General features: G+C 38.8%; 1 protein-coding gene and 2 long non-coding RNA genes across 5 annotated transcripts; 1 reads left to right on the top strand and 2 right to left on the bottom strand.

Moving 5' to 3' along the window:
- Positions 1 to 15,682: 15,682 nt before the first annotated feature.
- LOC136220529 (uncharacterized) lies at positions 15,683 to 18,552 on the bottom strand. 2 transcript variants are annotated; one of them, XR_010684554.1, is made up of 3 exons: positions 18,211 to 18,552; positions 17,737 to 18,120; positions 15,683 to 16,053 (listed from the first exon to the last, which is right to left on the bottom strand). It is a non-coding gene; the product is annotated as an uncharacterized lncRNA (long non-coding RNA). The 2 variants fall into 2 exon arrangements; XR_010684553.1 differs by lacking the exon at positions 15,683 to 16,053 and having other exon boundaries at positions 16,871 to 17,928; positions 17,996 to 18,120.
- Positions 18,553 to 20,971: 2,419 nt separating this feature from the next.
- Positions 20,972 to 24,663, bottom strand: LOC136218447 (uncharacterized). Its single transcript, XM_066005311.1, has 7 exons — positions 24,147 to 24,663; positions 23,960 to 24,031; positions 22,532 to 22,599; positions 22,076 to 22,232; positions 21,560 to 21,640; positions 21,358 to 21,447; positions 20,972 to 21,280 (listed from the first exon to the last, which is right to left on the bottom strand). Exons 1-7 carry the CDS (start codon positions 24,411 to 24,413, stop codon positions 21,161 to 21,163), a joined length of 855 nt encoding a protein of 284 aa, XP_065861383.1. The 5' UTR covers positions 24,414 to 24,663; the 3' UTR covers positions 20,972 to 21,160.
- Positions 24,664 to 44,587: 19,924 nt separating this feature from the next.
- On the top strand, positions 44,588 to 47,789 carry LOC136218446 (uncharacterized). Of its 2 annotated transcripts, XR_010683796.1 has the most exons (5): positions 44,588 to 44,854; positions 45,672 to 45,750; positions 45,860 to 45,900; positions 46,418 to 46,459; positions 47,607 to 47,789. It is a non-coding gene; the product is annotated as an uncharacterized lncRNA (long non-coding RNA). The 2 variants fall into 2 exon arrangements; XR_010683795.1 differs by having other exon boundaries at positions 44,601 to 44,854; positions 45,860 to 47,789.
- Positions 47,790 to 72,089: the final 24,300 nt, after the last annotated feature.

Raw genomic sequence — 72,089 nt, 5'->3', positions numbered from 1 at the left:
TAGCAAAAATCCTTCAAAGTGGATTTTGGTGGCCACAAATGCATGGTGATGTCAATAGCTATATTAAATATTGTGATGCATGTCAGAGAGTAGGAAATATCTCTAGGAGAAATAAGATGCTTCAACAAGGCATACTCGTCTATGAGCTATTTGATGTTTGGGGCATAGACTTTATGGGACCTTTCCCTATGTCACACAACAACTAATACATTCTTATAGCGGTTGATTATGTCTCCAAATGGGTAGAAGCTGAAGCTCTACCCACAAATGATGTTCGAGTAGTGATGAAATTCCTGAAAAAGAATATCTTTACTAGATTTGGCACCCCCGAGCTATTATCAGTGATGGGGGAACCCATTTCTACAATAAACAATTTGACATGTTGCTCCAAAAGTATGGCGTAGCTCATAGGGTTGCAACACCTTACCACCCTCAAACGAGTGGACAGGTAGAAGTGTCAAATAGAGAGCTGAAGTGTATTCTTGAGAAAATAATAGAGAATGCTAGAAAAGATTGGAGTCTTAAGCTGGATGATGCTCTTTGGGCATACCAGACAGCTTTCAAAACTCCCATAGGAATGTCCCCCTATCATTTAGTTTTCGGGAAATCTTGTCACTTGCCTGTTGAATTAGAACATAAAGCCTATTGGGCATTGAAATATCTAAACTTTGATCCTAAACTTTCAGGTGACCTTCAGCTAACACAGCTGTATGAACTGGATGAGCTCAGGTACAACTCTTATGAGAATGCCAAGCTATACAAAGAACAAACCAAAAGGGTGCATGACAAGAAAGTGCAAAGGAAAACCTTCTAGAAAGGCGACCAAGTGCTGCTATACAACTCTCGATTGACATTTTTCTTGGCAAACTCAAAAGTATATGGTATGGGCCATTTTCAGTTATTGATGCACATCCCTCCGGTATGGTTGAGATCGAAGGAAAAGATGGGATCACCCAAAAAGTAAACGGACATCGCCTCAAGCTTTATCTTGGTAAAGATAATTCGGATGTACAAGTCTTGCACCTGCAAGACAAGTAAAAAGGGGAACCCCATCAGTAAGTTGTCTTCTCCACCCTAACTCCTTTCACATGTGTTTTATTGTTTTTATATGCAATGTTGGAACTTATTGCATGATTTAAGTGTGAGGAGGAGGGGTAGACAAACTTATAAAAATTGTATAAATTTTAAATTTTTGTTGCATCGTGTCTAGTTTAGTTTTGATGTTTTTGGGTTTTATTTCTGTTTTTGCATGTTTTAGGACCTAAAAACTGAATCTTCCTTCAAAGCTAAACTTCGTTATTTGTTTCTGGGGACTGAGAACCGAATCTAAAATTGCATGACAACTAGTTTAGGTGTGGGACACAACCCTTGTATCTGTAAACGCATGAGCTAAAGATTGAATTTAGACACTACTTTTGAAGAAATGCTAAAATCAGTACTTAGGTAGATAACTTAAGGATTGAAGGCATATGATATTGAATTTGAGCTTGGGGAGAACTAATAAGCACAAAATTGAAACCCAAAGAATTGTGCGTTGAATTTGAGCCTAAGAGCGGACATCAAAAAAGCTCTTTTTCTTGACATTTTTGTGTGAATGCTTTGACTTGTGGAAGATTATAGATTTTGCACATAATACTGAGTTGAATCTGCATGCACTGATTTGAGATGATAAACGATGAATCAGCCTCATTAGAATTAACCTTTTTCTTTATCTTATTTTTATCTTTTTCATCCACTTTATGAAGCCCCTTTGAGCCTTAATTTTTGTAGTTTGTAGTTTTTCTTTCTTTCTAACCCTTATTTTTTGCAAACTATCACTTAGTTTGTTACTTAACCCAAGTTTTTACAAAGCTCGCCTTGAGTCTTTGTTTTATTCTAGCGCTTTTTCTTTGTTTATGGCACTATAAGAGCAAGCCAAAAAGCTAAGAGGTGAACGAGCATTACTATTAAAAGAAAAAGAAAAAGAAAAGAGACGAACAAAAAGGGGGAGAACTTCATTCCCCAATTCTTAAGATCAAAACGTCTCAGAAAAATAATGAATAAAAAGCTCAATCACTTCATATTTGCTAAAGCCATTTTAAACTTTGTTTTTCTAGCGCTAGAACTTCTAACCTTTGTTGTACCTACAACCCTTTCTAACCACTTTACAACCCCAATTCGAGGCTGTCTTTGATATTGTCGGAGTCATGTAGCAGAGTAGAGAAACTCGGATGAACGTGCAAAGTCAACGGAATCCTAAGCAAAAACATAAGCCGAGAGTAAACACTTTAGCCACTAAAAATTGTGTGAATTGAGTGAACTGCCCATGGTGAGGTGTTTTACTTAGCTATCCCCTTAAGCTCATTTAATTGAACATGTATCCTTTTCTTAAGAATATGACCTGTGATAATTGAAATGCGGCTTTTGGATATCGTGTCTCTACTTTATACTTCCGAATACATGTAATTACAGATGCTCGAAATAATGTCAGGCACCTAGTAAAACCAGGAGGTTTTTCTAGCTTGGCTAGTGATTGCGGTTTAGTTTTTAGTTTACTTGGGGACAAGTAAAGTTTTAAGTGTGAGGAGGTTTGATATGGGTCAAAAACCCCTATCTTTAGGTACAGTTTTAGGACGGTTTTAGTTTAGTTTTTCGTCAATAAGCGACCAGTTCTCGCATTTATACACATATGTGTGTGTTAATTAGATTTTGCATATGTTTTATTTACTTTTGTGGTATAAGTTCGTTTTCTGATCATTTTTGGGCAAATATTGCCAAGCTAGCACATATGTTAGCTTTCAATTATCTATCATGGCTAAATGATCCACCAAACGGAGTTTTTACTCAAAATAAGCGATTGGTGGGTCAATTTAGCCTCGGAATGTCAGACCCGACCCTAAACGGCATCGAGTATGAACGGAATATAGGATAACAAACTTCGAACAACCTGAAACCCGAACCTATATTCTAAAATATAAAAATTTATTCGGACTCCCTAAAATTTATTTAATTATTTGGCTTGGACTCGATAATTCTATCGAGCTTCCTACGTATCCCGAACATCTTTTAGTCTTTTAAACCTGGAATCAAAGCCATGTAGTTCTACCTATTTTAGGTAGTTCTCTTAATAGGTAGTTCGCTTAACTTATGAACTCATTTTAACTTATTGACACGTTGATTGATTCGCTAATAACTTAATTGTATATTTCACTTTATTACTATATAATTTAATATATATATATATATATATCACTTTATCAAAACGAATCAAATCGAATAACGTTTTATCAAAACGAATCAAATCGAACAATGTTTTATCAAAACGAATCAAATCGAACAATGTTTTATCAAATCGAATAAACTGCTTTAACAAACCAACTCGTAATCAAATAAATCGCTTTAACAAATCAACTCGTAATCAAACAAACGTAAAACATTATAATTCAAATCATCAAACATTATCAAAACGTAATACAAAATTTGCGTGTATGTCCATCCTCGAATTCCACCCGTGTAGCTTATCATAACATCAATCATATCAATAATCGAGATATCTCATTCATATCTCGCCTTGCCTAACGTTAGGACTACCAGTCGTGCACTCTGGCCATACCGTCCTTAGGTATGGTCTTACAACTTACAACTCCTACCCCGGGTAATCCTAGATGGACAAAACCATTTATCTATCTTTCAAAATATCACCACTCATAAAAATCATATTTGGACTTCAATCCAAAATAATAACAATAACAACCGCAATAGTTTTCTTAATTCAAAAACAATACGTATAAAATAGCCAAATTCATTTTCCAACCCAATTTTCAAAATACCACGATAATAAATAATTATTTTTCAAATAATCGAAATGAAAAGTATATAAATATTTTAAACAATTTAATAAAATGTATTCAAAGCCACTTAAATAATTTAAAATTGAAACTTATTTTTATCTGTTACCGGAACAACTATTTAGTCTGAATATACCGTTAGACTCATTATATTATCATAAGTCTATTTATATTCAAATTATTGTACAAATTTTATATTCGACTCTATATCGACTCTATATGGAAAATATCCATATTAGTCCTTCTATTTTCAAGGTATTTTAATTCTAACTATTAAAGTTGCTTAAAATATTTTAAATAAAATAACTGAACCGAAATATTCTTATTGAATTATTTTCGGTCACTGAGATAGTAATTTTAAACCGACTTAATTATTTTGGACCGATTATACTTTTAAACTCATTACACGGCTAAAAGTCTTAATACGGAATTTCACTTCGATAAATCTAAATGACAATTATCTAAATTTATATATTATTTTTTTTGATAGAAATTGGGACGAGACAGACCTTGAGCGGATGACCCAAGAACTATCAAACCCGTCATATATTAAAAAATAAAAGAAAATGTGAGTGTATGAACTGTAGGAAAATAGACAAGTCTAGGCATAGTGGAATAATAAAATTTTATCTATTTTATCTATTTCCCTTTTTCAAGATCTGTTAATTGTTATTTCATATAAAAAGGGATATATAGTAATACCTTTATTGACGAACTATCTACCGTTGCAAACGAAGTGCCCACAACTTGTTATTATCAACTCGTGAACCACGAACGTTTGATTCAACACAAAACCAAAAGATAATCAGTAATCAACCTTCAATGAATAGCAATCGCAATGATTGCCTCTAATAGAAATCGATACGAGATCAAAGAGGGAGTAAGAAATAAAGTGAATTAGTCGAGACGAAAGACGGAACGATTCCTCCTCTCCTATTTTATGTGTGTCGAAATTTAGGGGTTAGGGGAGTCTATTTATAGACTTTTCTTAACCCTAATTCCAGTTGTGTTAGGTAATTAAATAATTGGAATCTTATTCGGAATAGGATTCCTAATTAGATAATTAAACAAACATTTTACTATTATCTAAATAATAACTAATTATATCTAGATAATTATTATTAATCAAATTAATAATTAATTAATGTTAGGGATAATTAAATAGAGTTTTAATTAGACCTGGAAATTGTCGTGTTTCGTGTCAAAATCGTGTTATCTCATATTTATGTTCCATATGGTTTTATATGTTATAAATATTAGAAAAATGACTTTCGTGTCAATCGTGTCGTGTCAGTCGGGTTGGCTCTGTTTTCGTGTTTTCGTGTCAGAAATTGCCACCTCTAGTTTTAATCACATAAAACTTCTAATTAATATTATCAGATAATCTTTTAATTTAATTGATAACCATAATCAAATTATAATTATTAATCAAATTAATTTATCTCTAAATTAATGTAAATTCCGGCCCATATGTGTATGTCCCACTAATTACATTTTCGTCCTCCGATTCCAAGTCCCATATGCGACCCATTAGGTTCTTTATTGCCACTAGCCGTATATATCATTTGAAATTATTCATCACGATTAATTCCAACATATATATAACGGAATACCGTCGAGAGTTGCTACTAGCAGAACCTATGATATTCCCCCAGAGCAATTAAGAAGTCAGGTTGATAACTGATATTAACCTTTCTGTATTAGGTATAGTATAATACGATCCTTCATCAACTATATCCTTTCGGTCAATTCCTTATAACCATGGAACGTGTCAAGGTTACATATAACGAAGAGTCCGGTTTTACTTGTACAGGTTGAATTCACTTTGAAAGATAAGTTAAGTGAAATGTTTATTTCTACTCTTAACTGTATCACCTTGCAAGGATTTCAGTCAATTCACCACAAGCGGCCCTTTGGATATATCTCCCATTTATCGGGAGTGACGAATGCTCAATCTGACATTAACCATTCTGTAATTACTTCGCGTGATACCCAACCCTGCTCTCACACACCCTAGGCTCTCACCTATTGGACCGTGCTCGCACAGAATCAAAGTATCAGACTCCGCAATCCAGAATTACTAATTAATGAATGTTTTAGTCTGAGGATTAGTTATACCTATTAATACCGATGAGATGAACAGTTGACACATTAGATAAATCATTCCATTCTGTTATCTCAAGTCGGGTCCCAATCCTAATGAACTCCTTCATCAGATCCATGTAACTGTCTAGATATCAGAATACCTAAAACTTGTGAGATCAGCTTTCTGTCTCGACAGAAAACACTGTTACATGCAAGTCTCAACAGCAATATGCCAATCCCTATAACATATTACTTGACTTGGGTTTACTTTAAGTCTATCAGTCTATTATAAAGTATAGTCTCACTTCATGCTTGTATGAACACTTTATAACTACTTGAATAAACTTAGGATTACTTCCTTTGCGAAAGATTTGTGCCTTTATATATAGTTACATATTAATGCTATATATCTGATTAAACAAATGACCAAATAAACAATTTATTCATTAATATTAATATCCAAAACAATTGTATTTAGGACACTAAATTCCAACATTCTCCCACTTGGACTAAAGCCAATTGTTTCTGAAACTAATACTAGAAGAACTAAGATGTTTATCGTGAGCTCTTTGTGGTAACGGCTTGGTCAACGGATCTGCAACGTTGTCCTCAGTGGACACCTTTTCTATTCTCACATCTCCTCTGGCTATGATCTCCCTAATGAGATGATATCGCTTGAGATAATGTTTGGATGCATTATGAGACCGTGGTTCCTTTGCTTGTGCAATGGCTCCATTGATATCACAGTACAAAGTAATGGGATTTACAATGTCAGGCACCACTCCTAGTTCTGTTATGAACTTTCTAATCCAAACAGCCTCCTTTGCCGCTTCTGCAGCTGCGATGTACTTTGATTCAGTCGACGAGAAAGCAACACTTCCTTGTTTGGAACTCTTCCAACTAACTGAACCTCCATTCAGGATAAACTGGTATCCTGATTGGGATCTGTAATCATTTTCATTAGTCAGATGACTGGCATCTGAATATCCTTCAATTTTAAATTCTCCTTGTCCATATATGAGGAACATGTCTTTAGTTCTTCTAAGATACTTAAGAATGTTCTTGACAGCAATCCAGTGATCAAATCCTGGATTCCCTTGATATCGGCTCGTCATACTTAATGCGAATGCCACATCAGGTCTAGTGCATAGCATAGCATACATGATCGAACCAACCGCGCTGGAGTAAGGAATTACAGCCATGCGATTCTTGTCACTGTCCGTTTTAGGACACTGACCATTTGATAACTTGACACCATGGGCCATTGGTAAGTTACCTCTTTTCGATTTATACATGTCAAAACGTTTTAGCACTTTGTCAATATATGTAGATTGGGATAGTCCGAGCAGTCTCCTTGATCTATCGCGATAGATCTTGATCCCTAAGATGTAGGCTGCTTCTCCCAAGTCTTTCATGGAGAAATTACCCGATAACCAAACTTTTACTGTTTGCAACATTGCCACATCGTTTCCCATAAGTAGTATATCACCAACATATAGTACTAAGAAAACGACTGAGCTCCCACTTGTCTTCTTGTAAACACAAGCCTCTTCTGAGTTTTGTTCGAAACCAAATTGTTTTATGATTTCATCAAAACGCTTGTTCCAGCTCCTAGATGCTTGCTTGAGTCCATAAATGGACCTTTGAAGTTTGCAAACCTTGGTTGCATCCTTTGATGTGAAATCTTCAGGTTGCATCATGTATACATCCTCAAGTAGGTTTCCATTTAGGAAAGTTGTTTTCACATCCATTTGCCAAATCTCATAATCAAAATGAGCGGCAATTGCAAGCAATATTCTGATGGATTTGAACATGGCTACTGGAGAGAAAGTCTCGTCATAGTCAATACCTTGTTTTTGACGATATCCTTTCGCTACTAACCTAGCTTTGTAGGTACTAACCTTTCCATCCATGTCAGTCTTCTTCTTGAAGATCCACCTGCACCCAATGGGTTTTATCCCTTTGGGTGGATCAACCAAAGTCCACACTTGGTTAGTATACATGGACTCCATTTCAGAATTCATGGCTTCAAGCCATGCTTTGGATTCTGGACTAGCAAGAGCTTCTTCGTAGGTTTCGGGTTCATCGTCTAACACGGGAACCAGTTCGTCATCTCCCACTAGAAAACCATATCTAACTGGGAGTTCACGAATTCTCTGAGACCTACGAGTGGGATATGACACTTGTGTTTCATCTAGTGAAACGGGTTCGGGTTCAACTTCTTCCACGTTTTCAACATGTGATTCCTCTTGAACTTCTTCAAGTTCAATCGCGCTTCCATTTTGTGTTTCTTCCAGAAACTCTTTCTCTAGAAACACTGCGTGTTTGGATACTATTACCTTTTGGTCATCTGGATGATAAAAGTAATATCCCATAGTTTCCTTTGGGTATCCAATGAAGAAACACTTGTCAGATTTGGGATCTAATTTATCTGACATAATACGTTTGACGTATGCTGAACATCCCCATATTCTTATGAAAGAGAAGATGGGTTTTTCTACCAACGAATAGTTCGAATGGTGTGGAACTGGCGGATTTGGTTGGAACTCGGTTTAAGGTAAATAGGGCAGTTTCTAAGGCACAGCCCCAGAATGATTTTGGAAGAGCAGTGGTGCTCATCATGGATCGTACCATATCTAGTAAGGTGCGATTTCTCCTTTCTGATACACCATTGTGTTGTGGTGTATAAGGAGGTGTCCATTATGAGCATATTCCACATTCATTTAGATAACTCATAAATTCTTCAGAAAGATATTCTCCTCCTCGATCAGATCTAAGTATTTTGATAGTCTTTCCTGTTTGATTCTCAACTTCATTCTTAAAGCATTTGAATTTCTCAAAAGCTTTTGACTTGTGTTTCATCAAATAGATATAACCATATCTAGTATGATCATCTATGAAACTAATGAAGTATCTGAATCCTCCTCTTGCTTGGACTGACATAGGACCATATACATCTGAATGTATTAATCCTAGAGTGTCTGATACACACTGACCTTTATTGCTAAAAGGTGTCTTTGTCATTTTTCCTTTTAAACATGACTCACACATTCCCATCGATTCACAATCAATTGAGTCTATAAGCCCATCTTGATGTAGCTTAAGCATGCGTCTCTGGTTTATATGGCCTAAACGACAATGCCACAAGTAAGTTGAGTTATCTAATCTAAGTCTTTTGGTATCAATTGTGAAAGCAGAAACTTTATCATTCAAAACATAGATCCCATTTAATGATATTCCTGAAAAATAGAAAATACTATTTCTATAAAATTCACAAATATTGTTCTTAATTGAAACATGAAAGCCATCTTCTACTAGACAGCTAATAGAAATAATGTTACGAGACATATCCGGAACATACAAACAGTTCTTTAACACTACTACAAGTCCTGATGGTAGATGTAGATCATAGTTTCCAATTGCGAGAGCGGAAACTCTTGCTCCATTTCCTACTCGCAAGTTTATGTCTCCTTTCTTTAACTCTCTAGTCTGCTTTAGCTCCTGCATATTCATACAAATATGAGATCCACATCCGGTATCTAATACCCAAGATTCAGACTGTGAAATTGAGTTAATTTCAATATAGAACATACCAGAAGTTGAAGCACCGTCCTTTCCCTTCTTGAGAGAAGCTAGGTACTCCTTACAATTTCTCCTCCACTGCCCATCTTCACCACAGAAGTAGCATTCCCCTTTGGGCTTCCTGACTTGCATCCCCTTTGTTTCGGTGGGCATGGCCCCCTCGCCATTATTGGGATAGTTAGGATTGGGAGGATTCCCTTTCCTCTTCTTTGATCCCTCAGTAGCAAGGGCCAGTATTTCCTTGTTTTCTTTTATATTGGGCTCGACTGTCTCGAGCATATTTGCAAGCTCTTCAAGAGAGGTTTGCAAGCCACTCACTTGGTAGTTCATGATGAACTGTGAATAACTCTCGGGGAGGGATTGAAGAAGTAAGTCTACACTTAGTTCATGATCCATCGCATCTCCAATACTAGAAAACTTGGTAATAAGGCCAATCATCCTGACACAATGTGTCATAACAGACTTTCCCTCCTGCATCTTGCATCTATATAGCTGCTTCGTTATTTCGTAGCGCTCGCACCGAATTTGATTCCCAAACAATTCTTTTAGGTGCGCGACCATGGAATAGGCATCCATCTCCTCATGTTGCCTTTTCAATTCCAGTGGCATAGATGCAAGTACAATGCTTCTTGCGTGATTATCATCAGCTTTATGCTTCAAGTAAGCTTTGATCTTTTCGATGGGTGCATTAAAAGTCGGGATAGAGGGTATCGGTGTATCAAGTACATACCCTACCTTATCGAACTTCAAAACGATTTTGAGGTTGCGATACCAGTCGGTGAAGTTTGAACCATTCAATTTGTTATCGGTAAGGATATTTCTTAGATCGATTTTCGACATGATTGTTTTTAGAGTACGAAAAATTAATAACCTGAGAGTGAGAAAAGGTGATGGATGTTATTCATTTGTTTAATTCACTTACAATTTAAATACGTTAAACTTTTATTTTTTTAAATTGCTCCCACTATTTTACCAAATTAATAACCCTCTATATTAATTCGAAGGATATTCACAATTCCTTTAGTGAGCTAGAATCCCAACTCCTGAAATTTCACCTTGAGTTTACTCAACAAGCTAGTTTCATTCATTAGGTAGATTCATGTAATCAATCACATCAAAACATGTGATTTCTAGGTTGTTGGGTTACTAACCACATTAGTAACTGATATGTGTCGTTTATCAATCCCAACCATATTGCCCATTAGGTTAGAACAACATGAGTTTACTCATCCAATTATTCTATCCTAATTTAAGCATTACCCCATATTCGTGAAAAATAGTTTTTCGATAATTCAGGTGTTACCATAAGACCCCGAGCTTGAGTTTACTCAACAACCCAAAGGCCCCCAGTACTGCCGGCTGAATTATAATATTAGGGAGGGACAACCGATTTTAATAACTTGCTTATTTACTTAACTTTTGATTAGTGAGGGATTTATTTAAGTCTCATAATCTAACCTAGTCTTGATTTGCTTTAGCATACATCAGACATTCATACATTCAACATTGACAATTATGGACATATCTCTAAGTTTATTCCGTTGAGCCAGAAACGGAATAAAGGGTCACCCTATGGAAATACTAACTATTACATATTTCTCTTTGGGTCCTCCGTCTTCTCCTTGGCGCCTTGAATTACAACAATATTCAATTTCAAAGAAACTTCAATTTACTTGAAGGGATTTGGATGAGAACAGAAATACAATAGAGAGTAAGAGAAGGCAGGACACGCAGGTCCTATTTAAATACCAAAAGACTAAATAACTATTAAAGAGGGTCTAATATGTCCATAATGCCAAACATTCATAGACTCAATTAAATTAAATTTAATTGCTTGATTACACAAACTATTTATGTAATATTTAAGTTAATCAAATTAACAACTTAAATTAATTTTCATCCAATTTCAATTATGCATATCCTAATTAATTCGAATAATTCATTTAATACTTTGAATTACTTATATCAAATATTTAGGTAAAACAAACTTTTAAATAAATTGATTTTGATAATCAAAACAAATTATTATATTCTGAAACATATATATATATATATATATATATATATATATATATTTCAAACCCGGACCTGCTTTTAAAAACAATTTTTTTTAAACGGTACCCTTCGGGCCGGGCCGATTTAATCGGCCCGCCCTCCGTAACAGTTGCTGCCTCGCGGCAGCAGCAAGTCGCGGGGGAACCGCTGCTGTTACGGCAGCGGCGCCCCCACTGTTGGTTGTTGCGCAAGGCAGCAACCAACCCGGACAGCCGCTCGGGGTTGCTGCCTCGCGGCAGCGACTCCGAATGGCTGTTCGTATTTATTTTTTTTATTTTAAATATAAATATATATATATATAATTGTTCTAAAACAATTTCAAAACAATTTTCAGAATATTAAAACAGTTTTATCTTTTAGATTTAATAAAATAAAACATTTTAATCATCTAACTATAAAACTTTTAGATTTTGTTTAAAAAAACGATTATCAACTGAAATAGTGAGGAACTATGCATAATCAATTTTAATTAACAAGTAATCAAAACTTATTTATCGTTAGGTTAATTGAACTAATCGATTAATTAATTTAACCTAACAATAAATCTATTCAATCTGATTGAAAAACTCTTTTATTTACATATATGAAATAAAAGATTAACATAGGCTCTGATACCAATGTAGGAAAATAGACAAGACTAGGCATAGAGGAATAATAAAATTTTATCTATTTTATCTATTTCCCTTTTCCAGGATCTGTTAATTGTTATTTCATATAAAGAGGGATAGATAGTAATACCTTTATTGACGAACTATCTACCGTTGCAAACGAAGTGCCCACAACTTGTTATTATTAACTCGTGAACCACGAACGTTTGATTCAACACAAAACCAAAAGATAATCAGTAATCAACCTTCAATGAATAGCAATCGCAATGATTGCCTCTAACAGAAATCGATACGAGATCAAAGAGGGAGTAAGAAATAAAGTGAATTAGCCGAGACAAAAGACGGAACGATTCCTCCTCTCCTATTTTATGTGTGTCAAAATTTAGGGGTTAGGGGAGTCTATTTATAGACTTTTCTTAACCCTAATCTCAGTTGTGTTAGGTAATTAAATAATTGGAATCTTATTCGGAATAGGATTCCTAATTAGATAATTAAATAAACACTTTACTATTATCTAAATAATAACTAATTATATCTAGATAATTATTATTAATCAAATTAATAATTAAATAATATTAGGGATAATTAAATAGAGTTTTAATCACATAAAACTTCTAATTAATATTATCAGATAATCTTTTAATTTAATTTCAAATTATAATTATTAATCAAATTAATTTATCCTTAAATTAATGTAAATTTCAGCCCATATGTGTATGTCCCACTAATTACATTTTTGTCCTCCGATTCCAAGTCCCTTATGCGACCCATTAGGTTCTTTATTGCCACTAGCCGTATATATCTTTTGAAATTATTTATCACGATTAATTCCAACATATATATAACGGAATACCGTCGAGAGCTGTTACTAGCAGAACCTATAATATTCCCCCAGAGCAATTAAGAAGTCAGGTTGATAACTGACATTAACCTTTCTGTATTAGGTACAGTATAATACGATCCTTCATCAACTATATCCTTTCGGTCAATTCCTTATAACCATGGAACGTGTCAAGGTTACATATAACGAAGAGTCCGGTTTTACTTGTACAGGTTGAATTCACTCTGAAAGATAAGTTAAGTGAAATGTTTATTTCTACTCTTAACTGTATCACCTTGCAAGGATTTCAGTCAATTCACCACAAGCGGCCCTTTGGATATATCTCCCATTTATCGGGAGTGACGAATGCTCAATCTGACATTAACCATTCTGTAATTACTTCGCGTGATACCCAACCCTGCTCTCACACACCCTAGGCTCTCACCTATTGGATCGTGCTCGCACAGAATCAAAGTATCAGACTCCGCAATCCAGAATTACTAATTAATGAATGTTTGAGTCTGAGGATTAGTTATACCTACTAATACCGATGAGATGAACAGTTGACACATTAGATAAATCATTTCATTCTGTTATCTCAAGTCGGGTCCCAATCCTAATGAACTCCTTCATCAGATCCATGTAACTGTCTAGATATCAGAATATCTAAAACTTGTGAGATCAGCTTTCTATCTCGACAGAAAACACTGTTACATGCAAGTCTCAACAGCAATATGCCAATCCCTATAACATATTACTTGACTTGGGTTTACTTTAAGTCTATCAGTCTATTATAAAGTATAGTCTCACTTCATGCTTGTATGAACACTTTATAACTACTTGAATAAACTTAGGATTACTTCCTTTGCGAAAGATTTGTGCCTTTATATATAGTTACATATTAATGCTATATATCTGATTAAACGAATGACCAAATAAACAATTTATTCATTAATATTAATATCCAAAACAATTGTATTTAGGACACTAAATTCCAACATGAACAAGAGAAGAGGAAGGAGAACAAACAAGAAGAAGGGGGGAGGAGAAAAGTTTAGGAAAGGTCAAGAAAAACGCAAATGAAAAAAATTACAGATGTCATCATTGGTAAACCTGTGACAAAAAGCAGGAGCTGAAGGCCACCAATTGATCACTGAGGAAGAGACTCTAAATTTTGCCAAAGCATCAGCAACGCGATTTCCTTCCCTAATGATGTGTGTAAAAGTAATGTTCATCCAGAACAAATGCCGAGACAGTGCAACCATTCTTGTCGAATACTCCAAGGAACATCCATGGAACGAAGACGAAGTAGATTAACTACGTACATGGAGTCAGACTCAACCCAGAGCTGATGCTAATTTTTCTCCCAAGCAAGTTCAATTACGAATATAGCAGCTCTCAACTCAGCCATGTAAGCAAAAGAATGAGGAGTAGAAAAAGCAAAGCAGCCTTTGGAAAATCCTCGATAATTACGAAAGATACCGCCTGCTCCCGCCTCACCAGGAGTACCAAAAGCAGAGCCGTCCACATTGACTTTAACCCAACCCGGATGAGGTTTAAGCCAATGAACTGGAATAATGTTGGGAGCCGGAGGCGGCCTTGGAGAAGCTAAATAATTCTATTCAAATTTGATGAGTACTATCGAAATCGAACTTACTCGAAACCATACCTACAATATTTTAACAATAATTTAGGTATAAAATTTCGTTACCGAAATGCCTTCGTTGGTCACCGAAAATTTGTCATTGTTCCATTAATAGCTTTCGGATTACGCCACTTCCCCCATCAATTCCCCGTATATCTCCTTCTATCAATTTTATCTGAAGTCGATCGACCGATTCGATTTCCGGCAACTAGAAATTTCGTGAGGTTGGGCATCATTTAGCCCTTTTAACCATCACCACTCTTGCTCTTTTTTCTCTTTTTTTGTTTTAGGTTAGTGTATCCTTAACTTCCCTTTTTATACCTATTTCTATATGGAGCTTCCTTTTTATAGAGGTAAATTTAATTATAATATTAAATACAACATTCTTTAATAATTGACCCATGTAATTTGAATTAGTTGTATGATTGACAACTATATGATTTATATTTAAAAATTATTCATTTTATATAGATATACGTAATGGTATAAAACATTTATATAAAAATGTGTATCATATTTGTAGCAAAAATATGATTGAAAGAAGACATTAGTGACAAGTGGTGTAACCTCTTTAACTCCATTTATTATTTATTTATTTTATATTTTCTCCATTGTCTCATCTTATAATATTATATGTTATGATTACATCTTTTACAAACTCTTCCATGAATTTAAAGATCAATATATATCACTTAACAAATTAATTCTAAAAATTTCATTATTGATTGATGATTTCTAACTATTAAATTAATTTTATAATTAAAATCTTACCCAAACTAATTACAAGTGTCCATCATGTATATATGGCAAACATGCAAAGTGATACCTACATATGTAACACTATACAAAATGACACCTAAAATTAAGATTAATGTGAGGTAATTAATAAATTTTAATTATCATTATTATTTAATTGCAAATTTGTATACGGTAATATAATTTTGGTGATTGAAATAAATATTGATTTTAGTACTTAAATTTATAACTTTTTATAAAACATACCCAAAACTTTTAATTTACACCTAAAAACATTAAATTAAACCCAATACTGATAAAAAAATCGTAATTAATTAACGTTATTTATTTCTAAATAAATAAATATTAGAATTTTGAGACACGGATGTTACACGGAACTAATATCATTTGGAGTTTACGTGCTTGTGTAGGTCAAAACAAGAACAAGTTCGGGCGAAAATCGCATCTCGGGGACACCCGGCAGTCACGCGGGGCGTTTGGACACTTGTTGCTCGCCAAACTAGCCTTTTTAGGCCAACTCGACGAGCTGGCCCTCAGAGGCCAGCACGGAGAGCTGGAAGCAAGCTCGCGCTAAGTTGGCCCTCAGACGCCAGCTCGACGAGCTGGCCTGCGGAAATCAGTCTTTTGATTGATTCCTATCCCCATGAAGCCACGATCTGTCCCCGACTCTCCCACCTGCAATAGGAAACGAATTCGATCAGATTTGGGACTCAAACTGCAACTATAAATAGGACTTTCATATGTAAATTAGATATCTTTTATTCATTGTAAAACCCTAGCTTTCCCCATTGAATCATCCTCTCCAACTCCTCCATCTCCTTCATCCTCCATTGAAGAACATTCGAAGCTCCATTCTCCGAGGATTATTCAAGGTTCCTCCTTAAGTCCTAGGAAGATGCCTGCAGCGGTAGACAGGTTCCCTGAAAGGGATTTTCTTACTCTTTTACAACTTGTTTATCTCTTGATCCAGTCTATGAATCCTAGACTCATTGTATCTCCGTGACAATTTTCTTCATCTTTAATGTTAATATAATTCTTGTTTTGTTCAATTGATTCATCTATTTAATCTTTATCTTACGCTTTGTTTGATAGGTTTAACTGATTCATAAATTCAAATATTTTGTTGGCGCATATTGTGAGCTGAATCTGACCTAGTCAGAGCCTATAAGATTGACGACCTTATAGAAGATTAAATCCAAATTGTTGATCCTTAGAGCTAGTTTCGGCCTTACAAGGGAATTACGAACTAGGAACCACGGAAGGATAAGTAGGGTTAATCGTCTCGAACACAAGTGACTTAGATTAGGTTATTAATTGGTTGTCTAAACAAGTTGTATTCATTATTATCGTATCATTCCATATCCCTTCGGATAATTACATTATTGAAAGATCACTTAGGAGTAGAATAACTTAGATAGGAGTAGTTTACCTTAACCAAAACCAAGCTTTAACCCCCCCCCCCCCCCCCCCCAAGCCTATATAACACTAGAAATTGAGTAGCTCGCTACTTGCATGAATAAATCTTGTGGATTCGATACCTAGACTTGTCCAGATTATTACTTGATAATAACGGGGTACACTTATCCCTTAGTGAGTCCTTCGGACCAACATCCGTTGGGCACATCAGTGAGCAGTAAAATAGATATGTACCCCTACTCACTATTAAACACTAGGTGAGAATACACACCACGAATTTCGTATTGTCAAGAGCCCACTCAAAGGACATCGATTGAACTAAGACAACTAGTGAGAGCCCCTGCTTTTGTGGAATCTATGGTATGACAAGTGCCGATTAAACATCACAAAATGAAAATAAATAGTGGAAATGAGAAAATAGAGTAATCACATGAGTGGTGCGAGGTGGAGAGAGTAATGGCCCCTATGCTATCCTAGAATCTATCAACACCCAACGTCTCTCACCATCCCCATTCAGCAGAATGAGAGAGACCTGGCTTGGAAAATCCAAATGGCCTAACACAACATGCTTAGCAGGGGCAGGGGCAGTCGACTGAAATGGGAGAACCTGAGAAGGACCCTCATGGTCCTGAGGAACTATAGAGGTAAAGGCAACACCAGGTAGATCACTACTTTTCCCATATGTATTTGATCCTTCCGAGGACCTCCCTCGTCTTCTAGAAGTAACAGGCTCGACATAAAAAGAAAATATGACTCATTGAAGATCCCAAAATACTCGAGCTAGGCTTTGAATGAATCACCCACTTGAGAAGGAGCCACTAAAGTTGGAGGAAGGAGTTGAGCCCGCATGAAGGTGATATAATCCATGCTTGCCTCCTCATAATCAATCCACTTTCCAACAATGAGCTCTTCCCTATCCATACCATTTGGCAAATCACCAACCTAGAATATTTATGACGGTAGAGAAGGAGGAACAGCGCTAGCATGAACTCCTCGGGCCCAATTACAGACCCGCTCACCCAAGTAGAGCTCTAAGGAGTATGGGGACTCTATCAACATGTGCATACTGTCAAAATCGCAAGCATGCACGTAGGGGGGATAATAGTCGAGATCCTTCTATGAATCTACTCTCACCTGCAATCAAGGGATAGACAGTCAATATCATTTTATTCTAAAACTAGAATGAGAAAGTGAGACATACCAAGATCATTGTTACTATCCTAAGATGTGATCGAAAAGTCTCATTCCTAATAGACTTGTTCCAACTACACATCCACTGCCTCAATATGGGAGGCCTTCACTTGGGTTGACTCGTGTCGGGACTAACTGGTACTCAAAAGCCCAGACATACACAATTAGTAAAGCATAATAATCAGCAGATGTAAGTAAAGCAGATATAGAAATGGAGGAACTCACCACCAACACCATCGAGAGGCAGTTCAGCTCCCGTTGCTTCTCTTCGGCACACTGGTCCAAAGTATAGTAAATCTGAGCCAATCCGGCTCTACCCCAATCAAAGGACCCCACTCAATCCAAATCACTAACATCATCCATCAAATGCATATTCAGGTCACTTCCCCTAGTTGGGAAGAACAGATATCACAAACAGGAAAGGTTGAAGGATCGGGCACACTGCTCAACTACCTCGAGTGCCCAAGTTGTACGAATTAGAGCTGACCATACACTACAATTAGAGCCGAGTCAGCTCTATTTAGATCTGAACGGTATGATTTTTTGTAGGTTAGAGCCATGACCCGACACGAAGAGAGTTGTCATAAAAAATTCAAAAAATATTGGAATTTTTTTTGTACGAATTAGAGCCGACCCGGCTCTATTCCTCGGGACCGGTACATTTTTGGATCTTAGGGAGATTTTCTCCTATAAATACTTAGCCCAAATCTAGGGTTTGGGATGCCAAAAATTAGAGAAAAAATAGTTCTAATTGATAGAAATACTTTTAGAGTTTTTTAGAGAAAATTTTTTTAGAGAAAGAAAGTAGTTGGAGAGACAATGATTTGGGAAATTTTCTATGAAGACGCCTGATGAGAGCAAGTAATGGAGACCCGCCATTGTTCTCAAAGAGAGCATACGTACGCCTCAACGGTTCTAAGAATAGCAAAAGGCGCCTTTATGACCATCCATGAATGGGAATCAATACAATTACATGGCAATTAATAGTCATTAAGGGGAATAAAGACTTGACTATTCGAATACCCCAACTTTGAGATTTTCAAGGATAAATGCTGGGATTAATGGAGAATTGATAATAATTAAAGATGAGTAATGACATGACTCTTCACCTGCTTCCCCATTAATGTTGAAGGTTACAAGAAACCTATATAAATATCTCAGTTTCCTAGGATGAAAGGGAAGAGCTCCAGTTGAAGATTTTTCAGAAGCAATCATTACATCAACACGCGTGAAAGCCGAAAAGGACTTAATTTATACTTTGGGGGGAGGGGGGGCTTCTGATAACATCTGAAATATTATCTAGGGGCAAATTCCCGAAGAGCCTCGTAATCAGAGGACTAAAAGAGCATTTAAGCCTCACCATCCGCCGAGGTCCGCCAGATAGATGGTGTATGAAGGAAGCTATACGCCCTGAGGAGACCACAACATACAGATACGCCTCATAGCCTTTATGAGTTTCGCATCTGCCAAAGGTAAAAGATCCGCCATCCAGCTTTGGTCAGCTCAAGGATGGCAGCAGACACTTCTAGAAGGAAACTGACATCATTAATAACTAGAAACAGCTCCATAAATGAGCTAACGGTCATACATAAATTATGTAACAATCTTGCATTAAAGGAACATCAAATGAAGAGCTTTTCTAGTTACTAAATCAATGGTTACTAAATTCTAGTATAAATAAACATGCCCCAAGGCATTGAGATACACGTTCTGATTCCCAACTTTGTGCTTATAGTTTATTCTTTCAAAATCATTACTGACTTTAGCATCGGAGTGTCCCCGGCCGATCCCAACGGCGCCTCACAGGGACGTAATCCGGTGAAGGAAAATCGACGAGATATCATTTTTGTACTTTTCTCTTAATTTAATAACTAATATATATCTGACACAAACGACATATAAAATATATGATTAATTATAAACTAATTGATCTATATTTTATCCAATAAAATATAATAAAAAATTATGTTAACCGAACCCCAAATGTTTGGAATTATCTCAAGCCTCACACTAATCCAATTAAATCAGTCTATATTCCACAACTTTACTATAATCAATAGCTCCGGAATTGATATAATCATTATAATCAATAGCTCCGGAATTGATATAATCAACTTTACTAACTTGATTTGATTAATTTTTTAAGTGTGGAATCATGTAGACTCGTCCAATTATGGTAGTGAACCTGAATCCATCATTTAGTTCACAAATCATTAGTGATCTCTAGTAAAACACTATGACTATCCATATATGAATGAAATATTGTATGAACATAACAAGAACCTTATGTGCTCCCTTGTAATGGATAGATATCGATTTTACAACAACGTCTAAGGAGTAGGGTATAAAGTAAGAGTAAGAATATGAAAGTTTTAAGAAAGGGTTATTTTGAGATTTGTAATATGAAATCATTGGAAGCATTTTGTAACTTGTTCTGATATGCATAGAATTTGCCGAAGAAGAAGTTTGTAACTTGTGTTGTGTTGAATAAAATAGAAAATAATAGCAGTGATGTGTTAGATGCCATTTCCCTTAATTCCAAGAGGTCTAAATGTTGTTGTTGAGAGAAGATTAGCATATAAGACTAAAACACTATACAAATACATACGTGTGAATTGCTTCATTCTATGTACCAAAACATTAACTAGCGTTTTATTCTCAAAATATACATAGAAAGAAAGAAAGAAAGGACTATAATGACATTTGTTACATAAATATGTTCTTGTAATTCTAACTCGACATTTTTCTGACTTTGAGGATCAATAAGTTCTTGTAATTCTAACAGCGCTCTTATTTATAAGCAGCTTGCATCTTACATAAAACCAGATTTTTTTACTTGTTACTCATGACAACAATTACGATAAAACATAATTCAATTATGATGATTATATATATATATTCATTTAAAAATATTACATAGATATAGAATTAGTTAGGGGTGCTGGAAAAATAAATAGTGAAATAATTGAAAAATTCCCAGTGCAAATAGAACAGAATTAAAATGCTCATATTTAACAGAAAATTTCAGATATGAACCAACGTCTTAGCTACTCATGGCATCAATATATACAGATGTTACAAGTGAGAATAAACAGAAGAGCATAGCATAGCCTCACCACAGATTTTTCTTCAAAATACAAACTTTTTTCATTAGAAAAATTTCTCCTTTTTTTTGTTAAACAGGTTCTGGATGCGAAGTTACATGAGGCCCTGAAGCTATAGTGAACTGAAGACCCCTTCGTTGCCCAGATTGAAGAACAAAAGCAACTTGTGTTGCTGCCAGGGCTGCAGCCTCCTGTATCAACAAAATAATCCATAACCATGTCCATGTCCATGTCCTCACAGACAACCATAACTAAAGGAGACACTAACCTGTCTTTGCCTTCGACGCTGCAAGATGCTTATAGCCCAAGCCATGATGTAGCAAGGCAACAGAAAACCAGCTGCTCTCAGCAAGAAAAGCTACCCACCACCAACCATATCATCATACAGTAATCAATTTTATGCCAACCAAATCACAAAAATAATGCTCAAACCACAACATTACAGGCCAATAGTTACAGCTTCAACTTACTGAGAAAAATGTAGACACATCATCATCTCCATCAGCATCTGTAACAGTCAGCGCATGCCGCAAGAGTAGAAGGGCCATCAACTGATAAAAACACAACAGAGTAAGCCTTCCAACCATACATAACAAGAATCAACCCAACACCACATCAATAAAATAAGTAGCATTAGCAAGAAGAATTTGCAAATGCAACCCTCCACTCTAGACAGGGCTGGCTGTCCAAGAGCTCCCCACCAGAAAACAAAAAGTACGATATTTTCAGGTCTCAAAAGTATTGTATTTATATGTTTTCTCCATCAAATTCCTCTAGCTATATATTGCGGAATCATAATTATTCTTCAGGTTGAAATAGAAATTCTGAAGCCAAGGGTATAAACATGATAATAAACTCCAGTAACTTCTTTGTTTATGCAGCCTGCCTATTCCATAAGAGATATTGACATACTGGTACAAATCAGCAAGCAGCAAAGACACTATATTTCTATGCACAACAGTTAAGAGATTTATCAAACAACTTACAATCAGTGCAGCCGAACGGCAAAATGCAGCTCCACTAGCATTTGAAGCAGCATATTCATCATACTCGGCTTCCAGAAAATGACGTTCTGCCTCTGCTATTGCCAGAAGGCGAGGATCACGCAGATCCAGCGGAGCACCAGAGATGGTCCAGCCTCCACTGCATATAAGATCATAAACTAAATTATAAATTTTGTGCGTCCATAAAGCCCATCATTTATGACAAATTGACATGTCTAAAACTTAATGCACAATTGCACATCCTAGTTGATTAACAAGCATTTCTGATGTGCATGATAATTTGTACATAGAAGAACATACAAAAGCTTAACCAAGTAGATTGATTAACCTTAAAATTTCATAAAATAAATAACTTAAAAGAATATAGTTTCCAGAAGAAATAAAAGACAATTAGCAAAAATTACAGAATCTTTTTGAGGTTTAAGTACATGGACGTACCCAATATCAATGGCAGTGTCGTCAGAGTGAGGCGGACGGGGTGGAGCAGTATAACCAGGTTGGTAAGGCTTATAATCAAACCAAAAAGATTATAAATAAAATCATGCATATAAGTTGTGGCAAGCTATATTTCAATGCATAAACAATTCACAAAAGCGTACAGAAAAACATGCTATTTGGAGAATTAGAATGCAAATGTCGGCCTAGTTCAGTGTAAACAGTATGCAAAGAAAGAAAATTGACTATCTCTGATCATTGTGGATCCTTCAGTCTTAAAGATGATATTCAATAACAATCAGTGCCACCTCAGAAAACAAAATGGCATCAATAGGTTTATTTATAAGCACTTAGAGCATGAGAAGTTCAATGAACATTTATTTGAATGCATGGCAAAGAATATGAAACAAAGTTTTTTATGTGGAGTGGAGGGGGGAGGGAACACAATGGTACTATCTTCTCACTTAATTCTTGCGTTTCTAAACTTCAATTGTTACTATTGGCCTCTTGTTCATAGCAAATAATAATGTTAATCTTATTGATACATTTTACAGACTATATAGGCTTATGAGATCATAATAAGCTAAAACGAATCAAATTCAAACTAATAAATCAGCCAAAAAGGACAAAAACATCTTCACTATATATATAATTTATACATGGTTTAAAACCAAATCCTGACTTTTGTATCATAAAAAGGGAAATTTCAGAGAGTGAAAGGATCTCAAGGCACACATGCTATATGTTGGATTTGTTGATTGGAAATCTAAGCATCCCATAACTTTTCTAGATTTGGGGGCCCCCCGAAGGCTGAGAATCCCAGTTACGAGAGCCTAGCCTTCCATTAAAGTGAAAAGAGGAAGGAGACCAAGAAGGAAAGTCCCAAAACTTGATCTTTGGCATTTCCCATTTTGATAAGTTATGAGTGAGCAGATTTCCACAGCAAAGACACCTGATATAAAGCCGTTCTATAAAAATTCAAGACAACAAGAAAGCAAGAAAACGATGGCGACCTGTAGGCCTTCACAGCAGCTAAACATCAAGCCTTCTCATCAGTTGTAGGGTTTGGTGGCCCGAATTGACTTGGCTAGGCCAGACCATAAATAAATAAATAAGAAGAATAGAAAGATCATAGCCAAAAAAAATGTCTTTGGCTACACCCAATCGCAGTTTTCATCTATGACAAATCACATCATAAAAAAGAGAAAGAAAGGTTCGCTCCCCTTCTTTCCAGACAGTTTGGATCATCTCCTCTTGTGGAGTCATTTGCGTCATCAGGAGAAGTTTAGAGGTGCCATCTTTCTTAAGAAAAAAAGTGCAAATGGAAGCAGTGGAGAGATGGATCTGTTCGGGAGTCATTGGCAATACATATTTACAGAGCTAACCCCTGTATCGGGCAGAGAAAGGCTTAAGAAAAGAAAAGGAAGATACCTGATGACAAATCTCACAAGTGATATCTCCTTTCTCATTGCACCAATGTTGAACACACTTCCTATGAGCATACTAAATAAGACATATAGCAGCAATTAAAAAAAAAAAAAATGAGAAAAGGCAGGCACAACAAGCTGAAGTAGCTTCATAAATCCTATAACATGAAACAACATATTGAAAATGATACCTTGAGGCTCCCACTGCAGGCACAGGGAGTCTCCAAGTTTTTAAGCGAATCCTCCTCCTGGCAAATGCGGCACTCAGCTTCCTGAATGAAGGGCTCCCCTTGATCTTCCTCATCGTTCACCCGCTCCTTGCCCAAAAGGACAGCGTTAGTGTCTTGAAATGGACTGGAACAGGAAGGAGCAGATAGCTCAGCAGGACCCGTCTGGTCCGATGAAGAGGAGGGCGGCCTTATGAAGCGGTCGACGAAGAGGACCACGTGATCGCTCATTTGTAAATATGTAGAGAATCTCCTCCAATTAAAATGAATAATAATAATAATAATAATAATAATAAAAGTAATTGAAGAATGAATGAAAGAAAGAAACCTCAGATCACGCTATTGGAAAACAGCGGATCGCAGGTTCCCTAGAAATTTCAGAAAAGAGAGGAAGGAGGAGTATGAAACCAAAGATAATACAGAGAAAAGGATTATAATAGAAAATTAGTTAGTTAAGATTAGGAATAGGAGGGAGGGGAATCAAAACCCCAAGTCAGGCTAAACGCTTCTTCTATATTTAATATTCGCTTGATACAAAATTTTACGATAGTCTTTTTTTTTTTTTTTTTTTTTAAGTTAGTTTTTTAAATTTGTACAAAATGTAATAAATTAATCACTTGGTTGCATAAAAAAAGTAAGTTAAATGCGGAAGATATATTACATGAGTCTTAAAAAAAGTAAAACGATAAAAACCGGGATATGCGATTCTAATATTAGAGAAGAAAATTTTTATAGTTAAGCAACATTCTAAGAAGCGTGGAATATACTTTCCACATTTAACTTACTTTTTTATAACCGAGTGATCAATTTATTATATTTTACGCAAGTTTAAGAGCTAACTGAACATTTTATATAAATTCAAAAAACTAACGAAACACTTTAAAAATTCAAAAAGCCAATTAAACTTTTTAGACAAGATCAGGACGTAAATCATGTATTAAGCCTTTAATATTTGTTTGCTATCTTCTTTTCTTTTCTTTTCTATTTGCATTCCTAATAATTAATAACAAAATAAACATTGTCTATTCCACAAAAAATAAAACAGATAATGTAGGAAACTCTATACAAATTTTCCTATTTTGTTATCTATTATAGGCGGGGTAAGTTGCTTTTTTTATTGTTATTTTTTGTTTGTCGGTATCTAATCCATCTAATTTGTATCTACTTCCTATTATTATGTTTTTTATAGGTTTTTCGGATTTAACAAATTATTCGTGGATCAATAAATCTATATGGTTTTAATTAAAGAAATAATCCAGATCCACGTGGTTTTTTTAGTGGATTGCATATACTTTTTTACAGATATGGATTTAAGAAAAGTATATATTTTATTATTGTTTAATTTATTTTATTGGATTTAATCTTTAATTGTGCAAAATTTTATTCATCATCTTTTCTTTGTTGTAATTCTTTTTTTCATCCCATTTATTTTTCTAAAAAAAACATACAATGTATCTACTTTCAATTATATAATTTTATACATTTGTTTTGTTTTTTTGGTAGGAAAAGAAAAAAAAACAAACAAACAAAGCCGCTTAACCCGGGATCAGCCTGGGAAAGCTGACCCCCACCAAATCATCCAAGATCAGGGACGAAATGAACATCGGAGGAGAAGAAAAGGTTGAGAGACCCAACATCCTAGTATGACCTTCAGCCGCGAGACGGTCCGCCATCCGATTTTGCTCCCTATAAATATGGCCGAAGCTAAGAAAATCAAAGGAAGAGCAAATCTTTCTGATACCTTTGATTAAATTTTGGCTATTCAAGAAGATAGCATTATTCTCCGAGATCATTCTAACAGCTTCAAGGTTATCAGATTCCACAAGAAGCTTCTTCACCCCTAGATTTTTAGCTAGCCTAAGGCCAGAAAAAATCCCCCAAAGTTTTGCAGAAAATGACGAACCCATGCCCAAATTCTGAGAGAAACCAAAAACCCAACCACCACCATCATCTCTCAGAACCCCTCCCGCATCAATTCTCCCGTCTTTTAGACATGGGCCATCAGTGTTTAGCTTAACCACACCTTCACTAGGCCTACACCAGCCTAAGAGATGGACATCTTTCCTCTGAATAGCCCTAGCCAAGGGATCCTCAATGAAGCTATCAACCAAGGTGCAAATCTTTTTGGAAAAGAAATCAAAAATATTAGGAATAACAATCGTTTCTCCTCCAAAAATCTCCTCATTCCTCCATTTCCAAATCTGATGACATACAACCACAAATAAGAGAACACCATGCTTCAAATCAGCCAAAAGTTTCCCATTAACCCCATCACAAACCAATCCAGCTCAGAGTGGGATAAAAAAGTAGACAGCACCTTTATAGGGAGAACTTTCCTCCACACCTCTTTACTCTTCGCACAGTCTCTTAGAGCATGGCACAAAGTTTCTTCATGACCTCTGCATCTGCCACACGCTCCAGACTCCACCAAATGCCTCCTTTTCCTATCAAAATTAGTAAGCAACCTATTTTTAACACCTAGCCACAGGAAGCTTCTAATACGATAAGGCACTTTTAAGGCCCAAATCGTCTTCCACACCTCTGGGTGCGAAGTTTCCAACTCTTGATAGAAAGCCTGAAAAGCAGATTTACAAGAAAAAGCCCCGTTGTTTGTCAAAGACCAACAGTAACTATCCTTGTCTTCCTCCTTACTACTAATCTGAACTCCTCTGATTCTCAAGAGCGATTCCAGGCTGAGGTAAGAATCAAACTTTGACCAAATCCAATCACCCTCAGAATCCACCACATCTGCAATCCTCCAGTTCTGAATTTCTAAAGGCGGTAAAGACTCACAGACCTCCAATAAAGGCTTTTTACCAATCCAGATATCATTCCAGAAGCTAATAGATTTACCATTACCCACATTCCACCCAATCCCTGAGCAAAATTCAGCAAACACAACACTAAGGTCTTTCCAAAGAAATGAACAATTAACCACTCTATCCTTAGGACCCCCAAAGACCTTATCCTTTCTATATTTACCGCATAATAATTGAACCCAAAGAGCTGACGGAAGTTGCCACATTCGCCACAGAAGTTTCATTAATAAAACTTTATTATTATCTCTGGCTTTCCTAATACCCAAACCTCCCATATTCTTAGGTTGACAAACCTCATTCCAAGGAACAAGGTGAATCTTCCTCCCCTCCTCAGCTTCCCCCCATAGGAACCGACGATTAATTTTATCAAGATCTTTGAGAACAGGCTCAGGCAGACGACAAGCCTGCATAATATGATTAGAAGTCGCACAATTGACAGATTGAACCAAAGTAAGGCGGCCCGTAAGAGATAGAGTCTTAGCTTTCCAAATGGCACACTTCTTATTGGTTTTATCCAAAGTATCCTTAAAAGAAGCTTTTGAAACTCTATCACTATGGAGGGGAATCCCCAGATATTTCCCTAGAGAATTAGTCAGAGGAATACCAAATAAATCACTCAACCTTTTGCAGGCTCTCTGGTTCATATTCTTAGAACACATCATCCTGGACTTCTGGATGTTAAGCTTCTGACCAGAGGCAGAGCAGAAACAATCAAGAATATCCATAATCACACTTATCTGCTCCTCATTACCTTCCACAAAGATCAAAACATCATCTGCAAAGAACAAGTGAGTAACCTGGGGACAGAATTTATTGATGGACACCGGGTGGAATTTCCCATTACCAACAGCATCTTGGATAAGATGAGTCAATCTTTCCATTGCAATCACAAATAAGAAAGGGCTCATTGGGTCCCCTTGACGGATACCCCGAGAAGGAGAAAATTCCTCCGATATATCCCCATTGATCAAAACTTGAAAAACAGGAGAAGAGATGCAAACCTCAATTAAACTCATCCAGTAGTCCGGGATCCTTGCTCTCTTCAGACTATCGAGAAGGAAACTCCAGTTTATGCGATCATAAGCTTTCTCTAGATCCAACTTTAGGGCCACAATACCTCTCTTCCCCTTTTTGATTTTCATAGAGTGGACCATCTCTTGGGCAATGACCATATTATCCATCATTTGTCTACTAGGAACAAAGCTTCCCTGATTCTGGCTAATGATATCAGGAAGAATACAACGGAGTCTATTGGCCACAATTTTAGTAATAGCTTTATAGAGAACATTACAAAGACTAATAGGCCTCATTTGTAAGAAAGAAGATGGCTTCTCAACTTTAAGAATCAGAACTAGAAGAGTTCTGTTCACTAGCCCAATATCCTGAGAGCCATTAAAAACACCTTTAATAAAGCTATAAATGCCTTCCTTAACAACTTCCTAGTGTTTATGATAAAAACCAGCAGGCAGACCATCAACCCCAGGAGCTTTAGTAACCCCAATACTAAATATATCTTGATCAATTTCTTTCTGGGAAATAGGGTGGAAGGCTTCCAGAATTTTATCCTCTCCCAACATGGGAAATGTAGCAACAGTCTGAGCTTTATCCATATCAACAAGGTCCTCTTCGAATAGCTCTTTATAGAAATTAAGGGCCAAGTGACGAATATCTTCATCCTCATAAACCCACTCTCCATTTGAGTCTTTAATAGCATCAATCTTATTGTTTTGTCTTCTAATAACAGTAGAGAGATGAAAATACCTGGTATTCCGATCCCCATCTTTGATCCAGGCTTTCCTAGATTTCTGAAACCAAAGTAACTATTCCTGTCTAAGCACAGCTTCCAACTCCTTCTGAAGGGTTCTGAGGAGACCATCCAAACTGTGATCAAAACTAACCTCCAACCTACGATGAATGCCCTCAAGTCTACTCAATAATATATTCTTTCTCCTAATAATATGACCAAAGACGTTCTTATTCCACCCTAGAACATTCTTTTTGAAGCCCTCAACAACTTGTAAGACATTAGAGTGAGGCTTCCAATTGTCTTGAACAAAGCTTTTAAACTCAGGATGAGATTCCCAAGCCACCAGATACCTAAACGGTCTCTCCCCCCTAGGGCGATTGCCTCTCACCAGCCTGGCTAAGATAGGACAGTGATCTGAATGTCGAAAGGGAAGATTTAACACAGACACATCAGGAAACCTAGTTTGAGCTGAAACATTAGCATAAACTTTATCCAAACGAACAAAGGTACTATTACGCTTCCAAGTAAACTTATGACCAGCGGCACCCAGATCAGAAAGCCCACATAAATCCATATTTTGCTTATGATTGAGGCAACGATTAACATAGTGATTCGCACCCCCTCTCTGATCACTCATAAGGGCAATATCATTAAAATCACCAGCCACAAACCAAGACTCAGTCATACTAACACTCATAGAGTAAAGAACCTCCCAAAGCTGTTTCCGATTAGCCAGGACAGGATCAGCATACACAAAGGTAATAAAGAAAGGTTTATTACCAGAAAAGCTCACTTTACTATGAATAAACTATTTATCCATACTAACAATATCGAAATGGACTCGATCTGGCTTCCAGAATAGCCAAATCCCACCATCCCGGCCAGTAGCCTCCGATCTAACACAATTCTAGTTCCTAAACTTTTTAACCACCTCATCTGCTTTAACTCCACTAATCTTAGTTTCCATTAAAACAAAACAAGAAGGATTAAACTGTTTAATTAAATCTTTAACATGGATATGGGTAGCCTTGGTAGCCGCTCCTCTAATATTCCAAACCAACAAATCCATAGAAAGGAGGACAACTGACCCCACCCACTACCCTAAACCAGGTATTTATTAGGGGCTCCTGAGAGCCTCGCCGAGGTACCAGCAGGTCCCCTCTTATCCGACAAAACCATAGAACTATGGACAATTTTCTGCTTACCCTTAGGATTTTTCATACTAATTTTGTTAACACTCATAGCCTTCCCAATACTAGGCTCAACACAGTAATTAGGAATACTAACCTCATTTAACTTCACCTTCCCTTGAGAAGCCTGAGCTTGGGATCCAATCTGGGCTTCACCTTTGGGAACAAAAAGAGGATTAACAGTCTCAACCACATTATTTGATGGCTCATCAGATTCTAAGCCTGGCATGCTTTGCTCAATGTGTTCGTCAGACTGGTCAGATTCTTGGACCTCCTCAATAGTCAGAGCCCCAAATCTGGACCCTGAGGTGATGACCGGAGCAACCCCTAACCCTTTAGAATTTGTTGGGTTAGGCTTCTTTTTAACAACAGGATTAGAAATTGAATGAGTCAGAGAAGTCTCGCCATTAATATCAGGGGGATGATTCTAAACCACAGAAGGACGTGTCCTTCGTCTACCCGACCTCTTAGCAACCATCCAGGGGCCAAAATTCCCCCCCTCTCCATGGACCCCTTTAGCTCTTACAACAACATCCTCAACTACCTCCTCCAACATCTTCTCCCTCTTAGGGGTAGCCCTCATATGTATGACTATACATACCACATTCAAAACAGATATTATGTAAACCTTCATACTCAATAAAGTAAACCTTATTATGAACACATAATTTTGTCAAAAGGGGTTTAGCAAGGTCAACATCAATACACACTCTCGCAAACTTACCTCTAATAGCCCCAATTGTAGTTTTATCCATGTGGTGGACCTTGCCAACAAACCCGCCTATCTTATTAAGAAAGCTTTCATTATAATATTCGATTGGAAGCCCTGGGAACCTAACCCATGTCAAAATTTTCTTTACCGAGCAATCATATGGATTAAAATTGGGCACCCATGGCTTTAAGGACAAAACTTGATTAGAAATAATGTACGGGCCCCCATTAATCACAACATTGAAGTCCTCAGCCCTAGTAAATTTAATTACATAGTAGTCATTTTCTAGGTTAGTAATACTGACTTTCCCTTTCTTTGCCCACTGTGCCTGGATCCTCTGAGCGAAATAGTTAAAACTAATTATTTTACCAAGCACTGTTACAATTAGAGAAAGCTTCCATTTAGCCCTAAGAGCACGCTTATCGGCCAAGGAAAGCCGGATCACAAGAAAAAGCGGATCATCTTGGTCACCGTCCTCTTCGTCAGACTCAGAAAGAACCTCTTCTGAATCCCCCTCCATCAAATCTTCATTCACACAGGGCTCCTCCTCGACAACACCCATCACCGTATCTTTCCATGAAATTCTCCCCATTCCAAGATCAGAATTAAACTCATTTGCCAAATCTCCAATTGGAATAGGAGACACATCCCCACCAACCCGGGTCTCGAAGGAAGCCTCTTTCCCCTTAACCATACCACCCCTATAATCTCCTACCCTACCCGAATCCCCGACACCCGCCTGGATCCGACCCGCATCTGCTATCCCCACTGCGCTAGCCTCGGCCTGCGCAAAACCCACCCTACCCGATACCCCACCGGCCGCCTGGATCAATCCAGCGCCTAACCCCATCCCCACATCCGCGTAACTCCCTACCATGCCACCTGCCTGCTTCACCCCCTATCTCCTCCTTCACTCCCAACCCCCGCGCCACCCGCCTGCTTCGCCCCTTGCGCTCGCCCCTCGCCCCTCGCCCCCTACCACACCGAGCGGTGGCATAAATCCCCACACCCCGCCATCGATCCACCACCCCCCTTCCCCAATTCCTTCGATCTCTCTCTTCTCCCATCTCTTTCCCATTCTGAGCCGCACTCACCCTCATCGCCCGAAACCCCCTCCCGATCCGCCCTACCCCGCATCCCACCCTCACCAGACGCCGCCCCCCTTTCCCTAGATCTCTCTCTCACCCTCTTGTCTCTCACCATGAAACCCTAGCAGAGCTTTTTTCTCTCAATTTTTTTTTTTGAGTTATAAGTATATTTTCTATTTTCCAAACTCAACCAATCTCACAAAATTAGACTAAGCTTATTTGCATTTTGCTACAAAGTATTATTGTAAAATAACAATAAAATACTTCTAATTTTTAGAAGGTAAATTATACTCATGGTCATTGAACTTTGCCAATTTTTACAATATGATCGTTGATTCTCAAAATGCAATATAAAAGTCACTGGATTTTTTATTAAATTACATCCATGGCCGCTGTTACCATTGACCCATATTTTTTTTACCTTAACTCTCTTTTCAACATGTTAACTTTCCTCTCCTTATTTTATCCCTCCATTCATTTTTCTTTCAAATTTTTGTCTCTTTTTTTCTCTTATATATATTTTTCACTCTCTCTTCCATCCTAAAAAATTATAAAGGACAATTCGGTGGAGAATCTCTTATCTTTTTTAGATCAACCAACTAGAGTTGTCGACTACATAAATGGTTAGATTAGGACAAAGAGCAAAATGGGAAAGCTGAGCTCATATATGCAACCAACTAGCAGGAGTTGTTGAAGTGGGTAATAAAAAAATATGAGGTAATTGTACATATTTCATTTCACTTAGCTTTTATTTTAAAAAAATAAATTGATTCTTTCTTGTATAGTTTTTGAAAGAGGGTAAGTCATGAATTAATCATTAATATAAACTGTAGACACTGGAGTCGGAACCCTATGATGATATCCAACAAAGAGGGGATCAATGGAAGTGTTTTGGAATACATTTGAATGAAAGTAAAAAAAAGTCATAGAAAAGGTCAAACTGTCCAAGGTAAAAGTCAACATTATTATTGGAGTCAAGTTAGGTCCCAAATATCAAATAATATCATTTTACTCTTTATGAGCTTTCCAACGCCATATGGCACGTCTAAATCAGAGGTCCAACGGAAAAGTTATGACTTACGGAAGTTTCGGTCAAGCTCGAGGTTTAACCTAAAAGTTGACTTTTTATACGGTTAAAATTAGCTCTGAAGGTCTTATAGAGTAGTGTTCTTCTGGTCTTAAGGGTTTCAACGCAATTAACCGTGCATGATTCCGACATTAGATGAGAAAGTTATGACCTAACAAAGATTTCTGGTGGTTCGGGCCCTATCGGGACTACACCCTGCCGCGGCAGGGTATGTCCTGGGGGCACCCTGCCACGGCAGGGTATGTGCAATTGTGATAAAATTCGAATTCTAAATTCCTCACTCATCTCAAACTTATCTAATTAGCTTACTGATCAGAATATCAGGGAAAACCAATCTATATTCGGTTATGGATTGATTTTAGGAGTTTTAATAGGATTTAACTTCATTTAATTGGATTTAAATATCTTTTATTCTCCTATAAATAGATAAGAACGAATTAGGGTTAAGGTTAGCTACAATTAAACACCTCTTAGCCTTCCTCTTTCTAGGTCTAAACTTCTTTAAGTTAGAAACATGGAATTTGAGAGAAAATTAGGGTCCTAAGGTGAGAAATCTTAGATTGAGCGACCAAAATCTAGTCTTTAGGTTGATTTAATATTTCAATTGTGTCCTCACACTTCCATTGAGAATCCTCGGTTCCAGAAAGGTAAATTCTGAGGGTAATCCACGACTTTAGAATCGATTTTGTACGTTTTTAACATATCGGAGGCACACCTTGCCACGGCAGAGTGCACGCTGCCACGGCAGAGTGCACGCTGCCACGGCAGAGTGCGCTGCCTGCCACGGCAGAGTGCGCCCTGCCACGGTAGAGTGCACCTTGCCATGGCAGGGTGCTGCGCAGAATGGGCCAAATCTCTCATGTTCGCCCGTTTTGTAATTTTCACCGAGCGTTTTTCATTGTACTGACTTTTTAATGTTCCTTGAGTGTCTTAAAACCTCTGTAATATATTAAATATCATTTTTGTCAATTTTAGTGGATAAAATCGCTTTTAAATAATGTTCCTTTCTATTTTAATGATCTTCAAGTGTTAACTCAAGTATGTTGTGGTCATTCAATGTTTTACCATTATATATGTGCTGGAAGTTTACTAATGTGTTTATTTTGGTTGAGTTAAGGGATAAACCGAAGTTTGTGGTGCAGAATTTATCTCGTAGACGGGACCTTGCCATGGCAGGGTGTGCCCTTAGAGGCACGCTGCCACGGCAGGCAATGACCAGAATATGGACTTTTTCCTTGTTCTTACTTGTTTGATATTGTTAATTGATTTTATGTGCAGCCAAGTTTATTTCAACAACGTCAAAAGGGAAAGAATGCTCGGGAATGCCCGAGTTTGTTTGTAAATGTCAATTTCATTTTGTTTTGGTAATTGTGTGTATGAGTTCATCTTTTTTGCCTACTTTAAATCTCTAATTAAAACAGATTTACAACCTTTGTGAAAATTCACACATATCACACATACCTCACGAATTTAAAAAGCTTAAAAGAGTTATTAATAGCCTGATTGTATTTAGAAATGCTAAGTAGGAGGCCAGTGGGTTCACCGGGCGATTTTGGGGGTGCTTAATGTTTCATTTCGAGGAGATATTAACCTTCCCCAAGCGTACCTAACTTCCCGAACCCACTTGCTTCCCGCAAGGAATCTCAGTAACATTCTCGGACCTAAAATCCGGGTGGCGACTCTTTCTCCGACACCGGCCCTGCCGAGCTAGTCGTTTTCTCTAGTGGACCTCGAGTCCAAACAGCACCGTAGTAGTCATGACGGACCTTCCGCGGGTGAAAGCTCGTCGAGGTAGGCTTCGTCTACAGTGGCGACTCTGCTGGGGATAAAGAGAAGTTGATTCCGAAAAGCAATTTCTTCTGTACTTTTTGAACTATTCTTACTCTCTTTTAAGTTCGCATAGCATTTGCATACAAAAGAAAACCTTTTGGGCAATTCTCACGAAAGTTCTCCAAGAATCCATTCGATACTTGGGGCCTACCTAGTGTCAATGCCCCCTTGTAAAAAGTTTTGGACTATTCTAACTCCATTCGAAAGGAATAGTTTGATCTTTTTGCAATGGTCCCCATGTCTCAACCAAACCTCATGTAATGGCTTTAGTTACTTCCCTTAGGATAAAGCATGACCCTAATAATGATTTTGATTTTCCATTGTATTTTGGCCTTTTGTTTGTCTTTTGTTATAGCCTATGACATACCTGAAGTTTCATACCTCTTTCATAGAGATTTTACCTCTTTGTTCAAACCCGAAAGAAGGAGCAAAATTCTAATCTAGCATGACCTATTCTGAAAGGAACTAAGTAGTCTCTTTAACCATGACTTGTACTAGACCCAAAAATTTCATGTTTCCCAAAAAGAGATTTCACCTCTTTCGTCAATAAAGGAAAAATGAAATCTAAGGTCGGTACACACCATGATTCAAAAAGACCACTTTGGCATCTTTTGTCCAAGTCATGTCATATTAGAATTCAAATTTCAGTTTGCTATAATCTATGTCAAAAGAATAGGGTTTCAAGTCTTTTAGTATAGGATGTACTACACCCAAAGTCTCTGTTTACTTAAAAGAGCTTTTCATCTCTTTCGAATCAAAACAGTAATGGAGATCAAGGTTGGTACAACCTATAGTAAACGAAACAAACATGTCATTTAAAGGTAGTACGTGTCATACTTGAAACGAGAGAAAACCCCAGTAGAGATTTCAACTCTATCCTAAGGGTACTTTCGAAATAAAGCCGACATAACCTATTTTAAAAAGACATCGACTTGTCTAGGACAACCTTTGCTATATCCAAGTTTTGGAAATCACCCTGAGGAGGCTTAAAACTCCAAATGATGAAACAGGTGAATTCTATAGACTAGATTGGTATAGTTTGTCCTAAACAAGACCCTAACCGTTAAGATAGCCCATGATGTATCCTATGGTCCCACGTGACCTAAAAAACTGATACGGTCTATCCTAAGGGCAACCTAAGGTCCAACCTTGTATGATGATTGATTTACATTGCTTTGAGAGTTATGCATGTCGTCGGTTTCGTGCATCCCCCGTTGATGCAAAACGAACCAAAGCCAAAATCCTAGGAAATGACCTGAACCAATACGTGTATGGGAGGAATAAGGTTGGAAGGAATAATGTTGTGATATGTGCTATGTGTGCTATGACTAACTGTTTGTTGGTTTTGTTTTCTTTTTCTTTCTTTCTGTAAAAATAAAAAAGGCACACACCACAAATCATGCATAAATCATACATCCATTTGTAGAACGCACAAATAGGTAGCTCCGACATTCAGCTTGTTCATGTATTAAAATCATCCAAATTCACAATGTCTAGAATGTCTCACTCATGCATCTTTTCCTTTTTCGTGTTTAGATCACAGTCATGGCACAATCTAGTGATTTAGACCATAACCTTGAGAGCAAAGTGCAAAAGAGCTTAGTGGAGTGCCTCCTGTCTGATGAGATCAAGCATGCTCTTAACATCAAAGAGGCTTTTGAGAATGATATGACTGATGAAGCAGTTGGCCGAATTAGAGAAGTAAGGAAGGAAATTCAAAACTCCAAGGGGATGGTTAGAGATCCTGACCTCCGAGAAGCAATTAAGCAAGTCCTCCCTGATATTCTTTCTTCCATTGAATTCAAGACTGAGCTAAAAAAGGTGATCCGAGAGACCCTGAATGATTCGCTGATTATTGAGACCCCCAAAGCTGCTAGTGTGGAGCCTATTTTCCAGTTCATACCACAGTTTGTTCCACCAACATCCACTCCACGAAGACCTATCGCGCATTTACCTACTCCTCAACAACAACAAGTTCCACCCAATTGGGGAAGTAAGTTTAACAGAGTTGTTCACCCTTCATCACACCCTCAGTCTGTTAAAGTGAAAAGGAAATTCTCCACTTTTACTCAACCATTGTCTGAAGTGCTCGAGATTCTACAAAGGCTTAATTTGCTCCATCCATTGCCAGCTAGTGATGCCTTAGCCTCTGTTCGAGCTAAACGTAATGGGTACTGCAATTTCCACCAAAAGCATGGTCATGAGACAAATTATTGTACTAGGTTGAAGCATGAGATTCAAGATCTTATTGACACAGGAAAGTTAAGTGATCCAAATTCATCCCACAAGTGAATCCTTCAACAATGCCTTGAACAGAGGAACTCCAAAACGAATCAAAGGGAGTTGAAGAAGAAGTTCTCGAGATTGAGGACACTAATGAAGCAGAGGCACCTAAAGCTCCTTGAAGCAGCATGAGAATGGAGGATTGCATTCTTAGTCTTTATCTTTTACCTTTGTTTTTGTTCAATAAGACGTCATGAATTACTCTTTTGATTTCAATAAAATTATGTTTTGTGCGATATTGATAATTTTGTACATTCTCATCTGCCCCACATATCAGCACTTGACATTCACTCATTTGAAACACTTCCATTGTTATCATGGCACGGGCGAAAGTCTCAAAAATATACTTATTGCTCAGAACTTAACCACTGAAGAGAGAAAATCAATGGAGTGAATTACACAAAATAAATCATGAGAAGGGTTTCCTTGGCCTTACAGTGATAAGCAAGACCTAAATTCATCAAGCGAAGAGTTCTAACCTACGTCGAGCAACAATTGATAAAGCTCAAAGAGGCGAGTAAGTAAGACGAAATCATATTGGTCTCAAGCACTAAGATTTCTGTGAGAAGGTCATCTCTAATTCCAAAAAGGACACAGTTACCTGGATACACCATTCAGATTGAAGCATGAAAAGGCAACTGATCCATAAATGATGAATGAACTTATTCCATGAGGAACGACAAGATCCAAATCCATGATGTGATAATCCAAGACTACAAAAAAGATTCCAGAAAAATTCAGGGGGCAAAGTCTAGCAATAAGAAATGAAGATGAGGCCATCCAAAGCCATCTTGGAAGAAGATCCTTCAAAATTTTAATGAGATTAAAAGTCAACGCAGTCAACTAAGTGGCTTCAGGAAAAAATGATCAATAGTGCCTCACAAGTGGCTAATCAGGCCTTCAAGAAAATCTCACTTTAGTCAAGGAAGAAAATCTGGAGTCTATCAATCATGCTCTCAGAAGTTCATATCCAACATGAAAATTTCAAGCTAAGATCAAGAGTACAGTTAAATGAAGACAAGGACGACCACAAGTTTAGGAAGACGATCACCCTCAATCAATCGTGTTCTCAGAAAGTTCATATCCAACATGGAAGTCCGTAGCCAAGATCAAGAGTGCAGTTAAGTGAAAACAGGGATGACCACAATTTTGGGAAGACAATCACCCTCAGTGAAGCCAAGAAATCCTTCTCATAAAAAATGAAAAAATGAGAAAAAATCCCGATAGGTTGAAAATCTGCAAAGGATGACCTATGCAACAATAAGGGACTTCCCCAATGAGTGAAAACCCTTAAAAGGCATTCATTTGAAAATTCTGGGAACAAAAGTGAGGAAATAAAATAGCTGAAACGTGAAAACCTGTAAAGGCGCACTTCAGTGACAGTGGTTAGGAATCTGAGCAATAAACAATTCAATGTATATTTGCCAAGTGAGTTGAACAGTTAGAAGTTGTATATACGATGAAATGTCTGAATCAATAGATATCTCACCTCAAGTGAAATTTCAAAAAAAAAAAAAAATCGAATAAATAAGATTTGAGTAAAAAAAGACTACTCCTCCATCTCTATGCTTCTTGAAGCTTGGTCTCTCTGCTCCTCTGTTGTCATTTCAAGAGACGACTTTGACTGAAGCATCTTGCATTTGTAATCATCAAGAGTAGTGAACTCCGGTCCAAACTGAGTAATATATCGAGTTCTTCACTACTCATTTGTATGCACATACCAATCAGCATAGCGAGTGACAATGGTTCACTCCCAACGGTGGTGTTCCACAATATAAATGCAAATGAGGCCTCACCTAAAGTTTTTCACAGGCATCCACCCACTTGAAACTCTGGTTAGCACCCAAACTGCAATCTTCATCAAGGGTACATCTGCATGACCCGATCATCCTTCAGCCCATTCAGAAGGCATCTCCACTGGTCAAAAGACTGAGAACCAACTCACATTTGATGCTGAGTATAGGAATCAACAAAGAAATGGATATTGGGACCATGCACTTTAAACTATCCAAATTCTCTCGCATCAAGGAAAATAAAGAAAATGTTGGATTGAAAACCTCAAAAGAGGCAATCCAGGCAAAAGGAGAGATAGAGAAAAAACTGTGAGATGTTAAAAAGCTTAATTGAAAACCCATATGGGCAGTTCAGGCAAAAGGAGAGATAGAGAACAATAGAGAGATCCCGCTGAGTTGAAAACCCGAAAAGGGCGACTTAGGCAAAAATTAGGGAAAAACGAACATATCAACACTTTCAACACCTTACGGCACGAGCTGACGATAGCCATGCACCACCTGTGTCCGCGTTCCCCTGAAAAAAAAAGATATGAGCCTCATCAAGCTGAAACCTCACCCCTAGAGCTTCTCATGTCAGACCTATCTATCCTCATCAAGCTGAAATCTTGCCCCCAGAACTTCTCATGTCAGACTTATCTATCATCATCATTTGCAGACAGTATAAGCTCTCACAAAATGGGCATATCGTCAAAACATCATCCATTGATCCTAAAGACGCCCCATCTCTCGAGTCTGGAAAAGAGAATCTATAAAATCATTTCATCCATTCATGCATAATCTTCACACATGTACCAATGTAACAACACAGAGTAAAATGCACGTCTAGCACACACATTCATTCACACACTCATGCATACATGCATACATTAGGCTACATACGCATCACTACACATTTGTCATTTGATTTGATGTCAACTCGACGAGAAAATGGGCATCTTGCTTTATTGCAGGGAATACCTGAAACTCCAGGGATTGTCACCAAAACAACATCTTCTGAAGCAAGAGAATCCAGGGGCATTGAGTGAGAAAATTTAGTCCTAAGCAAAACAACAGAATTGTCAATAGACAGAAAAATTTCTCAATAGCAGCCTGAAGAAAGAGTCAGCCCATGAGAAGAATTCCAATAATTCAACAAAGCCAGATGGCTCCTGAAGGGAGAGTGGGGTTTTATCTTCTGCAGATCAGATGGCTTCTGAAGGAAGAGTTGGGTCACAGAAAAATTATCATCGATAATTCAACAAAGCCAGATGGCTCCTGAAGGGAGAGTGGGTTTTGTCTTCTGCAGATCAGATGGCTTCTGAAGGAAGAGTTGGGTCGCAGAAAAGATTATCATCAATTAAACAAGGCCAGATGGCTCCTAAAAGGAGAGTGGGGTTTTGTATTCTGCAGATCAGATGGCTTCCGAAGGAAGAGTTGGGTCACAGAAAAATTATCATCGATAATTCAACAAAGCCAGATGGCTCCTGAAGGGAGAGTGGGGTTTTGTCTTCTGCAGATCAGATGGCTTCTGAAGGAAGAGTTGGGTCGCAGAAAAGATTATCATCAATTAAACAAGGCCAGATGGCTCCTGAAGGGAGAGTGGGGTTTTTTCCTCTGCAGATCAAATGGCTTCCGAAGGAAGAGTTGGGTCACAGAAAAATTATCATCAATTCAACAAAGCCAAATGGCTCCTGAAGGGAGAGTGGGGTTTTGTAGCTCACAAGTGGATTATTTGACAAGAATAATCAACTTTTGGGACAGGTCGTTGAAGACACCTATAACATAGGATCGTTGAAGACATCCGTAATTATAGGTCGTTGAAGACACCTACAACCCAGGATCGTTGAAGACATCCGCAACTACAGGTCGTTGAAGACACCTACAACCCAGGATCGTTGAAGACATCCGCAATTACAGGTCGTTAAAGACACCTACAACCCAGGATCGTTGAAGACATCCGTAACTACAGGTCGTTGAAGACACCTACAACCCAGGATCATTGAAGACATCCGCAACTATATATCGTTGAAGACACCTACAACCCAAGATCGTTGAAGACATTCACAACTACAGGTCGTTGAACAGACCTACAATCTGAGATCGCTGAGATCAACCACTATAGGTCGTTGAATACACCTACAACCCAGGATCGTTGAAGACATCCACAACTACAGGTCGTTGAAGAGACCTACAATCTGAGATCGCTGAGATCAACCGCAACAGTTCGTTGAAGAGACCTACAATCTAGGATTGCTTAAGAGATCCACAATAACAGGTCGTTGAAGAGACCATAATCTAGGATCACACAAGAGATCCACAACCATAACAGGTCGTTGAAGAGACCTACAAATCAGAGATCGTTCAAGAGATCCACAACAACAGGTCGTTGAAGAGACCTAGAATCTGAGATCGCTGAAGAGATCAATAATCAGATATCCATTTGCTCCCAGTCGTTTAAGAGACTGGATCGATGAATCAATCACAACATCCTCCAACTCCAGATGAGTATTTACTTTATCACACTTTGTTCCATTACACTCATTTTCTTTCTACATCTTCAAAGTAGGGGCAAAAACCGTTTTTCTCAAAACATCTACTTTGAATTCAGTTTTCTAAAAATGCACACAACTCACAGTGCATGATAAAGTAGGGGCAACTATAGACACTGGAGTCGTAGCCCTGTGATGAAAACCTTTTAAAGATGATTGGAAATATGATCAGAAATGGATCACAGAAAAATCTCTCGTTAGAAAGTCAAAGTCAACCCTTTTCTATCCAAAACCAAAATTTTAAAAGAGCTAAAATGAGTTTTAGGATATCTTAGTGGGTCGTTTCTCCCGAGAGTGTCGTAACGCACTTTCCCGGGCTCAATTCGGAGGTCTAACAAATAAGTTATGACCAAATGAAGTTTCAGATGAAACCCGGGATGAAGATGGACAATAATCTTAGTTCGGGTAATTTTTAACCATAGGTTGTTGGGTATTAAAATGTCCGTCTCGTCAAGACGAGTCCAACGAAATAAAAATCGTCGAAATCGGAGCTCGTTAAGGACAGTTTCAGACCTAAAATACGTTTGAGACCGGAGGGTGCCACGTGTCGGCGCGTGATTGGCACGCACCTGACACGTGGCAGCGGGTCAGTTCTGACGCGCGCGTCAGCTACTGTCCCACCTTTATCTTTAATTTAATTTAAAAAAAAACCTTGTTAATTAGGTTGCGGCGCAACCTTTAGGGCTTGATTGGATGAAGGGTAGGGAAGGGTTAATAAAGGAAGGGTAGAGAATGGTAGGGAAAGGTAAGGAAAGGGAAGGAATGGGAAGGAAGGGTAATTTCTAATCTTTCCAAACCCACCAAATTGGAGGGTTCAAAATTGGATGCAATTTGTTAAAAAGAAACCCTTCAAAACCCCCCTAAACCCTTACCCTCCTAATTTTTTTGTGTTCCAAACATAGGTTTGTAGAAACCCTTACTAACCCTTCCTCCTCCCAAACAAGGGTTTCTATCAACCCTTACTAACCATTCCCTTACTAACCCCTCTAAACTCTCCATCCAATCAAACCCTTAAAGAAAAGGGTTGAAAATCCCTTTTAGTCCCTGTCTCATTTCATTAATTCCAAAACTGACCCCGAACCCTAATTAAAATCCATAAATAGCAGCTCTTTAGACCAGTATAGGGAGACGAAAATAGGACGAAAATACACTGGGAGATAGCCGAAATTCTACCAAACCACTCCAAATAAATTCTAGTTTTTAGCGTTCATCACCCGTGTTCCATATTTGTGATTTTTCCAATCATCCTACAACCTAGGTAAAGGTTTCTGAGGGAAAATTTTTGTCTATTATTTAATATTTGGTACTCTGAAATATAGATTGTTCTTCCCCTTTCTGATTTTATTTTTCATTGTTGATTTTTATTGTCAATAGGCTATCAAATATATTTTCTTTATATATTTGATCCTTAAATTGATTTAATTTAACCATAAAGCAATGATTTACCAGTTAAATCATTTGTTTTGAGCCTTTTTATTTATTTCAATCAACCTCCTCTTTCTTTATATACTTTTATTCTTTCTGATATTAATAATATTACAAGTTAATATTATTGATCTAATTGGTTCTTTTCGTTCATAACAATGATTTGGGATAAACGAATCAACTCGAGATAAATTTTATCTCACGATCGTTTAGACACCAATAGTTATAATAAAACTTTCTTTTCTATTTCTTTGATTCCTAACTAATAATTTTTTATTTATTCGTTTTAGTCCCTAATTTAGAACTTCTTGTTTTATTCGTTCTAATCCCTAATTTAGAACTTTTCGTTTTATTCACTCTAGTCCCTAATTTAGAACTTTTACTTTTATTCATTCTAGTCCCTATTTTGGAACTTTATATTTTATTCACTTTGGTCCTTAATTTAAAGTTTTCCACTTTCTTTCAATTAGGCCCTTAAATAAACTTTTTAAGTTTATTCAATTTAGTCCTTTGTCCATTTTTACACCATAACTAATTGTACAACTATGTTATTTGATTCTAATCTTTTATTTTGGTTGATATGAGTATGGAGAAACATTATTTTGGTGCGGATTGAAGACCCGGGAATGCCCGGATGTGATTGTATTTAATTTTGTACATATTTCATTGCTTTTAGGGTTGTAATATTTTCTTTATTTTCTTTTGTATACAATTGTGCAATATGACATGAAACAAAAATGATTTTTTCCAAACAAATCACATTCAAAACGAATTTAAAAAGCTTAAAAGAGTTATTAATAGCTTGATTGTATTTAGAAATGCTAAGTAGGAGGCCGGTGGGTTCACCGGGCGATTTTGGGGTGCTTAATATTTCCTTTCGAGGAGATATTAACCTTCCCCAAGCGTACCTAACTTCCCGAACCCACTTGCTTCCCGCAAGGAATCTCAGTAACATTCTCGGACCTAAAATCCAGGTGGCGACTCTTTCTCCGAAACCGGCCCTGCCGAGCTAGTCGTTTTCTCTAGTGGACCTCGAGTCCAAACAACACCGTAGTAGTCATGGCAGACCTCCCGTGGGTGAAAGCTCGTCGAGGTAGGCTTCGTCTACAAATATTAAGGGCAAAGTATGAAAAAAATACTTGTGGTTTACCTTATTTGCAAATAGAGGTCCGTGGTTTAAAAGTTTGCAAATAGAGGTATGTGGTATGTTTTTTTTACAAAACAAAGTATTTAAAATTAAACTTTTAAGTAATCGATGACAATAAGAGCATTTTTTTAAATTTTTTTCAATTATATTTATATATTAACAAAACATATGTCCCAAAATCAAATTGCAACTGTGTAAAATGAACTTAAATATCAATTTAATTCATAAATTGCCAGATTAGTAAAAAAAACGTAAAATTCCACCATACTATTCATGGTTTCGATTTAGAAAGTTGTTTTTTTCGAGGGTTATATTTTGTTAATATGTAAGTATAATTTTTGTTAAGATAAAAATGTCTTTGTATGTAATTAGAACTTAAATGTGTAATTGTAATACTTTGTTTTGTAAATAAAACATACCATAAACCACTATGTCATTTTCTCTTTCACATGACACAAGATACATGACAGACATTTGTTTTCGTGTCGTTTGATATATTTTCGTGACAGTATTTTGAAATTCTGTCATCTCAAAGCTTAATTAAAAACGCGCTCGATTCTCATACGACGCTACGATTATAGTCTTCTGTCATCGCAAAGAAACACGATTTTAATTGAAAAGTCACTTAACCATCAGATGACACTTATTAAATTGAACTGTCATTGTTGCTAGTAAACAAAAATCTAAAATTTTCTAACTTTCGCGGCGGAGCAAAAAGTATCAAAAATTGAACGTGCGCCCAAAACTCCAAATATACGATTTTACCCCTTTTCTCTCTTTAGGTTATTCTCTCCTCTTTCATTCTTCATTGTCTCTCTCAGAAAACCTAAAAATATCGATATCTTCGCTATAAACCTCATTCGCCTTCCATCTCTCCTCTCTATCAATTTCTTCAGGCTATGGGTTTATGTTAGACATGACCATGGTACCAGCTAGTGAAGGCAGTTCGAGCATCTTCTTCTTCCGCCAAGAAACATAAGCGATCTGAAATCAAAAAGTGGAACGTTGCTCTTTGGGCCTGAGGTTTGTTCCTAGACCTCTAATACCTTTTCCATTTAGCTATGTTGGTGGTATGACCACGCTTTTTTAAAACCCTAACCTTAATTTATTGAATTTGGGGGTTTTGTTTATAATTATTGTTGATTGATTTGTCCATATGGGCACCGTTCTATACAAACAGGTCTTGATTCCTTTCTATTTAATTGTTCAAATTTCTTTTTTCTTGCCGTTGATTTTGATGATTTTATTTTATATTCGGGAATTTGTTGTACGTTAATTGTAGAACTTCATCAGGGCTTTGGATTCTTGTGCTACTCATGTGTTCCTGATAATAATCATGATCGCTTGATTTTGTGGATACTTGATGAATCTATTTTTCGTATCTTGTTTATTCTAGAAATTAACAACGTTTCAGAAATGAATGGTCATGGTTAGATGATATTCCCGTCGATTGAACCTACTATTAAGATATTTTATGATATAAAAACGGTTTAAGAAACTTTTTCTGTTTCCAAATGGCAATACATAGATTACGTGCATAGGTTTATGTCTGTTGTAAATTAAAACTGCTAGATATGGCAGGCTGAAAATTGATTGTTGTACATAGATATGTTGGGGTTGTCAGTTTCAAGTTTTCCTTGTCGAGTTGCTTTTAATTGGCATGCTAAGCAAATTCCTTGTTCTTGGAGATCCTAGCTGTTGGCAATTGGAATATTATCTACTTTCTGGATGCCTCAAATGCTAAATTTGGTTTTGATTTTTGATTTTTGGTATAAATTTGCTATAATCACTTGACACTGCTCTATCCCTTTTCTTTTGATTGTCTTTTGAATATATGCAGGAGATCCTTGATGAACTCGCACAGATTGATGTGGTAGTGAATTTTAAATGCACTTAGGATTTTTTCATAAAGCAAGAAGGTAACAAGTTTGGCCACTTTCATAAATCATTTAAAAATTGATTTTTTTTCTATTGCAAGTCCTGCTATTGCCTTACATGCTCAACAAAAATTCTCTATTGTCATTGCAGAAGGTCCCTAGAAAGATAAGTTGGTAGCCTGCGCTGAATAGGTAAATTGTAATCCATGTGTTCATACATACAGCATAATTTTTAGTGTATTAGTAATTTCCTTGGTGAAATCAATCTCCCTGTCGGGAGATTGTTTGGAGGGAGCCATTAGCATAATTTGTCCGAATTCTTATGGGGTATTTGCAAACACCCATTTTATTTGAGTTGCTACCTCAGACTCCTAGAATAAGTCTCCATTGGAGCGCTTTTTCATCAAAGCAATGTGAGCCCCCTATTTAGATTTCCATTGGGTAATCATGAGTTTGTGAGGTTATGCTTGATGCTTACTGCGAATTTCAATCATTGATTAGTCTGCAAATGTTATTTCTCCCTTGTTCTGTTTCCCTTTAATGTCTCAGAATTTACTAGCATAAGTTCTGAACCAATATTGCCATACAGATCGAACGAGAAATCAGAATAAGTTATGTGGCATATGATGATGGTTGTAAACAAAGCAGCAAACCATCTTTGGGGTAGTGAATTTTACTTGTATCTTTCTGGTTTTATTCAACTTTGCAGGTTTGAAATTCAGGATGCACGAATTAATAATTCAGGATGCAGGTTTGAAATTTTGCTTGTATCTTTCTGCTACCAATTAATAATTATATTAATAATAGTTGTTGGTAGAGTTATACATGTGAATAAGATCTTCGACATTAGCAGTACTTGTGAAATTGAAATGGATGTTCTTACTTTGAGTTCTATTGGTGCTGCTTTTTAAATATTTATTCTGTTTTAGTTTGCCTTTTTATATAATGAACACCAAATTCCACAATTAGTAATTGTGTTGATGTTGTTCCATGATGATTTGTATGCCATTTTTTTCTCTATGAGAGATAAGGTACCAAAAATAGGTCTATGGTTTTTGGAAAGTATCAATTTAGGCTCCACGTACAAAATAGCACCAATATAGGCTTCAAGTTTAATAAAGGGTATCAATTTAGGCACCGTGAACGGATTAGACATGTCATTCCTATTACTCAGTTAAGTTCTGATTTCTCCCTCCACGTACAATTGACAACACTTAACGGAGTAATATCAATGACGTGTCTCGTTCCGTTATCGAGGCCTAAATGGGTACCTTTTTAAACGTTAAGCCTATATTGATGCTATTTTATACGTGAAGTCTAAATTGGTACTCTTTTTAAACGTTAAGCCTATATTGATGCTATTTTGTACGTGAAGTCTAAATTGATACCCTTTTTAGACGTTAAGCTTATATTGATGTAATACAATTAGTGCAATGTGGAATCTTAATTGGGTTTGTGGTATAGGACAAAGCTGGACATTAGAGAATTAGCATTATTCCAATTTAGAAGTTAATTAAGTATGAATTAGCATTATTCCAATTTCAAAACATTTCAACATTTTGGAATTCTTTAATGATGCAAAGTTAGCTTTCAAGAGTTAATGCGTTCTATATAAGTTTATCTATTAAGATCATCTAATATTTTTAACTTTATTTGTCTCCTCTCGGACTCAACAGAAAATATCTCTCTATGGTAGGAATTACTTTATTTTCAATAAACTGCAGATTATGTGCTATCAGAATTTCATGCATCTCTAGTGAGCCGTTTCTTTTACCCTCATTTTATGTCAATATGAATTACATGTAATGGCCCAAATTAGGCTACTAAAGTGTGTGGCATAATAGATGCACTTGGCATTAAGATCAGCACTCAATTAACTTGTGTATCTTATGTTGCAGGGAGCAAATGGATGGAAGGAAACATGCAAAGAATGGGCATAACAAGTCAAGAGATTCAAGGTTTAGGTGTTAGACTTCTTATATAGTTAAATGTTAGTTTTGTAACGAGAAACCTTTGGTTAGGATTGTGATATTCACATATGTACAAGTTTATTGTTATATATAAAGGTTATTTGCACATTATTTGCAATCTACTTTGATTATATATACAGGTTCATGGAAGAGGTAAAAACCAAAAAAAAAAAACAATGACAAAATTCTTATAAGAAAATGTCATCTTACTTTCTATCTAACGATACAGAACTGATAACAAACTGCCATACTAATTATGTTCCAATGATAGAATTTAATATAAATTATATCATGTGAATTACGTTATGATGACAGTCGAGAAAACAAAAACTGTCATTACATTAACATAACACCTCCATTTTAACTTAATATTTTGACAGATTATTTAAAAATGGTGTCATGAGAACATATATTCCATGACAGTTGTTATTAGATAATCCGTATATAAGTAGTGGTCAGATGATATGCCGCTATTTGGTCGCTGTCATGTGAGGCTATTACGGATGACAGAACGTGACCGTCATCTGAAGCATCAACAGACAGCAGCGAGCCATGTGACAGATTTATATCGTTCGAGACGACGGTTTTTAACCGTCGTCTGAAGAGGGTTTTGGCGTAGTGAACCTTTATTTGTGAACTTTTAAACCACATGCCTCTGTTTGTAAATTTGGTAAACCACAAGCATTTTTTTTTATACTTTTCCTAAATATTAATGTAATATGTTTTACTGTTCCTATTGTGAACGCTCCTCCTTTTGAGAGGTCTCAAACACCGGCGGCTTCCCTTTACCAACTTTGATTCCTTTTCTTCTTAGTATTAGATTCTCACCAACCATGGAAGCAGCACTGCAAAACCTCACAATTACCGAAGATGGATTCGAATTTATGTATACGGCTGAAGGCTCGACCGCGGCTGATTACAAGCTTTATATGGTTGGATTGCTAGTCACATATAGAAATTTCAATTTTCAGATTTTTAAGCATCGTATGACGAGTATCTAGAGGCCGCGCAAAGGACTATCGATCACTGAGTTGGGGGAGTAAGCTTATTTTATTTCGTTTCTTTCATCCACACGATTTGAAGTGGGTTGTTGATAATAGTCCCCTAGACTTTTGGCAATCACTTACTATTGCTACACACTCCCAAAGATGGGGAAGTTCCCTCTGAAGCCCCTGTAGACACCGAGTCGGAGGACCTGTGATGAAAACCCGTAACAAGATGGTTGGAGTGGTTGATTCCGGGAGTTTTAAAGGAAAAATATATAATAATAAAAAGACGTGAGGTCAGTAGGAGTTGCGGTCGTCGAATGGACGGCTCGCGAGTGCTCAGCGACGTGGTGTGAATGCCTAGCGGCAGCGCGGAGCGCACGCGCGACGTCCGATGGGCGCGCACGCCCGGCAGCGCGGAGCGCACGCGCGACGTCCGCTGGGCGCACACGCCCGGCAGCACGGAGCGCGCGCTCGACGATCGTTGGGCGCGCGTGCCCGACAGCGCGGGGCGCACGCCCCACGGCCGCTGGGCGAGCGCCCAGCGACGTTGGGCGGACGCCCAACGCTCGTTGGGCGTTCGCCCAACCGGCTTTGGGCGACGCCCAATTTTTTTTGGGCGTCGCCCAAAGCTTCCGAGATCCGTTGCCTATTTAAGGCACGGATCCCCATGCATTTGGAGGAGGAGAATTTTTGGAGCTTTCTCACTCTAGACATTTTTAGAGAGAGAAAGTCAATTTTTTGGAGAAAATTTTTTTTTTCCCAAAAAAATCCAAATTTTCCAAAGTTGAATATTTTATCAAAAACACCAAAAACGTCGAAAAATCACAACTCGTGGAATCAACCGACTTCGACTGTCAGATACCGATCTTGAGGTATTATCCGAGGACTAGACTCGTTTTATTTTATTTAAATTATTTTCCTTTATTCATTTTTATGTTATAGTTTTTATTTATTTAGTCTTTTATTTATCACGTCTTATTTATTATTCCGTATTTATTTAATTTTCGTCACGTGTTAAATAAACGTTCGGTTTTGTTTTGAAATAAAAACCTCGTTTTAATATCCCAATACGAACCGTGATCCGATTCAAAGGTAGTTCGGGAATTAAAAACGTTGTAATTATAAGTTTTTGAAAATATTTCTAAATAATGTTTTAAAAATAAAACGTCGTTTTAGGGATCTCCGTTATAGACTATGATCCAATTTTGGTAGTTCGGGGATCCAAAACGATAGAATAGATCTAATCTAAAGCTTTTGAATAAATCTGGAAACTTCTGGACTGTTTCTGTAATTCTGCCTTTTCTGTCGCTAACAGTAGATTGGCGACGGATTTTCCGTCGGTAATCTGCTGGAATCCGAAAATTCCACTTTTAACCCTATTTTCTCTTCTTTTTGACATTTCTACTTGTATCTATATGTATATAACTATGTAATATATTTATAAAAATTATTTTTGGGCCTTATAACTATTAATTATGTATTATATAGCTATTTATTTCATATTTGGGATTTAATTCGTTTTGACTTAGTTTTGTAAAGTATTATATATAGTTTTGGTATATTTAAGTTATATTAGCTCTTATTTAGGGTGAAAGTTATGTTCTATATATTTAATACTTAAAACTATTTAGAACTAAATGTTATTCTTTACATTTATGAATTTTCTTCATTGTTTTTATATAGTTATAATTAGGGTAAAAAGGTATTTTGTTTAGTATTTTTTCTCATTTTCCTCATTATACCATATAGTATTTCTTACTCATTTTTATCTACAGATATATCCTTATTTTTAGATAAAACTATGTATACATATATTTCTATCTTATTTTTGTATATATGTATATATTTTAAACACATTTGATTGGGTAAATTTGGCCTTGATTTGTTAATTATTGTAATGATGTTCAAGTAAGGGCTAATTGAGTGAAAAAGGAAAAATAAAAGACAAAAAGAGATTTCAAGTTGTTTGTTTAAATTAAAGTTTTTCTAGATATTCTTCAAGTGTAAATAAAAGATTTTTTTTTTATCATTTTAAACCATTTCCAAAATATCATGTGTTGAAACCTTAATTCGTTCCAACGACGGATTAAGCGAATCTTGTAATTAAAACCGTTTTCATTATAAATAATAGAGTTTTGAATCGTTTTCTTAACTAAATGTTTTTTGTACAAAATAAATTGACTTGTATGCCTAATCACGCTTTTAGATTAAAATGTTTGCTCAAATGTTTTCAAAACGCTCGAGTCGTTCCAACGGCGATTCGAGTGAACGTCATTAAGGGGGTTTTTTGAAACGTACCTAAATCGTTCCAACGGCGATTAAGGTACGGACCATGTAAATAAACTTGTTTTGGGGAATGAGATTAGCTTAGAGTTAGTGTATAAAGCATAAATCACCTTGTGAATAAATCAATTCTTCTTTCTCCCCCTCTCTCTCTCCTATGTATTTTTAATTCATGTAAATGGGTGATTCTTTACTAAAGTGGCTTTTAATGACATGCTCAAAACGGTTTTCAAAGCGAGAAAGAAAAGGTTTCAAATGAATTTTAAACTTAAAGAAATATGTGATTAGTCCGTTATCGCCTAACACGCTGAGTAGGAGGCCGGTGGTTCATAATCGGGCGATGTCGGGGTGCCTAGTAGCCTTTCTTCGGAAAGGAGCTAGCCTTCTCGGCTCGTACCTAAGTTTCCCGAACCCTCACCGGTCTCCCACAAGGGATCGGTGTTCATTTTCCCATTCGTGGGTGGCGACTCTTCCATACTCCGAGCTCCGGTCCTGCCGAGCAGCTTGATTCCACGATTGGTTGCTTTCGGCGCCAATCACCGCTTACGTCGCCATGAGGTGTCCACCCCCCGGTCCGCCCGGGAGATTAGGCCGCGGCACCTCGTCTAACAGCCCCCATGACCCATGCTAACTTCTAGGTACAAATCTATGGGCTCCCACCTGGATTGTTCTCAGAAACGGTAGCAAAAGCTTTGGGAAATTTTATGGGATCTTTTGTCTCAGTGGATCCTAAGAATGTCTAGACGCATGATCAGTGCTTCCTCAGGATTAGAGTATGCATTGATATCAGAAAGTCACTAGAAAGGGAGAAGAAGGTCAGAAAGGCAGGAGGAGAGTGGGTAACCTGTGTATTTCGATACGAGAAACTCTCAACCTTTTGTTTCATTTGTGGGCTTACTGGACACCTTGACCGACACTACGATATTTACTTCCAATGTAAGGAGGAGGAGGTAGTTCGTCTATGGGACGCTACTCTTAAGGCTCCAGTTCGACGTCAGAATCTGCTCGGAGGAGAACGCTGGCTTAGCGAAGATACTGGTTTATCTCCTCGTAACTTATTGACAACTACGGATCCAAGTGGAGAAAATTCCAGGGCAACCACTCAGCATGAGGCCCCTAGGAAGAACCTACAACATCTTGGTAGCAACTTCAGAACAAGCATCTTTGAAACAGCGCAAACGACCAATCTGACTAGGGGTAGTTGATAGGGACGTTTTGTCCCTATCTTTTAGCGTGATTTACGGTTTAATTTTGAGCTAAATAATTAAGTTTAATTACAAAAATAGTGTGTTTTTAAATAAATAATAAAATAAAAATAAATTTTGTGTTTTTAGTGAATTTCCTTTACTTTTGATTAATTTCAGAAAAATAAAACATCAAGCTAATTCGGGTCTCGAGAGTCGTATTTTGCAGGTACGGGCTAAGAATGCACAATTGATAATTCAACAAGTACGCGGGGCGTGGAATGCTACACGTGGGGCGTAGAGCAATTTCCACTAAGTCACGAAAGTCAACCCACACAGTCAACACCTACCACACGGGGCGTATAGCATAGCACGCGGGGCGTGCAAGGTGTGAAATAGTGACATTTGTTCCAGGAGCTCAACCACGCGGGGCGTCCCCAGTTATATACGGGGCGTGTAGGAACAATTCTTCAATCCGGAGTTCCAGAGACTCACCCACGCGGGGCGTACCCTCGTCTATGCGGAGCGTGGATGAGTCAACCCTTCTGAATACGGCCCACGCGTAGGAGAAATTATCAATGGAATGGGCAAAATGATAGAGACGCGGGGCGTCCTCCCTTCCACGCGGGGCGTGCCATGTGAAACCTGCACAAACAATGTGAATTCTTACTTGTAACTTATGTATTTACGATTTTACCCCCGAACTTGATGTGTATAAATAAGAGTGATTAGCACTCATTTCTTCATTCAGATTTTATGTAACTAAACTCTACCACCTTGAGAGCTTGTTCACTTATTCCATCACTCCATCGAAGTTTCGTTCCATCCTCTTCCACCAAGCTCGAGAGTTCCACCTCCAAGACCTAAGAGACGGTCTTGAGTCCGGTTAGCTAGTTCCAAGGGCCGATTCTTCCCATTCTACTTGCTAATTAGCTTGTACTCTTCCTATGTACTAGGCTTGTTTGTATTCCACATTTACGCGTTCCATATTTATAATATATGATTTGCAATTTCTGTTTCTCTATACGTGTTGATGTTTACTACTTGTTTTGATATTTGTAATTGATTATTGTGTAGGGGGACACGATTACCAGCGCCCTTTGCAGGTTATCTTTAGGGAACCATATAGGTGCTGCCCTATCGAAAGTGACACACCAGAAACCGTAGGAATTGACAAGCCACGGAACTTACGGGCCCTAGTTTCTGATCCCCCAACATTAGACATGCCTTTAGGAGGAATCACGTAGTCTAAGTACTTCACGGGTCGGTCGGTCTACACGTAGTCGTCTTTGCAAGAGTAAATCATCAATCGTATATATTCGGAGTCTTTGTTTATTATATTTATAACTTATCGCCACCCGTAGAGTTTCCGTTATGTAAGTCTGTCTCACCATAGTTTAGGAGTAGTTTGTAGTCATCACCCAAACCAACCTAAAGTATTCACCGCTTAGATAACGAATAAAACCGAGTAGTTTAATACTTGTGGTTATAAATCCCGTGGATTCGATACCCGGTCTTAACCGGATTATTACTTGATACGACGGGGTACACTTGCCCCTATATAGTAGCGTCTAGTAGAGCTCAAAGCACACACACACGTAACATCTTACACTTATATTCTCATCCACCCATCACCCACACTCTATACACCTACTAGGCGTCGCGCATCAAGTTTTTGGCACCATTGCCGGGGATTTATATTTTCTCGCAATATTAGACCAAAACGTTTAATTGTTAGTTTAGGCATTCTTTTTGTATAAATTGTTTATATATTGTTTATACACTAACAACATTCTTTCTTGTTTATATTTTTCTTTATTTTCTTTCAATAGTTTATGCTCACCCGATCTCGGAGTGATACTCTCGTTCCTATTGATCTTGAAATTAAACGTACTGTTTGTAGGATTCGGAGAGAAAAGATGGCCAACGTCAACAATGAAGACAACCCAACCAACCCACCAGTGAACAACGTCCGGAACGGAGGAGGCAAGGACATTAGGACGATGATGGAGATCCTAGCTCCACATAGACCGTAAAATCGCAAAGGAATCGTCGCCCCCACCATCCCGTCTAACACATATGAAATCAAGACTAGCATGATCCAATTGATCCAACAACTCGGTCAATTCGGAGGAGAACTTCATGAGAACCCTAACGAACACCTTGATAAATTTCTTATGTGTGCCGATACTTCTCGGCAAAACGGTCTCCCGGTTGAGGCCGTACATCTAAAACTTGTTCCTTTCTCTTTGACAGGCCAAGCATTGGAGTGGTTGCACTCTTTGGAAGCCGACACTATCACATCATGGGACAAACTCGAGAAGGAGTTTCTCTCCTATTACTTTCCACCTTCCAAAACGGTGAAGTTGCGCAATGACATCACTTTCTTTCGGCAACTCGAGTACGAGGCCCTTCATGCGGCTTGGGCGAGGTTCCAAAAATTGCTTCGAAGTTTCCCGCACCACGACATCCCCAAGCACGATCTTGTAAGTACTTTTTATCATGGGTTAACGCCTACTAATCGTGCTACTGTGGATTCCACAGCAGGTGGGGACCTATTTATGAAATCGACAAGCGAAGCATACGAGCTCATCAACGAGCTCGCAAGAAAAAGTGTCCAGTGGCAAGAAGATCGGCTTGCTGGACCACCGCGACATCAAGCGTTTGCCATGGAGAAAGAGGCTCCAAAAATTTCCATGGTCAAGATGAATAAAAAACTAGACGCTTTGATCGCACAATTAAGCCTCAACAAAGATGCACAGGTCTTGATGTGCAATCATTGTGGTGGAGATCATGACGGACACAATTGCCATGCCGGTAGCCCTTTTGTCGGTGACACCAAAAATGTAAGTTACGTGGGAGGTAACCAAAGGTACTGTTAGACGAGGTGTCGCGGCCTAATCTCCTGGGCGGACCGGGGGGGTGGACACCTCATGGCGACGTAAGCGGTGATTGGCGTTGAAAGCAACCAATCGTGGAATCAAGCTACTCGGCAGGATCGGAGCTCGGAGATATGGAAGAGTCGCCACCCACGAATGGGAAAATGAACACCGATCCCTTGCGGGAGACCGGTGTGGGTTCGGGAAACTTAGGTACGAGCCGAGAAGGCTAGCTCCTTTCCGGAGAAAGGCTACTAGGCACCCCGACATCGCCCGGTTATGAACCACCGGCCTCCTACTCAGCATGTTAGGCGATAACGGACTAATCGTATACTTCTTTAAGTTTAAAATTCATTTGAAACCTTTTCTTTCTCTTTTTAGAAACCGTTTTGAGCATATATTATTGAAAAGCCACTTTAGTAAAGAATCACCCATTTACATCAATTTGATATACATACAAAGGGAGGGGAGGAAGAAAGAAGTGGTTTATTTACCACGGGATTTACATGTCGTGTTGCGTGTTAATTCTATACTAACTCATTTTCCCAAAACGAGTTTATTTACATGGTTCGTACCTTAATCGCCGTTGGAACGATTTAGGTACGTTTCAAAACCCCGTTTGATGAAGTCCGCCTGAATCGCCGTTGGAACGACTCAAGTGTTTGAAAACATTAAGGTAAAAACCTTTAATAAGAAAACGTGGTTAAGCATACAAGTCAATTTATTTTGTACAAATCATTTAAGAAAACGATTCAAAACTCTATTATTTATAATGAAAACGATTTTAATTACAAGGTTCGCTTAATCCATCGTTGGAACGGACTAAGGTTTTAAAACGTGGTGTTTTAAGAAACGATTTGAAATGTCAAGAAAACACTATTTATTTACATTAGGAACCTCTAAAAATCCATTAGTTCAAATAATTAACTTGAAAACTCTTTTTGTGATTTATTTTCCCATTTTCACTCAATGGACTCTTTACTTGTTATAATTACAACAATAAACATATTAAATCAAAATTCACTCCCAAATAAAGCCCATTTGAAACATGGACCCCTAAATGGCCCAAAAGAATAAAGAAAATAATATAAGTATATATATACATTTTAGCCAAAAAAGGAAACATGAAATAAGGATAAGTGAAAAGATACTATATAATACATATATAAGGAATAATAATGAAAATACTAAGTATAATACATTTTTACTTTAAATATGTGAAAATAATAAATAAAACCCCTAAATAAGAAAATATCATTTGTCCCCTAAATAGTTTTATCTAATAATAACTAATATAGCCCAAAACTATATATATACATACCTAATGTAATTTAAAGGGTAAAATTCCAAAAAAAACCCTGTGGTTTCACCGATTTCCAAATAAACCCCTGTGGTTTGTTTTTACCAAAAAAAAGGAGTGTGTTTACGCCGTTACCCGAAAAACGGAAAATCGGTTAACGGCGTTAAAAATGCTGACGTGGCGAAGGGTAAATTTGGAAAAACGATTTTTTTTATTTTTCTTCTTCTTCTTCTTCTTCTTCCCCTCTCTCTCTCTCTTCTCTTTTTCTTCCTCTCTCTCTTCCCTTCTTCTTTTTTTTTGTTTCTTTTTGTTTCGATTTCAGATTTCCAAAATCAGAAATCTGAAAATTCCAGATTTCTGGAAATTTCCAGAAATCTGGAAATTCCCAGATTTCCGATTCTGGAAATCTGGAACAGATTTCCAGAATCGGCATTTTCTCAATTCTCATCGGGTCTGTCATTTTGCTTTGTGATGGTCGTTTTCCTTCTGTAGGGCTACTCTGCCTTTTCTATATTGCGTCAAGCTTTTTGATTGGTTGATTTTTGTATTTATTTTGTTTGTTTCTTGCACGTTCTCAGGGAATGTTTTTTGCTTTGCAAATTTGTCAGTTGCTGAATGCTATTTTGCTGTGCCAATTGTGAAAATTAGGTTGTCAAAGTGTTGTGTAATTGGTTATGTACTGATGAATAATTGGCAGTTGTCCCTTATGGTAATGGGATGAATTGGGTTTGGAGTTGCTAATTCAATGAATATCCCGTTCAAGTGCATTTTAAAGGTAGAACACGATGACGACGAAGACGACCATTTAATGGGTTTTTGTTTTGGCCCAAAACAAAGATCGTTGTTAGATCAAGGAGTGATGATTATATTTTGTCGATTAGGTAGAGATGGAGCTTTTTAGAATTTGACATTAAAGATAAATACAAAAAATTTCCAGGAATCTGGAAATTCCTAGATTTCTGATTTTGGAAATCTGGAATTTCCAGATTTCTGGAACAGATTTCCGATTAAAAAAACGAAGAAAAAGAGTAAGGAGAAGAGAGAGAGGAAGAAGAAGGAGAAAAGAAGAAGAAGAAGAAGAAGAAGAAGAAGGAAGGAAGGAAGGAAGGAAGGAAGGAAGAAGAAGAAGAAGAAGAAGAAGAAGGAAAGAAAAAAAGAAAAAAGAGAAAATTAAAAAAATTCGGAATTTCCAATTTTACCCCTCATTTTTAACACTGTTAACTGATTTTCCGTTTTTCAGGTAACGGCGTAAACACACTCCTTTTTTTGGTAAAAACAAACCACAGGGATTTATTTGGAAATCGGTGAAACCACAGGGTTTTTTTTTGGAATTTACCCTAATTTAAATGTCAAAATAATATCCATTTATCCACAAAATGTCTACTAATTAATCACTCCCAAAACACCCAAGTAAATATCATTTTAAAATAAAATTCATTACCCTTTAAGTAAAGGAAAAAGAAAAGAAAAGATATATATACATATACTTATATTTAAAATAAAATAAAAAAAAGATATATAAACATTCTAAATAACTATATGTATCAAATGTCTAAAAATAGTTTGAAAATATATATTACATAAATACACATATATATACAAAGGACCAAAAGCTTAAAAGTTAAGAAATAGGGACCAAAACAATATTTTTTACATTACAGCAGATTTACCGACGGAAAATCCGTCGGTAAACAGCAATTAGTGACAGAAACAGAAAATTACAGCAGCACTCCAATTGTTTCCAAATTTATTCAAAAGCTTTAAATTAAGTCTAACTCAATCGTTTTGGATTTCCGAACTACCAAAAATGGATCATAGTCAATAACGGAAGTTCCTAAAACGACGTTTTTATTTTAAAACATTATTTGGAAATTTTTTTTTAGTTAAAACTTATAATTACAACGTTTTCGATACCCGAACTACCTTTTAATCGGATCACGGTTCGTATTGGGATATCAAAACGAGGTTTTTACTTCAAAACAAAACCAAACGTTTATCTAACAAGAGACGGGAATTAAATAAATACGAAAAATTAAATAAAACGTGATAAATAAATAAAGGACAAAATAAATAAAATTATAACATAAAAATAAATAAAGGAAAAGAAATAAATTAAATAAAATAAAACGAGTCTAGTCCTCGGATAATACCTCAAGTTCGGTATCTGACAGTCGAAGCCGATTGATTCCACGAGTCGTGATTTTCCGGTTTTTTTGTGTTTTTTAGTAAAAATTTAACTTTGGGAAAATTTGGAATTTTTTGGGAAAAAAATATTTTCTCCAAAAAATTGACTTTCTCTCTCTAAAAATGTTTAGAGTGAGAAAGCTCCAAAGAATCCTCCTCCTTCTTTTCAAATGCATGGGGATCCGTGCCTTTTATAGGCAAACGGATCCCCAGCGGAATGGGCGACGCCCGAAAAGAATCGGGCGTCGCCCAAGGGGGTTGGGCGGCCGCCCAAGGCATGTTGGGCGGCCGCCCAACCTCACGTTGGGCTATCGCCCAACATTGTTGGGCGGCCACCCAACATTTGTTGGACGATCGCCCAACAGCGTTGGGCGAGCGCCCAACCGCCGTTGGGCGTTCGCCCGACGTCGGTGGGTGCTCGCCCGACGTCGGTGGGTGCTCGCCCAACGGCCGCCGGGGCGCGTCTCGCGCCGTCGGGCGCGCACGCCCTGCGGCCTTCGAGCGTGCGTTCCATGCCGTCGGGCGCCCACGCGTCGCGGCCGTCGAACGCGCGTTCCGCGCTGCCGAGCGCACACGCCCCGTGGCCGACGAGAGCGCGCTCCGCGCCACCGGGCCCGTGCATCGCTTGGACGTCGAGCGCGCGCCACTTGTGGTTGGATGCGTGCATCCGACGGACGTCGAGCGCGCGCCCCGCGCCGTCGAGCGGGCGTCCGACTGTCTTCGACCGCGCGTCGGATGCCGCTAAGCGCTCGCACCATGCCGCTAAGCATTCGCGAGCCACCCCATTGGCAACAGCGACCCGCCATAACTCTTTCTTCCTTATTATGTACTTATCATTCTTTATATATTTTTTGTTTTTCAAAACTTCCGGAATCAATCGCTTCAACCGTCTTGTTTTCAGGTTTTCGTCACAGGTCCTCCGACTCGGTGTCTACCGTTGCCCCTACTTTGCTATTTTGACAGTGATGTGTGTGTTTTGAAAACGTTTTTTGCTAACGCAACACATGCAATGTAAAACATATGAAAGTAAAAGACACGTAAAGAGTAGGAGGGAGCATACCTGACCTTCGGGCGGCGCGTTCCGGTGTCATTCTCCGATTCTTTCCATCCTCGCCTCTGAATCGGCCGTCGGTGGATGTATTCTCTCGGAATCTAGCGTACGTTGACTGTGGGTAAAATTGGCTTGAAAGCAACCTCGGTCGTGGACCGTAGGTGAGATGGCTAAAAAGCTACCTCGGTCGTGAACCGTAGGTAAGATGGCTAAAAAGCTACCTCGGTCGTGAAACGTAGGTAAGATGGCTAAAGAGCTACCTCGGTCGTGAACCGTAGATAAGATGGCTAAAGAGCTACCTCGGTCGTGAACCGTAGGTATGATGGCTAAAGAGCTACCTCGGTCGTGAACCGTAGGTATGATGGCTAAAGAGCTACCTCGGTCGTGAACCGTAGGTAAGATGGCTAAAAAGCTACCTCGGTCGTGAACCGTAGGTAAGATGGCTAAAAAGCTACCTCGGTCGTGAACCGTAGGTAAGATGGCTAAAAAGCTACCTCGGTCGTGAATCGTAGGTAAGATGGCTAAAAAGCTACCTCGGTCGTGAACCGTAGGTATGATGGCTAAAAAGCTACCTCGGTCGTGAACCGTAGGTATGATGGCTAAAAAGCTACCTCGGTCGTGAACCGCAGGTAAGAAAAAGCTACCTCGGTCATGAACCATAGGTAAGATGGCTAAAAAGCTACCTCGGTTGTGAACCGTAGGTAAGATGGCTCAAGGGCAGAAAAGTTCTTTCTAACGATTCTGAATTCTTTTAAAACACCATTGTCTGGAGCTAGTGTCTCGGAGGTTTAATGGGAACGTGTTTTGGTCTAGAATGATATAGACTAATGATTATTTTTCTGTTGACTGTTGTCTATATTTTGACTGGTGTCACTGTTCTGTAAAAATTGGCTGTTGTCTGGAGTTCATATCTTGACAGTATTGGTTGCTGTCTGGAAGAAATGCATGCTGAAACGGACTGCAAATCAGAGGTCTGTGCACCTGGTAATTAATTATTTACTTTTTGCCTTTATGTCACATCGTACTTTTTTCGCTATTTACGGGAATGTCATTCCCTCTTCCTATATAAGGTGGTGGGGTTTCATTTCAACCCCACACCTTCTCTCTCTTCTTTCTCTCTCTAGACTTTGATTTGGATTATCCTCGGGATGGATTTGGATGAATGCGATGGCGCGAAAGGCATGGAGGAGGTTTACGTGAGCCTTACTAGAGTGGACCCTTTCCACGATCCTACGACGCATCTGTGCCGACCACCTGGTATGTATCCTTGCCTTATTTTAGTGTAGTGGAATGCATGCATGTATGTATGATTTCTGTTCTTGCCTATGCTGCTTTTTTTTTTTTTTCACATCTGTTTTTCTTCTTTTTTTTTCTTTTTTAGAGCGATCTTCACGCCCATGAGCGGAGACGGAGTGAGTCGGTGCGGGAGGCCGATGCCAGGGTTGGCCAGGTGTACCAAGAGCGGAACGACCACTGGTCGGAGGTGATGCGGAGGGAGACTGCTGGACGTCTTGTCGTTGAGGAGAGGGCGCGTGATGAGACGATTGGATGCCTCGCTGCCGAGGAGAGGGTGCATGTTGAGACCACAGGACGCCTCGCTGCCGAGGAGAGAGCACGAGTTGCTGAGGAGAGGCTCCGAGTTACCGAGGAGACCTTATCTACGGAGCGGGCATCGCATTTGAGGGGGTTTGAGGCCTACTGGGACTTCCCTCCATATTAGGCTTATTATGTATTGCTTTGTAGTTTTCATTAGAGTTACCCCGATGTATAGCTGATGTATAGGGAGTGGGGTGGATAGTAGGTAGGTTTTTTTTTGTGAACAGTAAGATAGGAAATGTATAACTCATGATTCATATTACCATACATTCAGTAGATTGTGATGATTCCAATCATTTTCGTCAAATATATTCATGCCTTTATTTATTTACAAACAACAGAAATACTTAGCCTCTTATACATTGTTTTTGTAACTGCTCAAGTTATAACTATTGTTACCAGGACCCGCCTTTCGGTTTTCGGATCCCGGAGATTTTTCTCCTCTCCTTTTACTATCCCGGAATTTTTAAATGAGTGCCCTTTCGGGTTTTCACCCATTGGGATTTCCCTTATTGTTGCATAGGTCGCCCTTTGCGGGTTTTCAACCTATCGGGAATTTTTCTTTCTTTTTCTCTTTTTTTTTACGAAAAGTATTTCTTAAGCCTATCCAGGTTGGTAGGTTCGAAGAATTCCATGCCGTCCATGGTAGTTAACTTCACCGCTCCTTTGCTTAGTATCTTCTTCACGACGAATGGCCCTTCCCAGTTAGGTTTAAACTGCCCCTAGGGTCGGTGTGCGTCACACGAATCTGTTTCAGCACCAAATCTCCTTCTTTGATAGGACTGGTCTTGACCTTTTTATTGAAAGCTCGAGCCATCCTTCTTTGATATAACTGTACATGGTAAAGGGCTTCCATCCTTTTCTCGTCAACCAAAGCCAACTGCTCATATCGCTTCTTCACCCATTCCGTCTCGGGGATTTCTGCTTCCACTGCGATTCTCAACGATCGCTTTTCGATCTCAATCGGCAGGACTGCTTCTGTTCCGTATACCAAGGAGAATGGCGTCGCCCCAGTCGAGGTTCTGACTGTCGTGCGATAAGCCCATAATGCGAGTGGGAGCTGCTCATGCCAATTCCAATGTGATTCCACCGTTTTTACGAGAATCCTCTTAAGATTCTTATTAGCTGCTTCTACTGCCCCATTAGCTTGTGGACGGTACGGAGAAGATCTGTGATGTTCAATGCCATATTCTCGGAAGAGCCTTCTTACTTCCCCCTGAAACTGGACCCCATTATCCGTGATCATGTGATGAGGCACTCCGAACCTGGTGACCAAGTGTTTCTCAAGGAACTTTCTCATCTGCTTGGATCCCAATTTGCTAAACGACTCTGCCTCTACCCATTTGGTGAAGTAATCGATGGAGACTGCTATAAACTTGTGCCCATTTGAAGCATTAGGCCTTACCTCACCAATGATGTCAATGCCCCAAGCCGCGAATGGCCAAATAGGTGCTAACACATGTAATTCCATGGCTGGAAGATGACAACAATCGCCGTGGATTTGACAATCGTGGCATTTCTTCGCATACTCGCTACAATCTCTTTCCATGGTGAGCCAATAGAAGCCTTGTCTGATGATTTTCTTGGCTAACACTGCTCCTCCCATATGGGCCCCGCAAATTCCTGAATGTACTGATTCCATTGCCTCGCGGGCTTCTCCCGCATCCAAGCACCTTAGTTGTAACCCATCGATGTGCCTTTTGTAAAGTAAGTCGTTGTGGATGACGAACTGTCGAGCTAACCTTCTAATCACAGCTTGATCCCTCGGTTCTGACTCTGCCGGATATGTTCCGTGCTTCATGAAGTTCACGATATCGAAATACCACGGTTTTTCATCTGCCCCCTAACAGCATTACGTCTTCGTAGCATGGTTTGTGAGATCTCCTCAATACCAACGGTTTCGAGGCAAGGTTCCGGGGGTTGTCCCAAACTGACACCAAAGTGGCCAAAGCATCCGCCGCCTGGTTCTGCGCTCGAGGAATGTGATAGAAACGACATTCCTTGAATCTTTGTGCCAACCCTTCTAGCTGATCTAGATATGGACGTAGCCTTTCTTCCCTTACTTCCCAGTTTCCTTGTGCCTGTTCGATGATCAACTTTGAGTCACCCCAAATTTCGACATATGATGCTCCCAGTGCTGCTAATGACTCTGAGCCATAAATGCATGCTTCATATTCGGCCATATTATTGGTAAGAGGGAATGACAACTTCTTGGCCATCGGGATTATTTCTCCCTCTGGTGAAATAAGTAGTACTCCAACTCCGGCTCCATTCGAATTAACTGCTCCGTCGAAGAACATTTTCCATGGTATAACTTCAATTGCGTTTAAGTGCTCATCGGGGAAATCATAATTTATCTCTTCCTCTTCTGCATTCAGAGGTTGGTTGGCCAGAAACTCTGCCACGGCCCTCCCTTTGATAACCTTCTTCGTTATATATTCAATGTCAAACTCGGATAAAAGTAGTAACCATCGGGCTAGTTTCCCTGTCAAAGACGGAGTTCGGTACAGATACTTCACGGGGTCCATCCGAGAAATAATGATCACTTTATATGATTGAAAATAATGCCGTAGTTTCTTCGTTAGCCATACTACTGCCACACACGTCTTTTCAATTATGTTGTACTTGAGCTCGTACTCCAGGAACTTCTTACTCAGATAATACACCGCGTGCTCCACACCGGTGTCCCCCTCTTGGGCCAGCATTGCCCCAATGGATCGCTCCTCGATTGCCACATAGAGGAGCAGCGGTTTTCCCAGTTTAGGCGGTCTCAGAATTGGCGGATTAGACAAGTAATCCCGGACCTTCTCTAAGGCCTGCTGACACTTATCATTCCAAATCGTGGGTTGATCTTTCCGTAGCAACTTAAAGATCGGCTCGCAGATTACAGTGAGTCTTGCTATGAACCGGCTGATATACTGAACCTGCCCCAGAAACCCTCTCACTTCTTTCTCATTCTTTGGTGCCGGCATTTCTTGTATGGCCTTCACTTTGTCGGGATCTACCTTCCCTTATTTCCGATTATATAGCCTAAGATTTTCCCCGATGAAACGCCGAAGAAGCATTTCTTCGGGTTTAACCTTAGCTTGAATTCTGCAATTCGGGCCAAAAACTTCTCGAGTGCAGCAAAATGCCCCTCTCTCGTCTCTGATTTGACCATCATGTCATCCACATAAACTTCTACCTCCTGGTGTATCATATCATGGAACAGTGCTGTAGCCATTCGCTGGTAAGTTGCCCCGGCATTCTTCAAACCAAACGGCATTACCCTGTAGCAGTATGTTCCCCACTCAGTTGTGAATGAGGTTTTCGCTTTGTGTTTCTCGGCCATCTGAACTTGCATGTAGCCCATGAAATCGTCCACATTCGTGTGTAAGACGCTCGATGCTGCACTATCGATCAATACGTCAATATGAGGCAATGCGAACTCATCTTTCGGGCATGCTTTGTTAAGATCTCTATAATCGACGCACATTCTCACTTTGCCGTCCTTCTTCGCGATGGGCACTACATTTGCGACCCAAGGGGGATAGTCGATTACTTCGATGAACCCTGCTTCTAACTGCTTCTTCACTTCTTCTCTGATCTTATCTGCCCATTCCGGTCTCATGCGTCGGAGCTTCTGTTTTACGGGCCTCGCCTCGGGATATGTTGGAATGCGGTGAGTTACGATTGATTGATCAATTCCTGGCATGTCTTCGTATGTCCAAGCAAACACTATTTCGTATTTTTTAATTATTCTCTCAAATTCTTTCCTCTCTTCAATAGTTAGTTCTTGAGCAATTTGTATAAGTTTAGGATTTTCATCCGTGCCAAGATTGAAAGTTGACATTTCTATTGCATTGATTTCAAATGTAGGCATGTTATATGAATGAGAATGCATGGAATGATCACGATCAACATCAAGCAAGTAAGCAAAATCATAATTCATTTCATTGATAGTGTTGGCGAGTACATCATCAGATTCAAACAAAGCAGTAATACAATTTTCATCATCGAGGTTCTCGGGCTTCTCATATGCTTTGGAGGTACTGGACTCATTTCCCGCTCCTACAATTACTTCTACAGTGATGACTTGCTCCTCGGAATTCAAGTCTAACATCATAATCTCCTCGACAAAGCAGCTCGCTTTTCCTTTGCCCCCGTCAGTAACATCATTGAAGATCTCAAAACCTGGCAGAATCTTTCCTTCGGTGCTAGTCCATGACTCGGGAGTCCCCGAATAAACCTTTCCGTGCCCCTCGTTCACAAAATACTTCCTTAGGCCCACCTTTCCTTCACAACTTGCGTTGGACGGACCTCCTTGTTCGTATCCTAAACCCCTTCGGGTTTTCTGACTCTTGAAATCCGGAAATTCTGGCAACCCTTGATGGTGTGCTCCCAAACCCATACCAGGGATGAAGCCTCCCTTCATCATTTTCACCACATCGGTGGTCATGCTAGACTCGTAGATCCCAAAAACTTGGAATCCGGAGAACAGTTGAGGCTCAATTCCCAATGCTGCCACCGAGCTCAATTTCTCAGCTCTAATTGTCACTATCTCCTCCCTGAAGGGGAACTTGATCATCTGATGGAGCGTGGAGGGCACACCTCCCAACTTTTGGAACCATGGGCGTCCCAACAATACAGCAAAGGTTACCGGGATATCCAGCACTGTGAACTCAGTTTCTTCTTCATGCGGCCCCACTTTCAACTTGGCCTTAAAGACTCCTTCAATATGCCTACGGCTATCATCATAAGCCCTAATCACAGTTTTCGAGGCTGTCAAGTCTCCTCTTTCCACTCCCAACTTAGACAAGAGTTTCAACGGGCAGACATTAATAGCCGATCCATCATCGACCATCACACAGCTAGTCTTCTTCCCGTTGATTTCCGCTCGGATGTACAAAGGCTTATTGTGAGCCTTCCCTTCTTCTGGGAGATCCTCGTCGGTAAACGTGATTTCAGTTTTCTTTCGAGCCATGATTGCCCCTACTAGTGCTGCCGGTTCGGTATCGGTAGAAATAACCAAATTCTGCAGCTCTTTCATCAGGTTCTCACGATGGTACTTGGAATGGCATAAAACTTCCCACACCGTGGACTTAGCTTGTGTCTTCTTCAACTACTCAAGAACTTGGTCATCGGGCTTAGGAGCCGACCCTTCCCCTATCTCAGTCTCAACCATATGTGCCTTTCCCTCGGCCACTCGTCCTGACCTTGTCATGACGGCGATTTCTGGCTCATCATCCGATTCATCCCAAATATTGATAGGAATCCTCCGATTAGCATCTTCCTCGTCCGAGGAACTTTCCCAAATATCCACAATCATTAAATCCATAACGTGAGGAACGTTCGGATTCAAATAAAAAGGATTCGCTGATCCATACAAAGCCCAACCTATCAGATCATTGTAATCTCAGAGGGACACTCTGCTCATCCTTCTAGCTGCCAACGGAATAGCTCCTCTCTGTATGCACATAAGCTGCACCTTATCACTCATTGTTTCGTGACACTGTTCATATCGGTGCCTCTACCTCCTAGCATAATCCACGAATGGTTCCTCGGGGAATTGCCTGATCCTATCCAGATCTTCCAGGGATCCCGTCCATGGAACATACATCTCATATCTCGCCACAAAAGCACTCCTAAGCGGTATCCAATGACCCATTTCCTCCTCTGATAGGCCTTGGTGCCACAACAAGGCTTCTCCCATTAAAGTTTCCGGGAAATGTTCATGTAATTCACATTGCGGGAATCCGGCGTCGTACATATGGTTGCGGAATAACCTCGCATGCTCAACAGGATCCTGGTATCCACCATACCTAGGCATTGCCAACACTGCCTCGGGCGTTTCATAAGAGGGGGAGTCCGGGGTTTGATCCGCCAACATCCATACCGTATACTCTTTGATAAACCTCTTCGTCATTGCCGCCCAATCGGTCTTAACATACATCGGAAGTGACATATACCACATCAACGGCTCACCCATCAATGAATTACAGAACAAGCTGGTGATCTCTTCTTCCTTAAAACCCAAGGGCGCCATGGCCGACAAGTAGAAATGAAGGTGTTCGATCGGATCTTTGTTGCCATTATACTTACTGACCCTCGGTAGCGGACGCTTGATAGGTCCGATCTGCATCGCAAAACGCTCTGCAGTCATGTCCTCAGCTCTTTGATACTTTTCTAGAAATAGATCTGACAATTGATCCCAATCATACTTGCAAGAGTTGGGTAATGAGTGAAACCACCCCAAAGGCTCGCCTATCAGCGAATGGTGGAACCACTGAGCAATCTCATCCACCCCGAAGGATTCAACAAACATATCGCGCATATATTCACGCAAGTGCACCTCGGGATTTCCCCCTCCACTAAACAGACCCAAATTAGGCACAATGGTTCGAGACGACCCTTCTCCGGTCTCTTCGGCACTATCTTCATCATACGGTGCTCCACCATCCAATCCCTCTCCCATCGGTTCATCCTCTTGTTCCTCGCCAAGGAAGGACACATATAGACCATTTCCTACATTGTCCCTTTCGTCGGAGTCCAGCAACTCCTCTACGTTCTCCTCGAAGGATTCCATCACTACGCATTCTGTCAAACCAACTCCGATCATGCTCACCCTATGATTAGGCAATGGATTATGCCTAGTGGAAGGGTTCGCTGATGAAGGATCAGCTATCTTTTTCTCCTCGATTAAATCCTGGATTTCGTGTTTCAGCCTCTCACAATTCTCAATTGTATGCCCATAACTGCCGTGGAACTCACAATACCCTCTAGCCTGTATCTGCGGAGTAGGTGGAGCTTTGTTATAAGGAGTAAGGGCTTTCAACAATCCCTTTTTCTGCAAACGTTCAAAAACTTTCGTGTAAGTCTGATCAAACTTGGCGAACCGCCTCTTTTCGATAGCATTAAGATCAAGCACTTTCACTGCAGCGGACTTTGTACTCGCACTTGGCCCTCCGGCACTATATCCAGACTTCGTCCACTTGGTATAGGCTTTCTTTGGGTCTCCATCCCCCTCAACTGTCAAAGCACAACTGTACATCTGATTAAAGTCGGTAAAAGGCATATACCGCAGCTCATTCTTGATATACGGCAATGTGTTGCCAACCACCATTCGGATCTGATCTTGCTCAAGCGGCTTCTGTTTCATGACCGCGGCCTTAGCCCTCCATCTTTTCATAAAATTGGAAAAAGATTCCCCAGCCTGTTGTTTAGTGCTCTCTAGCTCCTTCAAAGTGACCTCCGGCATGGTATTGAAGCTATACTGAGCGATGAATGACTTCGCTAACTCCTTCCAATCCCTCTTCGTCACCATAGGCAATGCATGAAACCATGTGAGGGCAGCCCCCTCAAGATAGGTGTTAAACAGCCCCAGGACTTGATCCTCAGTCAGAATCGTGTGCTTCATTACAGCGACATACTTATTCATGTGGGCAGTGGGATCCCCAGTTCCATCGAACTTTTTCATGTCAGGGAGCCGAAATTTCAAAGGCAAAGCCGTTGCCGATAAACAATTCTTCAAGTTATAAAAGTCCTGACTCCCGGAACTTTCCCCACGTAGATCCTGCACCTCCTGAGTGATGTGTTGCTTCCACTCCTCTTCCTTAGCTTTCTCTTTCTCAAGCTGCTTCCGGATATAATCTTGATAGTCATCCTCATCCCCAAAGCGAGGTCCATCGTTCACCTCATTCTCAGCGTGTTTACTGCCACTTTTGTCATCTCTCATGGCCAGCTTAGCTAACTGGGCCGCTATCACCGCTAACTGCTCATTAATGTTGTTCACAGAGTTTTCCAATCCGGCCACTTTTTCGTCGGTCGCAGACATACTAGCTGAAGACTGAGTATACTCGGACGAAGATGATTTCGAAGCCACAACTGCCGATTCAGAACTGTCAATCTGTAACTGGTCAAACTGCCTAACTAGCCGACTGCTCTCTCGATACCACAATCGCTTAATGTTGACGTCTGCGCGAACGGTATCCATTAGTATGTATGCATGATTTTATATGCATGATTCGTGGTGTGTGCGTTTATTATTTACGGATATATAAGATAAGAAGAACAAACGTTAGTCTAATTACACGTATCACAACATCTCTCTTCCACCCTTATTCCTCCACCCACTCGATGGTCCAAGTCTCTTTCCTAGGATTTTGGTTTGGGGCTCACATTGCGGTCCAAGGGACGCGTGATGCCGTCGATTATTGCGGAAAAAGTAAATCATTCACCATACAACACAGTTCGTTTTTGACGCATCAGTGTTCAGTGACTAAGAAATCGACCAAGTTGGATTGTCCTTTCGGAATAACTCGACTTTTGTCCTTTCGCGAGACGCATTAATTCGGGTTTTGACTCCCTTTGAGCGCATCTCGGTTTTTAGACGTGGTACAAGTTATTCTTTTAATCCAATCGTTCGTTATCGTCAATGATTCGTTCCCTTTTATTCGCGTGGATTCGTGTCTCGATTTTTGGATTACAACGGGATCTTTTGGATCTATCGAGAGACGTAACCATGCGTTTATTTAGTGATGGAATCACTTTTGAATTTAGGGAACGGACTCATCGCGTAACACGTTTGTTTTTAGCGTTAAGAATCCATTTGCTCGTTTTTGCTACGTGAAAAGACGGTGAGTCTTATTTGAGCGCACGGTAATCTTTCGGCTAATTACAATTCTTTATTCTTTTCAATCTACTTGATATATCACTAGAAAATCAACGTTTCGTTGAATCGCATGTTTATTCGAAGCAAGGATTTCACCGTTCTTTTTCATTTGGGCACGAATTAAGCAAACACGTATATCGGGCCATATTTCTTGCAGTTTTAGTAACGGTCGAAATGATCGAGTCATTAGCCAAAACCCGCAGTCTCGTCCATATGGCGCAATTATATGGTTTGGCTTAATTCGGCTTCGAGATTTTAAACGGGGTATACACTCGTTCGAGGCACGTATTCAACAGCATTGGTTTATTTTCTTTAACTACTCTCAGGATTGACATATATCGTAGATTCAGAATGATTTTAGTCGTTTAGTTCATTTTTCTTTTTCTTTTATTTTCTTAGTCACCTTTGCGGACACATCCATTTCTCTTAAGAACGACACAAGGCATAACGTAAGAGCTCGTCTTTTATTCGGAAGGGACGGGCTACTTGTGCGAAACGTTTTACGTTACAACAGGGTCATTCGAAACAGAAATGTTCTCCGTTTTCGTTTCGTCATAATCTCATTCTATCCTAATTTATTTAAAGAATGTGAATAACGGCTACTGTTAATATAGTCTTTTGAATCGAGATATAACTATCCTTAACACCAAACCAATTCATACTAATACGTGCTTACGTCATAACGCATTTCCTGAACATGTGCCTTTGTCGGGACACCGAAAGGGACAAGGCAGGCCGCACATGTTCATTCATACGAGATGACTAAGTCGTCTTTAGTTTAAATCGTTTCGATGTTTTAGGGTAATTAGTACGCCGATTCAAGAGTATATATTAACGCATCGTTTCATTTTCTTTACATACTTTAGGATTTAGACACGTATCATGGCGATTTGAAAACACGAACTGATTCATTTATCACACCAAAAATAGTAACGGGTAATCCTATGGCAACTTCTAAGGCTACTATATGCTGACACGGCTGATCGCGGGACCTCACAGGACCGCACAAATTCGCCCCTAACGAATGGATGGGGACCCTTTGGCGCCTTACTGTAAGGGGGAACTTACACTAGCCTCCTTCGAGCGACGAATGGACTCTCGCTAGAGGTTTCGCGGAAATTACCCAAAAGGTTTGCAATAATGCACATGAATGCATACGAAAAGAAATAATACGATCCGTCCCCGTTAAGAGCTTAATACACGCCTTCCGGAATCAAATTTCTCGCTTCCCCAGCAGAGTCGCCACTTGTTAGACGAGGTGCCGCGGCCTAATCTCCCGGGCGGACCGGGGGATGGACACCTCATGGCGACGTAAGCGGTGATTGGCGCCGAAAGCAACCAATCGTGGAATCAAGCTGCTCGGCAGGACCGGAGCTCGGAGATATGGAAGAGTCGCCACCCACGAATGGGAAAATGAACACCGATCCCTTGCGGGAGACCGGTGTGGGTTCGGGAAACTTAGGTACGAGCCGAGAAGGCTAGCTCCTTTCCGGAGAAAGGCTACTAGGCACCCCGACATCGCTCGGTTATGAACCACCGGCCTCCTACTCAGCATGTTAGGCGATAACAGACTAATCGTATACTTCTTTAAGTTTAAAATTCATTTGAAACCTTTTCTTTCTCTTTTTAGAAACCGTTTTGAGCATATATTATTGAAAAGCCACTTTAGTAAAGAATCACCCATTTACATCAATTTGATATACATACAAAGGGAGGGGAGGAAGAAAGAAGTGGTTTATTTACCACGGGATTTACATGTCGTGTTGCGTGTTAATTCTATACTAACTCATTTTCCCAAAACGAGTTTATTTACATGGTTCGTACCTTAATCGCCGTTGGAACGATTTAGGTACGTTTCAAAACCCCGTTTGATGAAGTCCGCCTGAATCGCCGTTGGAACGACTCAAGTGTTTGAAAACATTAAGGTAAAAACCTTTAATAAGAAAACGTGGTTAAGCATACAAGTCAATTTATTTTGTACAAATCATTTAAGAAAACGATTCAAAACTCTATTATTTATAATGAAAACGATTTTAATTACAAGGTTCGCTTAATCCATCGTTGGAACGGACTAAGGTTTTAAAACGTGGTGTTTTAAGAAACGATTTGAAATGTCAAGAAAACACTATTTATTTACATTAGGAACCTCTAAAAATCCATTAGTTCAAATAATTAACTTGAAAACTCTTTTTGTGATTTATTTTCCCCTTTTCACTCAATGGACTCTTTACTTGTCATAATTACAACAATAAACATATTAAATCAAAATTCACTCCCAAATAAAGCCCATTTGAA

This window comes from Euphorbia lathyris, chromosome 2, assembly GCF_963576675.1.
Source record: "Euphorbia lathyris chromosome 2, ddEupLath1.1, whole genome shotgun sequence".
Classification (NCBI taxonomy): domain Eukaryota; kingdom Viridiplantae; phylum Streptophyta; class Magnoliopsida; order Malpighiales; family Euphorbiaceae; genus Euphorbia; species Euphorbia lathyris.
This window is presented reverse-complemented; position numbering and strand designations above follow the sequence as displayed.

What these genes read in the sequence shown, in the direction of transcription:
- LOC136218447 (XM_066005311.1), bottom strand. Translation starts at nt 24,413, where the DNA reads ATGAGCGATCACGTGGTCCTCTTCGTCGACCGCTTCATAAGGCCGCCC. An exon ending in CCTGCAGTGGGAGCCTCAAG is followed by an intron (nt 24,032 to 24,146) that starts GTATCATTTTCA and finishes TGTCTTATTTAG; the next exon opens with TATGCTCATAGGAAGTGTGT. An exon ending in CTTGTGAGATTTGTCATCAG is followed by an intron (nt 22,600 to 23,959) that starts GTATCTTCCTTT and finishes TTTGATTATAAG; the next exon opens with CCTTACCAACCTGGTTATAC.